The sequence below is a fragment of the Halichoeres trimaculatus genome, unplaced genomic scaffold, assembly GCF_033239565.1.
Source record: "Halichoeres trimaculatus isolate MK-OKI-2021-1 unplaced genomic scaffold, fHalTri1.1 fHalTri1_scaffold_12, whole genome shotgun sequence".
Taxonomy (NCBI): domain Eukaryota; kingdom Metazoa; phylum Chordata; class Actinopteri; order Labriformes; family Labridae; genus Halichoeres; species Halichoeres trimaculatus.
In genome coordinates, this window is record NW_027437190.1 from 34,759,107 (window position 1) to 34,820,054 (window position 60,948).

Consider the following 60,948-nt stretch of genomic DNA (forward strand, 5'->3'; position numbering starts at 1 on the left):
ATATTATATTATATTATAATTTGAAAATAACATGAACTAAAGTTGGAGATGACTTAATATAACTTTCATTTCCACAAATCATTTACCTGGATAATGTCTGTCATGCATGCTCATCTTGCCAGTGACTTCTGTTTATTACCCTGGGGTCTGGTTTTATTGTATTGGATCTACCTCCTCCCTCTGTTTGCTCTGCAGCTCAGAGCTCTCTTTATGGTGTGTTATCACAGGTTTGTGTAAACCTGTGGTGTTGCCATGGAGCTTTGTTTGTTTTCTGAAAACATTGCAGCTTACAGTATTTTGGCATTCTGCTATCATGTATACCGGATATTTTCAAATCTCCCTTCTTTATTAATTGTTGCTTCTTTAAAAAATGTAAATGTATGCATTTGTTGAACTACTATATTACTGTTGTGATATTAAAAAGTTTTTACATTCATCAAAAATAAACTTTTTTCAGTTATCATTTGATGATACTTGTTACAGTTTTGAAGAATCATTACCCAAACATTGTTAATCATTACAGATATACAATTTTTTTCATTACCGTTTTTCATAATAATTGATGATTTATTTAAAAAATATGCCAAAATTACGCATGTTTTAGTCTCTTGATAAAGTTTGAAAACGTGCTTACTCCATAACAGATCTCACAGATGTCAGTGGTTTTTAAAAAGAACCTGACTTTCACTTTTGTTTTCTCACACACACACACACACACACACACACACACACACACACACACACACACACACACACACACACACACACACACACACACACACACACATATCGTACACAGCGTTTCCTGTGTTTGCAGCCTTGTAAGTTCAGCTGAGGGTCATGTATACAGCGTGTGGGTTTCACTGTTCGGAGAAAAGGCAGTAACAGGTGATACTTAAGTTTCAATTTCTCTCATTTTAAAGTGTGGATCAGGGTCAGGCAGATATCTAGAAGGGAGACTTTTTCAAGATCACTTTCAAACTCCTCACAGCTCTCTCAAGTGTGTTTGTGTGTTCTAAACATACATAATGTTTTTGTTTTTTTTAAACATAATTTCTTTTTTCCCAGGCTCTGAGCTGGATTGTTGAAATCTGAATTGCACTGAAAACCATTCATCAAAAAAACTTACTTCACAACAATCTGAGACCAGAGGTACTGAACTCTTTAATTCTGATAAAAAAAAAAAATGTTTTAGGTTTTCACTGAGATACTTTTAATTGGTGACAATTTTGTTCAAATCAGTTTATATTGAGGGCTTATGTATGGCTCTCTTTTTCAAAATCACTAAAAAACTCCTCACAGGGACTTTAATGTTTGAAAAATGTCTATTTCATATTTTATAACAGATGTTGAACATTTTGATAATAGAAGAATATTAAACAGAACAATGATGAAGGAGTTAGCATCTATTCTGTGTGGTTGGTGTGTGGTGTCCTTAAATGTTCAGTCGCTGACAGCTCCACTTCCTGTTGCTGTCTTTGCTAGTGTTGTTATGTGGTCAGATTGCTCACGTTCTTCTCTGCAGTTAGCCATGTCAACTTTTTTTGGCTTTGTCTGCACACACACAAAATGGGTGCTAACATTATTCATCACTGTCCTGTTTAATCTTTCTTTTCTATCATTACAATTTCTTAAAGAGTATAAAAGGTTTTTTTTATATATATAACATTTTATTTTTTAAAAAAAAGTTGTTTTTTTTGGGAATAGCGATAATATAAAATTATGTCAAGAAACCAAAGTAAGAAAGTATAATGAAAGTGTAAAAAGCTCCATAAGAAAATAGATGCTGACAGCTTGTCCATCATTGTCCAGTCAGCCAGCCTCCACCTCCACAGGGTCCAGGACTGAGCTTCTTCAGCAGTCTGTTCAGTCTCTGTCTCTTGGATCCTGTCTGCTCACAGCAGGTGAAGCTCTTCACATGTGGCCTTGGTGTCTGGTGTTAGCTCTGTTAGCCATGTCTGTGAATAGCATGATGCCACTCCGTCTCCCATGTTCCCAATAACGATGGATGGAAGGACAGGTCCATGTCGTCACTTCTTAGCTCACACCTGAGAACCAGCACGTCGTCCTCACCTCCTTCTCCTCGCCTTGTGGGAAACATCCGGCCTTGCACCAGTTAGCATTGACATGCTACAGGCTGCTAACAGCTGAGTTCACATGTAAACAATGCAGCCATGGTTACATGTAGGATCGTAAAAATATCACTGAAGACTAAACCAGTATGGTGTCCACAACCAACAGATAAACCATACAAAGTAATGACCCACTCCAAAAACAAATATGATGAAAAAGAGACAAAAAATCACAAGAACCAGACAAGAAAGAGAGAGCTGCCACAACAGGGCGGCAACTGGCAAGTGATTGACGGGCAGTCACTCTATAGCTAGTGTGGAGTTAGTGTGGAGGCTCAAAGCCTGCCCCACTTCTAACACAGCTCCTGTTGACGATTTGCTTTAAAACATCAAAGTAGAAACAGACGGGTGATGTAATAGAAACTTGTAAGGGTACTCAGTTTGGCCTCTGAGTCTCTGAGGCAATCACCTCAGAGCAGGGTCAGGTGTGTGTGTGTGTGTGCTTAATTGCCCCTGATTTGGAGCAGCTGGAAGAAGCTTTCATATGTGCTGTGGCTCCAGCTTCTGGCACTGGCTCATTACCCTCACCCCTCAGAGGTCTTGAGCAGTTGCTCATCATTCTCGCAGAGTTTCAGGGCTTTCAAGTGTTTTCTAGTGTTCCGGTGAACTGTGTTTTGGCCAAATACCCTATTCATAGTGGTAGTGGTCTCTAGGTCTCGTTTTCTTACCCAGCTCTTACCTTTGGTGTTCTCAGTTCCAGGAGGGTCTCCTGTGTCTGTTCAGCTGCTTGGCAGTGGTGGTTTCGTTTCTTGTTTTCCTGAGCCTGGTTTCTGTTGTAGGAGCCTGTTTAACTCCACTCATTATTATTTCACCTTTTCCCATTCCCCTGTGATCTTAGTGATCTTAGTGGTTATCCCATTGGGATAACTTACAGAACCCCCCTCTTGTCGTCCACATTTGTGTCCAACTTTCCCTGTTTTGACAGAATGAGCCAGTCAAAGGCGGACACCATGGACTTTGTTGCAAGTGGTTTTCAAGATTCAGATCTCAGTGATAAGATATCTGTACACTGGCAAGCCCTCTCGGCACAGGGAGCCTTGTCAGGCTCCCATGAGAAGATACTTGGTGCCATCACTGAGCAACAGGCTACACATGAAAAAATGTTAAAAGAAATACTTGCACATCTACTCACACATGGGCCAACCCAAGTACAAGCGCCAAACCGTGCAGTCCACCAAGTTCCTCTCTCTCAGCCTCAAGGTGGAAATGTAGCGCATGAAACAAAATTGGCAACTCCAGCACGCTACGACGGGCACCCAGGGAAATGCAGGGGTTTTATCACTCAGTGTGGTCTTGTGCCTGAACTCCAGCCATCCATGTTTAGTACAGAACGGGTTCGAGTGGCATATATAATATCCCTGTTTTCTGACAAGGCTCTCGCATGGGCCACAGCTCTTTGGGACAGGCAGGCTTCTGTTTGTGTCGATTCTACGCTCTTTATGGCTGAGATGAAGAGGGTTTTTGACCACAACATTAGTGGCCAAGAGGCTGCTAAGCGCCTTATGAGTCTACACCAGGGCTCCACCAGTGTTGCAGAATTTTCCATCCAATTCCGCACCTTGGCCACTTACTCTGGGTGGAACAGAGAGGCCTTGACAGCCACCTTTATCCATGCCCTCTCTGAAAAGGTCACAGATGAATTGGCCTCCTGCGATGTACCTGATTCACTTGAGGATCTAATTTCTCTTGCGATTCGGATTGATAACCGAATTCAGAACGCAATAGAGAAAGAGCACAGACTTACACCACCTACGGGTCAGTAGAGACTTTTAACATCCCGGAGATGAGGCTAAAATTGCCCCAGGAGATGACTGGCCGGGATGAACCCATGCAAATAGGGCGAACTCGACTCTCCCAGGTAGAGAGGGAGAGGCGTATGAACAGTGGAGCCTGTCTTTACTGTGGGCAGACAGGCCACTTCATTCAAATGTGCCCTGCAATTCACAAGAAAAAGGCCTCGGGAAACGAGTAGACTTGTCAGATCATGGGGAGGTTCTGCCAAGTCAAAATAATTCCCCACGGGTTACCAATAACCACACTTCACTGTTGGCTGAGCTATCTTGGAACAACTTCAAGATAAACCTCCCGGCTTTTGTTGATTCAGGGGCAGCTGGTAGCTTTATGGATAAGTCCCTGGCCCTGAGACTTAAAGTGCCCACATCTGTCCTCCCTTGTCCAACGACTTGCCATCACAGCTGTGGATGGGAGGCCTCTAGGTATCGGGAGGGTTGAGAAAATATCAGGTCCTATTCTTATGCGAATTGACAGCCATTGTGAGAGGATCCACATCGAGGCACCTGAGCTGCCAATCATTTTGGGACTCCCTTGGCTTGAAAAACATAATCCAGACATTAACTGGAGATCAGGGATGGTGAAGAGTTGGGGCCAGGATTGTGCATCCCATTTGGGACCTGGCATACATCCAGCAGGCCAAATGCCTTAATTCTTGCCAAGCCCGGTGGGCACTCTTTTTCAACAGGTTTGATTTCACCCTGTCTCACCTTCCAGGGTCTAAGGATACCAAGCCTGACACACTCATGGTCTTCCTCTTGATATCGTGTCAGACCAGGCTCCGCGGTTTTCTTCCCGTTTCTGGAAGGCATTTTGTTCACTTTTGCGCTAGCTTGTCCTCAGGGTTTCATCTGGCGACCAATGGTCAGACAGAGCAAACGAATCAAACCTTGGAGAGGACCCTCCGCTGTCTGGTCTCAACCAACCCGACCACTTGGAGCGATCAACTTGCCTGGGCAGAATATGCACAGATCACTTTGCAGAATGCCTCCACTGGCCTTTCTCCTTTTGAGTGCCAATACGGCTATCAGCCACCCCTGTTTCCAGAACAGGAAAAAGAGGTGGGGGTTCCCTCAGCTGCCCAATTCATTCAGCGTTGCCGGGCTACTTGGAGTTAAGTCCGAGCTTCACTTAGGAAATCAATGGCTTGCCAGAAGAAATTTGCAGATCGCCAACAACATCCAGCACCACCTTACCGGGTTGGTCAGAGAATGTGGCTCTTCACCAGGGACCTTCTCCTACGGGTTGAGTCCCGCAAGCTGGCGCCCAGGTTCATCGGCCCCTTCAAGATTATTCGAAGAATAAACCCGGTCACGGTTCGCCTCCTGCTCCCTCGGTCAATGAGGATCCACCCCACCTTTCATGTTTCGCGCCTCAAGCCTGTCCACTCTAGTCCTCTGGCACCAGCAGAGGCACCCCCCCTTCCCCCCCAGTTGGTTGATGGCCAGCCTGTGTATACAGTGCGGCGTATCCTGAACAGTCGCCGGGTGGGGCGATATGCAGGCCGATACCAGATTTTTTCGGTGGGAGTCCGTTTATTTGTGTTTTTGGTCAAGTAAAAATTTGCCCCATCTAAGTGCATAGGAAACCGGCAGAGGAGCAGGGAGGGGGTGTTTGGTGCAAGCGCTCTGGGCTTCTGCTGCACAAAAACACTGCTGTAGGGGTAATTTCTGCCCTAAACCTTGTGATAGGACCCAACTTGTTCCATCCCGAAGTACCACTTTATTGTCTGTTTTTCATTGTTTGATGCTTTTATGTCATATGACTGTTGTACAAACAAGGATCCCAACATGCAGTGGTCTTTCTCTTGATTCAGGACTGTAATCACCATGTACTGATGTATTTGCTTTCATACTGATAAATAAAAATGCTGAAAAGTTTAAAGATGGGGAAATCTAAAAATTAAAGAGGGGTATTATGCTTTTTGTAGTCTGTATGCAGTCTGATGTTGGAGCTCAGCATTACATGATTTACAGCTTATTTCAGGCTCTGTTTGAAACACACTTGAGTTTTTGTGAGTCTTGTTATTTTATGTTTAAACCCTGGTAAAAGAAATATTAAACAAAGTTTTATCACATGTTTTGGTTTCACATATCCTGACAATCAACAGAGGCATCCCTCAGGGTTATATTCTGGGACTCTTAGGGTTCTCTACTTTTATTAACAACCCTCTGCTGCTCTGTAGTATCTATCCATGATTTAAAGCTAAAAGAAAATCCCTTTTTTTCTCTCCCTGGTGTTTTAGGAAATCCTTGTTTTAGTCTCTGTCTGAAGCACTTTGCTTTAGCTGCTCTCTCTGAAAGACTCTTTGTTTTTGTCAGTCAGATATAGATGAACAGTAACAAATACCTGAAAAGGAAGAACTTTAATCTCTTCCAAGAGACCTGAATGTCTTTAAGAAAATCAAATATGCTCCTTCTGGTACCACGGTCTCTTTGATGAACTGAACGATGGATCAGGAACAGTAACCAAACGCAAAGCACCACGACCGAGGTTCACCACTCTGTGAGAGACTGTGTGAGTAAACAGGCCAACAGTTTAAGAACAATTTTCCTCAGAGTAAAATGAGAAAGAATTAAAGGATTTTATTTTCTACAGAACATATTCTCATCAAAAGATCCAGAAATTCTGACGAAATCTCAAAAGGGACGAGGACCAAAACCAAAACCAAAACGAAAGGTACTGTTACTTACTTAACAAAAAACACACACACACACATACACATACACACATACAGGGGGGTTGAGAGGAAGTGTGGAACACACACACCCACATCTGATATAAGGCTTATAAGTGATCCAGAGCTCTATCAAAGATTCAGAGATCTTCTACTCGACTGGACCGAGGTGTTGATAAAGATCACTCCCATCTTTGACTTAAACTCTGTCTTGGAGATCTGAGTCCTGAGGGATCGCCTTGCTCTTTCATCAGGGACACCAGCAGAGCATTAAAGGTAGGATAAGGTTAGACCTGACACTAGGCCCCCTCGGCGTTTGAGATTCTCAGCTAAAAAAATGAGACACACTCAAAACGATCTGTTGGACAAGCAGGAAACAGTTTTATAATGTGTGGAGCGAAGGGGGGAATCCAGGTCAGAGTGTTATCCTCTGTGCAAAGTCAAAAAGAAAAGGAGGAGGTCACTGTTTCTGAACCTCAAACCAGATTGAAATTTCTCAGAGAGGTCAATTTGAGAATTAAAAGATGAAATCTGACCTGAAACCACTTTTGCTAAAACCACATCAAGAAATAACTTCAGATAAAACCAAAGAAGGAACAGGCTCAAAACTACCAAAGTGTAGGCTTTACACCGATCATATCGGCTATATCGGATCGGCCGATATTTGCCATTTTTTGTAATGATCAGGATCGGTCGTCATGTCATAAATCACCGATCAATCAATGACGTCATGGTCGTGTTTAATCTGTCTCATTTACGCCAAGCTAGTTTCACAGCATCGACATGTTTATTTGTTTGTATCCGAGAGCAATGACTCATGATTAAAAAAACTGTTAATTTTGTGGATGTATATGAATGTTTTGAGGCAGCTTCGTTCTATCTAGAGTTACAGTCTGTGACTGTTAATTTAATTGATATGCTGCAGTATGTTTGAGGCAGTATTACTGTCCTTAATTTGCAGTATTTACTTGTTACAGGAAAGTAATTAATTACAATAAAGTAATTTAATTACTATAGGTTGTGCTAATTATTTTTGTCTTGGGTTATATTTTTGATTGTCCAGACTGAACTTAACTGAACTTGTCAGTCCTTTAATGCCCTCCAGAGGTCGTTGATGTTAAACCCTTGTATCTCAGTCAGATTGGGGCATGGCAAGACTGATACTCAGGAAACAGCACATAAGTATATAAGTACATAAACAAGTAGTTTAAATATTGCTCCTAACGTGATCGGATCGGTGATCGTTTATCGGTTTATTTAAACTCACTGATCGGTGATCGCCCCAAAAATTGTGATTGTGTAAAGCCTACTAAAGTGACTAATGCTTTTCTTGTCTGCCATAGCTCCTCCCAGGTCTGACATTTGAAATATCACAGACCAAACACTTACGCTACAAACAGCAAGAAAAATACAAAATGAACTCTGTTGTTGTGTGTGTAGTTAGGATCTCAGCGCTAAGATGGGACAACAACAGAGTCTGCTTAAGGAGCACGGCTACGCTCTTGACAGAGAGACAGAAAATGGCTTCATTGCCACGAAAAATGGCGAAAGATTTCTCATCACCAACATCAAGGTGGGTAACTAGTTTATATTTTTGATTTGTTTATCTACTTCACACTGAACTCAAGTATAATATGGTTACACAGTTCATTTACACAGTGGTATTTTCACAGGGGGGCGAAATCTTGAAATTGTTGAAAGAGGCTGAAACCCTTAAGGAAACACCTCACCCTCATGTTATGAAGATCACAGAGACTCTGGAGGGTAAGTGTGATTAATGGTAACTTTGGCTTCAAACATAAACACAAAGTGGGAGACCTTGCTTCAAAAATAGGTTTAAATATGGGTCAACGTATGAACATTCTGTTGTTCTTTTAAAGTTAGTTTCTCATTCAAGGACACAAGCCACACCTAGTTAACTTCTTGCCTAAATGCCTAAAAGTGGGCCCTGATCTAAACTCAAATTAAAAGTCTACACACACTCTTTTCTTGGAGTTGAACAGCTCAGCAAACAGTTGTTGATTCCTTAAACTATGGAGGTGTGGGTTTGTGTGTTTTTTAAGTTATTTAGCAGTGTCTTTGCTGATCCTCTCTTCTTGTTGTTTAAAGATGACGGTCTGAAAACTTGCTACGTGGTGACAAAGTACTGTGAGGGAGGAAGCCTTGCTGAGAAGATCAAAGAGAAGAGATCAGGGGAGTCTGAGGTACACACACGCATACACATATCGTACACAGTGTTTCCTGTGTTTGCAGCCTTGTAAGTTCAGCTGAGGGTCATGTATACAGCGTGTGGGTTTCACTGTTCGGAGAAAAGGCAGTAACAGGTGATTCTTAAGTTTCAATTTCTCTCATTTTAAAGTGTGGATTAGGGTCAGGCAGATATCTAGAAGGGAGACTTTTCCAAGATCACTTTCAAACTCCTCACAGCCCTTTTAAGTGTGTTTGTGTGTTCTAAACATACGTAATGATTTTTTTTAATATACATAATTTCTTTTTCCCAGGCTCTGAGCTGGATTGTTGAAATCTGTATTGCACTGAAAACCATTCATCAACAAAACTTGCTTCACAAAAATCTGAGACCAGAGGTACTGAACTCTTTAATTCTTATAAAAAAAAAAAATGTTTTAGGTTTTCACTGAGATACTTTTAATTGGTGACAATTTTGTTCAAATCAGTTTATATTGAGGGCTTATGTTTGGCTCTCTGTAACATCAAACTATGTTTAAGAGAATATCCTCTGAAAATTCTTGATGATATTGGTCAAACACTGCATTATAAACTAAGATTTCAACCTTTTCTTGACCTGTCTAGAACATTCTCTTCACTGAATTTGGAAAAGTGTGCTTGGGTGGATTCTGGAAACCTGAGAACAGGTATTTAACACTCTCATTTCAATAACAAACATGGTTTAATAAAGCTGGTTTTGTACTAAAGTATATTTGTGTTTATAAATGTCCCTCTTAAACCAGTGACACAAATGCTGCAATAAGTGGAGTTCATTACCTGCCGCCAGAAGTCTTCGAAGAAGCACCGTATGACGCCAAAAGGTGTTAAACTCTATAACAAAATAATTAATGTTGCTTTAAATAGATGAACATTTTCTATGTTTGGAAACAGTTCATGACCTTGACTTTAAAATGTCTATTTGCAGTGAAATCTGGTCGTTGGGATGCATACTCTATCAGCTCTGCACTCAACAAGTACCGGTAAGCTACTTAAGGAGAAGTGTGGTTAAGAATGGACAAAATTTATTCAATCTGTATTTCTCAAAGACACAATAAAGCCATGATAACAAAACTTTTTCAATATCATTAAAAAACTTCTCACAGGGACTTTAATGTTTGAAAAATGTCTATTTCATATTTTATAACAGATGTTGAACATTTTGATAATAGAAGAATATTAAACAGAACAATGATGAAGGAGTTAGCATCTATTCTGTGTGGTTGGTGTGTGGTGTCCTTAAATGTTCAGTCGCTGACAGCTCCACTTCCTGTTGCTGTCTTTGCTAGTGTTGTTATGTGGTCAGATTGCTCACGTTCTTCTCTGCAGTTAGCCATGTCAACTTCTTTTGGCTTTGTCTGCACACACACACACAAAATGGGTGCTAACATTATTCATCACTGTTCTGTTTAATCCTGTTTTTCTATCGTTACAATTTCTTAAAGAGTTTAAAAGTTTATATATATATATATATATATATATATATATATATATATATATATATATATATATATATATATATATATAAATATATATAACATTTATTTTTTTAAAAAAACCCACTTTTTTTCTGAGAATAGAGACAATTAGGGGTGTAAAGGTACATGTATCCGTGCCGAACCACTTCATAAGGTCGTTAGGTTCGGTACAGTGCTGTATTCGAACAAGTACAGTAAGTTTACGTTGGCCGCTGCACATGGCTCGTCAATATTCACGTGAGTACTCGTCTATGATTGGCTGAGCAGGGAAAGCGTTTTAATATTCATGAGGAAAGTGGTCTGTGATTTGTGCTTTGCGATCAAAAGTATAGCCTGATGCTTCTCAGCCTTCTGGTATTCCCTCTGTTGCTGGGTTAGCACAGCTAGCTCGTCCATCTTATTGGAGATAGATCTTACGTTCCCAATAATGATGGATGGAAGGACAGGTCCATGTCCTCACTTCTTAGCTCACACCTGAGAACCAGCGCGTCGTCCTCACCTCCTTCTCCTCACCTTTTGGGAAACATCTGGCCTCGCACTGGCTAGCACTGACATGCTACAGGCTGCTAACAGCTGAGTTCACATGTAAACAACGCAGCCATGGTTACATGTAGGATCTCCAGGGAAACACAGGAGAAAAAAACAGAAAAAATATCACTGAACACAAAACCAGTTTGGTGTCCACAACCAACAAATGAGCCATACAAAGTGATAATCCACTCCAAATATAAAGATTATGAAAAAGAGACAAAAAAAATCACAAGCTGCCTCAACAGGGCAGCAACTGGCAAGTGATTGACAGGCAGTCGCTCTAAAGCTGTTTGTGTGGAGGCTCAAAGCCTGCCCCACTTCTAACACAGCTCCTGTTGACGATTTGCTTCAAAACGCCAAAGCAGAAACAGACAGGCAATGTCATAGAGACTCGTCCATTAAATATACAGTCTATGGGTGTAATCTAATATAGATTTTATTTTTCAGTTTTCTGCAAAAACCACCTCCAGCCTCATCACCAAGATTAGCTCTGATCCTGCCCCGAGTCTGGATGAAGGGTACTCTGAAGAGTTTCGTGAACTCTACAATGACATGTTGAACAAAGACCCGGCTCTCAGACCAACTGCTGAAGAGATTCTGACACGACCAATTATTTTGAGAAGTCTCCAAGAAAAGGTTTGAAACAGAATTCTGTCTTCTTGGAAAAAGTTTTGTATGACGCACCAAACATGCAGCCTTATACTGTTGTATTTACTCTGAACAAGCTAACATTCAAATCCATTTCTGACACTGACTTTGTGTTTTTAATAGAGCCAGACAACTGTCAGATACCTCCAGACTCAGCTGGACAAACTCAAAGAAGTGGCAGACACTTTGGAAAGTTACCACACAAGAACCACCATCGGCAGTCTCACAGGAGGAGTGGTTGGAGCGGCTGGTGGGATCACAACAATAGTGGGCCTTATCCTGGCTCCCTTCACTTTTGGAGCCTCTCTGATTGTCACTGGGGTTGGGATTGGAGTGGGTGTGGCAGGTGGAGTCGCAGCTGGTGCCTCAAATATCACAAACATGGTCAGTGAGTCCTCTAATCGCAAAGCCTTTCAGAGCATCATTAAAGAGTTTGATGAGAAAGTGAACGCTGTGGATTTCTGGCTACAGGAGGTTGGATTCAGTTTGGAGAGTTTGAGAGACCGGTCACCACCTGCCCCACCCGGTGAGATGGAGGGTAGTTTCCGTGGAGAAAGGGGGGGAAAGACAGCTACAGAGCTAAGCAGGGGCATATGCACCATTACTGCAGTGACTGTGCAAGGAGTGAGAGTGGCAAAAATTGGGGAAATTGCAGCCAAAGTTTCCAGGGCAGTCCGTGTGACAGAAGTAGCAACTAGCACGCTTTCGGCAATATTTTTGGCATTTGATCTGGTGTGCATTGCCCTGGATGCTAGAGAGGTACACAGGATAAGACAGGCAAAGGGAGGTGGTGAAACTACTTCTGAGATCCTGAAATTTGTCCAGACTATCAGAAAGTCTGCAGTCGAGCTGCAGGGAGTTTTGGATGAGCTGAAGGACACAATCTCAGAACTAGCAGTGGCAGAAGTGGCAGCAGATCTTGGAAATTTGAGATGTCATGGGGAGCCTCTTGTGTCGGAGTAAATCAGAGGTTATACCATACTGCCTCTGAACATGCATTCTGACAAACACAGCACAATTGGAAAAACTCAGTCAATCTCATGTGTGTCCGCTTAGTCATCCTACTTTAAATCAGACCGACGTTTCAATTGGGGCTGCACGATACATCCTTTCAGTATCGTCATTGGGATGTGCGCAGGCACAATATTCATATTGCAAGAAAAAAAAATGTTCAGGTTCTCCATTCAGGCCGTAACTGACCTTGCCGTGTGTCAAGGGACGTTAGCCCCATTTCCACCAAGCAGTCCGGTTCGGATCAGTACAATTTGGCACGGTTTGGTATGGTTAAGCCTGATCCCGTTTGCGTTTCCACAGCAAATTGTGATTGGCATGTGGCTCTTTGATACAAGGTGCAATCAAGCTTCATTTTAGAAATAAATCCACTGTCGCCTGGTAAGTGATGATTCCTTTGCCCAATCAACGGTCTGCAGTGTTGTAGCTCCACCTTCCGAGATCAGATCACTTGAGTCTGGCACCCCTACGGAAGAGTCCCAAAAAGTGTGACGGTGCGGTTATTTGGGGGTCTGTCCCGGGATCAGTCAGTGGAAATGCCTTAAAATGCGTGCTTTACCGAGACGAACCAAACTGAACTGCTTGGTGGGAACAGGGCTATTGTCTTGTTGGACAATCCAGGTAGCAAAAAGTTTTCCAGCTGATGAAAGAAGACTTTCAAGAGTAGCTCTGTTCATGACTTGGTCCATTCGTCCTTCACATGGTTGCATTTGCCCCATTCCACCCAGACTGAAACAACCCCAGATCATCACCGATCCACCCCCATGTTTTAATATAAGGGTCAGATAGTCTAGTCTGTAGGCTTCTCCAGGTCTCCTCCTAACCAGGAAGTTGGCTGGAGTGGACATCAATTCCAAACTGGATCCATCCCTGAAGAGAACCTTCACCCAGTCACCAACGGTCCAATCCTTGATCCCTAGCAAGGAGTACCCAGGTCTTCCTCTGCCTCTGGTTGATGAAGGGCTTCTTGCGTGCCCTGTGTGACTTCATACCAGCTTCAAGAAGTCTGTTTCAAACTGTCCTTGCTGAACAAGTGGCATTTCTCCACAGTGCCTGCTCATTTTTGAGGTCCCTGGAGGTCTGACCATGATTCCTGACACAGGAACGATGATTGCTCGGCCATCTCGTAGGGTAGAAAGACGTTTCCTGCCTTGACCAACTAGCAGTCTGGTAGTGCCATGGCTGGCTTGCTTTTTTTTGGTGTATTGAATGGCTGTCTTGGCCATCTTCAGTCTCAAACTCATGACAATTTTCCAGCCAAGATGGCTGCCTTTGTGGCTTCATATGACTGTTTTAGGCATAATGTGAGAGCTGACAACTTCTGAGATGTGCTACAGCACACCCTCAAACCACTCTTGGCCTTCGCATGTACAGAGCTAATTATGACATGAAATGGCCTCTTATAGGCCCGGGGAATACAATGAAGCTTACACATGTCAAATGGGACATCAAATATTATCTATATCAGCTGCATTTTGTCCTGTTCTTTGTAATATGCTTTAAGTGGTACCAGACACTTTTTTTCTATCTATCTATCTATCTATCTATCTATCTATCTATCTATCTATCTATCTATCTATCTATCTATCTATCTATCTATCTATCTATCTATCTATATTGGACTGTAATCACTATGTATTGATGTGTTTGATTACATATAGATAAATAAAAATGGAGAAAAGAGTTTAATGACGGGGTACTGTGCTCATTTTTAGTCCTCGTACCATCTCTAATGTTCTCCAGCACATAAAGTTGTAAGGCTGCTAACAAGACTTTACCAGAGACTAAAATACTTTTGTTCCAATCCTCTGTCTAGAAAAATACATTCGTTAAAGTAGGGAAATGTGCTTTTTGTAGTCTTTATTTAGCTTCTCTGGTTCTCCCTTATCAGTTAAGTTTTACATGATCTGCAGCTAAAAAAAAAAAAGATTGTTGTTTTAGAAAACCCTTCAGCCTGTCTAAAAGGTACTGGAGTTTTTATGAAAAACTGTTTTTTTGTTGTCGTTTTTTAAGTTTACACCCTGAAAATCAACATTTCTATTGAAACGATTGGCTTCTTGATATGAAAGCAAAGCTTTATCACAGGTTGTTTTGCTTAGAGATTTTCTAGCCATCAACAGAGGCGTCCCTCAGGGCTGAATTCTGGGACCTTTTCTGCTCTCTTCTTTCATAAATTACCAGGGAGAGGACATTAAGAAAGGTGTATTCTGCTTTTTTGTAACTCTTTATTGTGTCCCTTTGGAGCCCCGTAGTACCTTTACATAGGGATGGGTACCGAATTAGATACTTTCATAGGCACCAACCGAATTCTGTCAAAAGTACCGAGTACCAATTCACATAAAATCAAAAGGTACCATGTTTAGGTACCTAAATGCATCCTTGTGACTGTGAGGAAGTGGAAGAGTTGGTGATTTTCCATGCTGGATATGAACACAGCACTGAGAAGTTATATATTGAAGAATTAATATGTTAAATTGAAAAAAAAAGTACTTTACTATTAAACAAATCGATATCTTTACCACATAAACACAAAAAAGTACCGAAAATCGGTACTGATAAGCATCAGTACCGATTGCCAGGTACTGGACATCGGTACTGAATCGTTTTAAATGTGAAAGGTTCCCATCCCTACCTCTACATGATACACAGCTCAAACAAATACAGATTTTTCACTCTCTGGTGTTTTAGAAAATTTTTGCTTCTGTTTGAAACAATTCATTTTAGCTGCTGTCTCTTTAAGGCTCCCTGCTCCAAAAATCCCCTCTCTCTGATTGGCCAGCCCTCTGAAGGCCTGTCAGGGGGTAGAGCTATGGGCAGACCTTAGTGTTTCAATTTTAATTTAGTTTATTTGATAAGTAGGGACAATGTACATTCATACACATTATAAAAAAATAAAATATAAATGTACCAAAATCTAGATACCAAGCTAATTTCCATTGGTAGTCCCCCCAGCTAAAACATAAAAATAAACAGGTTAAAAAAAACAAAAAAATAAAAAAAATAAGATATATATATATATATATATATATATATATATATATATATATATATATATATATATATATATATATATATATTTATATATATATATACACAATATTTAAAGGGCTCTGTTCTTCTTGTTTTGTTTCTTTTTAAAGAAAAGAAAGAACAGAGAAACATCATCGGAGGATCATGAGGACCACCCCTTCAACATATCATAAACCAGTTAGAAGATCCTAATGCGATGACCTTATCATTTCAGCAAGTCTCGGGAAGATCTCATGCTATTTTTAGGACAGCGTTTTTCTGATAACTAAGAGAACTTAGTTTTTATATTTTTACTTTCAACCACTGTGACTCCTGTGATAGGTTGTCTTCTCCTGCGGGGCACTTTTCACATGTTCACAAAGTCAGACAGCGTTTGACTGACTCTGAACTCAGTCATTAGACTGAGTGACAGCAGACTGAGCTGAGCCTGAACTCTCGTGGTCTAATAACAGCTGGTTCATTATAACTCCATGATCTGACAGAGTCCCAGCAGCTTGGCAGACTCTGAAACCAGCGTCTGGAAATAACCACAGAGGCTGAGAGAGGGGGAGGCTGAGAGCGTCTGACAGGGTTTCTTTAAACACTTCAGTGTTTCCCATTAATTAATGAGACTGTGGCGGCCCGCCACAGTCTCATTTGGCCCCGCCACAGTCTCATATGGAGACAAAAATACGATCCGTCACTCTGTCAGACCATTACACAGCTGTACTTTCCTACCGCACGTAAACAAGAGAACAAGAGTGCGCGCGCTCTGGTCACACTCGTAGACGTCACTCTTTACCTGTTACGTTTGGCGCGAACCAGATTCCAGCGAAGTTAGAGCGGGGCGTCTGACTCTGAGGTACGTGTAACTTCTTTTTTGGGCATTAGCGGCCATGCTAACTGCGGCTGTGGACACAGTATCTCACTGCGCTGTCTGCCTCCCTTCTTGGGAAGAGGAACGGCTGCACCGCGCACGTCTCGGTTCAAGAGTTTCATTATCACAGCGCATTCAGAGTCAGTGTCAGGCACACAGTACAATTACCTGTACGATACCAACGAGCTGACGCGGGTTATTATTTCATAGTCTCCTCTCCTGGGGCCTACATTTATTACAGCGAAGTCCTCTTAAGTTTCACTTACGACGAAAAGGCAAAACGTGGATACGACCAACATTCTTTTCCGATCTATCAAACTCTGCATACACACGGCTGCACGCTATTCTCCGTGATAAATCACACGGCGACGAGAAAAGCTTGAATGTGGTGAGCACGCCTCCTTTCCCACCTTCAGCGTGCCCGAACGTAACTATATATGGTCAATGCAAATCAGTACGTGCATATTAAGTAGCCATGTGCTACTGCGATTTTTGTACTGACGTCAGCGTAAGACGGTGAACACCACAGACGGAGAGAGCATGGAGGAAGATGAATTTCTCTCAAAGTCAGATACACAGAAATATCAGGAAATATCAGTCAGAAAATGATCTTGCATTGATTTAGGCTTCATTTTGTGATGAAGTGGGTTGCAGCAAATTTAGGAATCTTTATTCATTTAGACTATTTTCAGCAGTCACTATAGAAAAAAAACAGAATGAAAACACTACACTCCCAAATCCAAATAAGGGAGCAGAGAGAAGAAGAATCGTAATCAGACCCTTTATCCCAAAAAATATTTTTTTAAGATGTTAAAACAATATAAAGGGTTTCTACTTTGCTTCCCTTCCACCTACTCACATCCTGGTGCTCTCTTTTCTTCATCAGCTTCAAACACACACCTCGTTAACTCAGGTGAGAGAATAAGGGAAGGCTACAGTCTCAGTAGCCTGATAACGGATCACAGATCATGGAAATAGTGTAAATAACCTGTTGTTGAAATGTTGTTCAGTAAATTGTTCAAAATATTGTGAGAGAGTGAGTTTTTGGTTTTGTTTCTGAATCAAATTGAAAATATTTCTGATATGCCTTTGTAAGTTCTTATTTATCAGTGTACGTTCATGTCCATGGTCCCACACTGCACTTACTGTAAGGGCGATACATCGCGCTTAAAAACGTACACACACATTAAAACCGCCGAGGGTCAGAGACTCCCCCACCACAGTCTCCTAAAATCCTGTGGGAAACACTGCACTTCTAATATCATTAATTACAGACCAATCACACTCTGCGCCAGAGAGCATTAAATAAAGAGTGGAGCAGTCAGTGAACTGACGGTGAGAGTTGAGTCATTACTGAGTGATTTATTAAACCTGGATGTTTAATTTTTAGCTTCATGATTGTATTACATTATATAACATCCTCCATGCTAACAGGCTAACTGCAGTGCTACATATAAAGATGACAGCCTGTCTCCTTCTCTGGTGTCGTCTTGGCTGATAAAACTTTTTTGTCATCTCACTGCCCTCTACTGGTCAAGTGGTGTGTTGCAGTTCTCCAGATCTGACTGGCCTGATTTTGATAACCTACCCATGGACTAACTGGTTTCTGGAGTAGTCGTCCTAAATCAGGCAGCGCTTTTGGAAAAGGTGAGGCCCAAGATCAACATTCTTTTCGATGTTTTGTTTTTTTAAATTTATTTTATTTGTTTTTTGGCTACATAAAGATGTTTATTTCTTAAATATTTTTAATGATGTGAAATCAGCATTTTCTAAACAAAAATGTATATTTCAAAAAACAAAAAAACAAATCAACTTTTTACATCAAAGGCTAGCTGACTCCTCCTGTGACCAGAGGCATCCCACCGTTGAAGGATATTCTACCGGTTCACCTCCACTTTCTGATGCACATGCATCATCACCAGGCCTGGATATGATAGATCTAAGCCATGTCTTAAGTCTCCGCATGGCTGAGAATGACCTTGACGCGTTGTAATATTGTTTTTATTGTTATCGTCACATGGTGAAATCAAACACCAGGGGGTAATACTCATTTGTAACTTCAGTTCACAGCATGAGGTGCTGTGTTATTGGATACTTTTATGGGAAAAGATCCCTAAGTTCATACGTGAGGAATATTGATGAGGAAAAATCTCCACTCCCAGAGAGCGCTGTGCGCTGACGGAGGCTCTGCATCTCCAGTTTGGACAGCCTGACAGCTCCCAGAGTTTAGCGTCTGATAACGTGATTTAGAGAGTCTCCTTCACTCTCTGTTACAGACAGTTTTTCAGGATCTGAGCCACAAACTAGAGTCAAAACTCCCCGAACTTTAGAAAAGAGAGGACATTTATCTGATGGAGCTCTCACTCTCCAGCTCACACTACAGCGGTAACACTCAGCGGAGAGGGGGAGAGGCGGAGTGCGCATGTAGAGAAACGAAACTAAACATGTAGTCATGGAGAGCTGGGAGAGAGTCAGGCGTGATCATACAGAGAGCAAAGCCCCAATAAACAAATAAACATTAGAAAACAAGAACAAAGTCACTGATAAGCGTCTGTCCAACACTGAAGAACAACTTCATTTCCCTGTTACCTGCTTCATTCATTTTCAGATTTATTTATTTTTTTGTATTGTACTTATATTTTTATGTCCTCATGAATGAAATTAAGACAAACAAACATGACACAGGGCTGACCAATCAGAGGTGAGACCCTAACTCTGGGTAAATGTAGTGAAAATGAAACACACAAGTTGAATTATAAAGGTCTGCACATTTTAAAGGCTGAATTAGGTCGCGATTAATTGACTAATTGAAAAAATAATCAATATATTAGTCGACTTTAAAAATAATCGTTAGTTGCAGCCCTACACCAAAAGTTATTTTGATGGCAAACTTTTAACTTTTGACTCCTGCTGCTCTTGCTGTTGTTGGTGCTCAGATGATAACACTGAAGCCAGCTCATCGACCAAAACACAGCAGATTCCTATTTAAGACATGCAGGGATGTAAAGGAGACCATTGGAGAGGAGTTATAAACCAGGTCTCTTCGCTCATCCTCTGTGTCCACATGTGTGAAACTCACTCAGCTTTCCTGGTTGTTTTCCTGAGTCCAGTTTCAGCTAACTGGATTTTTCCTTCCTGTCAAACCAACTATGAAATTAATCTCTAGCTCAGAGACAAACTGTCCTCTTGGTGGAGAAACTTCAGTCGCTCTGGACTCAGATATGTTCCAGAAACAATCTGCAGCGACGTGAGGGACGAGCCCTCTGCTGTACAGGGGTCAAAGCTAAAGAGGACCTGGAGGATTGTCAGTATTTTAATCCTCAGAGCTGCAGGCTGTAATTAGAGCCCGGCTGTGACATGGATTATCTTCACGCCTCTTTAAAATAACCACATGATTACAGCTATTAGCCTCAGTTTTTAGGTGACTAATGGTGGCTCTGATTACCTGCCGCTCACGGTGTCGCTGCAGCAGTTTGAAGGAGTGAAATCTTATGGCAGGTATTTCAGATCAAAGTGTGGAGCAGGAAACAAAGGAGAGACGCTGATGACTGCTGTCAGACTGACGGTGATTCATCCTCTCTGTTATAATGACACCTGTACACACCTCACTTTTCTCTCTGCAGGAACTGAGGAGACAGCTCAACTCAGAGAGGTCACATCGAGTGTTCAAATCTGTCAATATGAAGAGATAATGACTCTAAAAACTGATTTCTTATATAAAGTCTTTAACCAGGAACATGGGACAAAAATAAAAGTTTTAGATTCATAAATTCACTCAGTGCTAACGCTGATAACATCCTCATCTCTACTGCAAAGAAAAACGGTGAGAGCTCTCACAACTGCAAGTTTTCTTTTTTCATTTTCAGAGGCAGAATTTCAGCTTTTTTCTGTTATCCTGTTTGCTTTTATTGTTATTTTTATTTGTCAAATAAGGGACACTTTTCAAATATATCTTGGTCGCTCTTATTAAGCTGCATCTAAATCCCATTGCTGCAGACACAGTGTTGTCTGACAGCATTATGTTGTTGTTCAAAGGTTTAATAGAAATCTATTTTAATCCAGTCCAACTTTATTTGCTAAGCACTTTAAAAACAGACAGAAAAATAAATAAGCAATTGGGACTTCCTTGAAACCTAGGAATGCTACATCTCAAGAGGCTATCTGACATAAATTGGACTGAATAAAATACAGGAAGATACAAAGCAGCTAATATGAGGTAAAAAAATTACTAGATGTAAAAACAGAAACAATTTAAAAACATAAAATATAATAAAAAGGCATATTTAGTGATAAAACTTAAGATTTTAACCCCTAGTAATCTTAAAAACAGCTACTTATATAAGATTTTTCACTTTCTTCAGTTAAACTGGTGGAGACAGTGTTTGTCCTGGGTTTGGGGAGGGCGGTGGTGGTGGCGGCATTGTGGTGACGTACCCCGAGATCACTTAAAAAAAAGTTTTTTTCTGTGTTTTTGTGGTGGTTGGGCCATTATTTCTCCCAACTCTGTGTGTGTCTGTACCCACTGGTAGGGGTGGGCGGTATACCGGTTTCATCACCGTCACCGGTATCATCTGTTGCCACGAAATGAATTTTGCTATACCGTAATTACCGTAGTAAAGCACTGTTACACATGATTCAGTCCAAGTAGTGGTAAATCTATGGGGGACATTTATTTCTCCCAACGTGAGAAGACACATTTCTGCCATTCTGAAAATACACTTTCATGGCCACTGAGTCAGTGACGTGATGAAGTAAACATTTACTGTGTGCAGAAAGCGAAACAGCTGGTGTGTGTGATGATGACGGTTACCCTGTTTGGGACACAGGCTGTACATCACTATAGCCAAGATGGTCAAACCTCAAAACCTAAAATGTGATACAACCATTTTTGACAAATGTATCAGCATCAAAATAAACATTCTGAGGCAAACTGAAAATGCAGTTTGCGGACTATGAGCCGCTACATTTTTTGTTACACGCTTACAGCTTTAGTGCGGCTAAATTATGGATTTTTACTGTCTAACGAGCTTCATAGCCTCGAAGCATTAAAACCAATAAATTTCTAGATTACTTTTGTTATCAATAAAATACGTGCCAATGAAAAATGTGCGTTTTGCCAAGCTTTGACAGAGTGTAGGCATAAATAGCCAGCCTGCTCCTATTAAACAAGGTATGAGAGAAATAAGAGAGTTGGCTTCAAAATGCACAAGCTGAAATCTGGTCCTACATAAAAAATAAAATAAAATGAAACTTTACTTCCAGGGGAGTGGGTACCGCTGTTGGGGGAGTTGAGGCGCCCAGTTTAATAGAGTGGAAAGACTTAAAAACTTTGTACTCAGCTTCTACTTTTATGAGCTAGAAGACCCATTTTAAGGTTGCAGCATTTAAGTTCCTTTGATGTATCCTTTATTAAATCTCTTTATGGTTCTGCTTCTTTTTATTAAGTCAGACTAGCTTTAAACACACGAACCTGTAAGAGCTTTCAGGTCTTCAGGTCTGGGTCTTTCAAAAGTCGACTCAAGACCGACCTTCTCAGTCCAGCTTTTAACACACAGGCTCAGATTCTAATATATATTATATATTAATTTCCAACTCACTGATTATCATTTTATTTAGTTATTTCCTTCATGTTATGATCTGTTTAATTCTGTACTTTTAACTTATAAAGTAGCATCTTATTCTCTTTCACAACTTAATTCTTTTCACATTTTATTACTGTATTGATAGTTTGGCTGTTTTAGTTTCTTTTCTTGAGTTTTAACATCTTGTCCTACTTTCAGTATTTCCCCATTTTTTTTTCCTTTTCATGTTATTTGTGTTTCTCTTGTATCATGTATGAACAGTGCTTCACAAAATAAAGCCTGATTAACTGATTGAGGTCTGATGTCAACAGAAATTAGAGTAAAAATACCTTAAATGTGTACTTTGGTTGTGAACCAAACCATATAAACTACAAAGACTGATGATTTTCTTACCTTGAATCCGATGTTCCGTCTTTTTCTTGTCACTTCACTCTTAAATTCTGATACAGCTGCGGTTTTAAAGTCCTGCTGGTCCATTAACCGTCAGAGTAGCAGGTAGAACGGCTAATTAGCCTAGCCGTTTACCTGAAAGACGAGGAGCACTGTTAGCATTCCGTCCGGTTAGCATCGTTAGCGATGTTAAAATTAACGTTTGGTTTCCGTTACCGTCGAATTAATTAACTTTGAAGTCTGTTTAACCGTTAAACGCCGTTACTAACTTTGATAACGTTAATAACGGTTCGTTGCTTCCCCGTTTTTCCTCCCGCCAACGGTTATTTCTTCTTCCTCGTTGGTTGTGTCTTCAAACTCTGAGGTGACTCAGCTCCAGACTCCCACCGCCACCTGCTGGACTGAGCATGAATAGCAGGAGGAAACGCAGGGAGCTACACAGCCATACCTTCTCATTTCTGTCTCTTAATTTTTAAAGCTTTAAATGAAAGCGTTAACTTGATGATACCAGATATTCAGTTTGGTCATAAGTGGGAGAATCATATATTAATTAATCCAGGTAAAATACACTTTATATTTTAACTGTATAATATAATTTATCCACCTTACAACCATTTTTAGATAGGCTAGTCATGCACAACCACAGCCTGTTGCTGTTTTTTTTAATTGCTGTTTTACTCTAGTGTTCATATATATATATATATATATATATATATATATATATATATATATATATATATATATATATATATATATATATATATAAACACTTTTTTAAAAAATAAATAAATAAATAAATAAAATAAAGTTTTTAAAAAAATCAAGATTTTTTTTTTAAACTTTATTTTATTTATTTATTTATTTATTTATTTAATTTATGCAGAGTACTTTTTTAAATCAAATTTTTCTCATTCTTTGGAAGATACTTGGCAAATAAAGGGATTTGTGGTATCTAAAATAGTAAACTAAATCGTTAACTTGTGTTTATACGGTTGCTTGTTTAATTCTGTTTGATTTGCTGATGCATTTACATGAAAGATCTTATTAATATTTATTTTACTGCACCAATTTTATTTTTCATCTCCATATTGTACATCACTCACCTGCTGCTGATATTCATTGTCTTTTTTTGACGCACTGTTGGAATGAATACAATGTGCTTAAAAATTAAAGATGAGTTTGAGTTTATATTTTAATTTATAGTTTATAATTTCATCTTTCTTTAGATTGATTAAAAGCTGCATCATTTATTTATTTTTTCTCACACTTTACATTCTGAGTGTCACCTTCGTTAGCATGGACTGACTGTGTGGCTGTAATTACACCACAGGAATTAATCACCCTCGGCTGAACTTAATGAAAATGAAGTTAATATTTAAAGATACAATTAATGATTATTCCGATGATGATATGATGATCATGTTTTCACTCCAGAGACCCTGCAGGATGATTTCCTGGCGTGGTGCTGGTTAAAAGTCAATTTAATTAAACAAAAGTAGAAAAATCAAACTTTTAGTGATGGAAAAATACACATAAAGACCAGTAGAGGGCGTCCCAGGTCAGTCAGAGTTCAACAATGTAAGAATGAATAAAAGAGACAAATAAAAACAGCAGCACACGTCAGTCAGGGTTTAAACAATTCATTATTCAGAGAGAACGTACACGTTAAGGTTTCTGAGAATTAGTCAAAATCTATGATATGCTGGGTTACATTCTGACTGATTAAGCCCTTTTTGTGAAGCTTTAAAAGAATTAAAATGACAACAAAAAAAGAGAAACAACAAATCAAATCTCCATGTAATCATCTTTCAGTCGCTCAGGACGTCTCCTCTCCTCAGATCGCAGCATCTGCAGCTTCACTCACACAGATTCATCCCCTGATAAGAGGATCCAGGTGTCTGCTGGGAGCCAATCATCCCTTTCCTGAGGCTCACACACCTCACACACTGTTTGTTCACGGACGCAGCACCAGGTCTGAAAAGCTGCGGTGAAAAAGCTGCAGATGCTGCTGAGATGTGACGACGTCAGGAGGAGGAAGAGGAGGAGGAGAGCCGAGCACGGGGGAAAACATCGTCATCTGAGAACTGATCAGAGCTGTACAACAACAAAACAGGAAACCCAAACACGTCTGTACAAATGTACAAAATCAACAGGATTAAAGATGAAGACTGCTCTTTGAAAACGTCCGACAGTCTCTGTGTGGATCATCACTCGGCCTGCAGCAGTCAGTGAGCGCGCTCAGTCCACAGTACGCCTCTTCCTCTGACAGCGCGGCGAGTATAAAGGACAGCTGGTTAGTGATCATTAATTTTAATTCCTCTAATTGGCCACACACACTCACACTCACACACACACACACGTTAATCTGTAAAATCAACATCCATGACAGAAGATCCCTTTCTGCTCCCGATGATGCTCGGAGTCAGAACACACCGCATTGTGTGTTCGAACTGCTGAATGCAGGAGAAACAAGACGTTTCCAAGAAGGACTGAGGCTTTACATCCTGTTAGCTTGAGTGTAGAAGTGCATCATGGGAGATTTTCATTTTAACATCTGTTCTGTACCTCGGGTTGAGCTGAAGGAAGATGCAACAAAACAAAAAGAGACAAAAGAGGGACGGCTTAAACTGAACCGAGGAGCTCTCCTTGGCGTAAACGAAAGCGCTCGACTGTTTTGAGATGGAAAAACAGAAAAGTATTCAGGAAGTTTGGAGCAAAAAAAGCCGGGGTCGATGCAGTGACGAATCAGCAGCGTCCAGGTGTGTTTGAAATTGAAATTTGAGATGTTTGAAGACTTGATTAGATTTTGTGCATGATGAGATTTCCCTGTTTCTGGCTCACTCAGGAGTTTAGACACTACAAAACTAAATCTTATCAAGTGTTTTTGTCTTATTTTCAGTAAAAAATGTCTTATTATCCTCAATATGAGCCACATTCAACTCTTCAGTCCAGAAAAACGTCCTGTTTCAGTTTGTTTAAAGACTAAAATAAGACAAAACTTCTTGTAACAAGTAAAAAATTCCTCAGTCACAGGCGCCACCATTGAAGCAGTTTGGAGCCAGAGTCTGTGCAGTAGAGACTGTGAGGGATTCTGGGAGAATCTAAGTGGAGCTGGGTGACAAATATAATAATTTTTTTTTTCTTTCCAGAGTCTAATCACTTCCTGACTCTACCTCCAGACATATTTTACATTCCTCGAATAAAATACACAAGAACGTCAGCTGTCAATCATCGTTAAATGTGACGTTAAACCTCGTTTTTAACCTCGTATAACTAATGCAAACAAAACTTTTCAGAAAAAAGAGGACTTGGATACAAGACAGCCAAATGATATCTTCAAATCACCACAACAATCAGACGTGAGAAACATTTCTACCAGGTGTATTCACTTTTTAAAGTTTGACCACAGCCCATCTGGAATGACTGGGGAGATGGATTTTTTTTTACCTATACTGCAGCCAGCCACCAGGGGGAGCAGTTTTTGTGGAGCAGCACCAGATTGTATGAAGTTCAGCCACAAAAACTACAACAACAAAACCCAACACGGTGAGCAGAATCAGACCAGGAGTCGACAGGTTGGAGGTTTTAGAGATCGACCACTGGGAAATATGAGCGGGGGTGGGTTTAACCATTTTAAATTTGAGACTTTTTTTTCTTAAAAAAATGTTGTTTTTTTCCCCAATTTTAAATCCTTTATTTTAGTCTTTGTTTTGAAGTTGGTTGATCTTCTGAAAAAAAGAAAAATCTGAAAATATGGCTTCTGGCAGAGTCTGTGAGACGTCACGAGTCAACTTTCTCATTGAGTCTGGGGTAAAAAAAAAAAAAAACAGAAAAAAAACTAAAATTGCAAAAATCTGAAACATCAAAAAGTTGCAATTTAAATCCAATCGGCTCGCCAAAAATCACAGATGAGCCTTATCGGGAGAAAAGCCGGACTGGGAATGGAGTGGTGTAGATCAGGCGTCAAATGATCCTGAGTCAGATTTAACAAATTCAATGGCTGAAACGCAAAACCTCCTAGCTGCAAAATTCACTTTTTTGAGAAAACTAAAACAAAAAATGCTGTTTTCTTGCAGAATGCTATTTGCTTAGGGTACTCAACGCCTGGTACACTGATTTTCGACAATGTTATGATATTAATTGCAGACTGAATGTGAGCAAGTCAAAAAAGCAAAAAGCAGCAATTCAGAAAATTTTCAGACAGGAGGTTTTAGCGTTTCAGCCATCAAAAAGGAGGAATTAAAAGTTGTGTTGCTCTAAAATTATTCGAAATCTGCTCAAAACAAACTTGTTTTCTTATGTCTTAAAGGGAGACTTTAGATTCCTGAGCGTCACATTTTGATTTGATCTAAAAGTGACGTCTATAAGCTTTGAATTTTGGGCTTTAAAGTGATATTTTATGATTAGAGGATTAGAGACACGTGCAGGTTTGCAGAAGACGTCACAGTCGAGCAGAGATCAGGAGACTTCCACGAGTTGATGTTTGTAAAGTTGCTGCTTGATTTGGAGTTTGAGAAACTTTCCACCAAACAAAAAGTCAAACTTGAAGCAGAATCCGGATGAAAACAGAGAAACAACAGGAGCAGGTGTTTCTGTGTGTGATTCAACTCTCCACGGGAGTCAGCGGGAACAGAAACTGACGACACACACACACTCATAATCCACAGCAGCCTTTTCACTTCCTGGAACAGGTCACATGATCCCAGTCACACACCTGTCACATGATCTGTGCAGGGGAGAAAAAGCCCAGAGAGAAATCCACCAGGAGGCGGGAGGAGGGGTGCGTTTGTTTCGTGACCTGGCGTGGCCGTCTGACCTCAGAGCAGCGCGGGAAGAGTCACTAACAGGAAGATGATGCTCCAACTTCCTGTCAGCGTCTTTCCAGGAATTACAAAGTGAGGGCTGCAGAGGGAGGAGGGATAACAGGAAGTGATGCAAGAGGAGGAACACAGGAGCCAAGAGTTCATGAGTCAGATTTTTCTAACTGAGGGAAACGTTTTGATTTCATCACCAAACTCCAAACGAGCTGATCATCTGCTCCTCCTCACGCCTTTTCCACTACAGGAACCTCGACACGCAGCCACTCGCTCTGAATCAAAGCCTCAAACATCCAGAAACAGCGTCATCCTCAGCTCTTTCCTCATTCCTGACGTGCACGGTGCAAAGAGTCGCCGAGCAGGTCTGCAGGTCGCCGTTTGAAGCTTTGTCTGTGTGTGTGTGACTCCTGTTTACCCGTCACACCCTCTGTGTCAAGGTTTGCAGAGATGTCAAACACGCGTTTTAAGCTACGTTTCATTCCGGTTTAGGCGGCTGGGAAAGAAGCCAGAGAGTTAAACGAGCGCCTTACACCTGTCAGCAAATACAGAGTCCAGTGTTTCCCACACATACGTACGATGACGCCGCCTCCGTTCGCTGGTTTCAGAAGCTTTGTGTAGTCGTGGTTGAAGCTGATGTCATTCTGCACAGGTTAGGTTTAGGATAAATACATTTAAACCAGAGTCTGCTCAGCAGAGACTGTGAGGGATTCTGGGAGAATCTGAGTGGAGCTGGGTGAAAAAAATAATAATCATTTTTTTCTTTCGAGAGTCTAATCTCTTCCTGACTCTACCTCCTGACATATTTTACGATCCCCGAAAAAAAATACACAAGAACATCAGCTGTCAATCATCGTTAAACCTTACGTAAAACCTCGTTTTTAACCTCTTATAACTAATGAAAACTAAACTTTTCAGAAAAAAGAGGACTTGAATACAAGACAGCCAAATGGTATCTTCAAATCACCACAACAATCAGACGTGAGAAACATTTCTACCAGGTGGATTAATTTTTTAAAGTTTGACCACAGCCCATCTGGAATGACCGGGGAGATGGATTTTTTAACCTATACTGCAGCCAGCCACCAGGGGGAGCAGTTTTTGTGGAGACCTCACTTCGAGCTGAGCAAGATGACACCATTTTTTTACAGTCTTTAATTTAAACAGCAAAGGGCTCTTTTTCTAAAAAAAAAAAATTAAAAATTCCCAAAAAAAAACTTGGAATACGGAAGCATATTTAGGACAAAATTAAAATGAAATAGAGAAATGTTTTTTTAAGAATAAAGGTGCAATATTTGAGTCAAAATAAAAACTGAAAATCAAATAAAAAAACATTTGAATTATATCCAGGACACAGCGGACCATTTCTTGAAAATTAAAGTGTGAACACCCTTTATATTTTAATTTGAATAACGACACAGTCTTGAAAATGAAAATTTAATATTTGACATTTAATTTTTATTTATTTATGACTCAAATATTGCGCCAGTAGTCTTGAAATGAAAATGTTTGGGGCACAGAAGGCCAAGTGGTTCAGGTCGTGCCCCATGAGGTTCACCCTTGAGCGGGTGGCCCGGGTTAAAGTCCAGCCTGTGGTCTGTTTCCCGCATATCGCATCTCACTCTCGCCCCCTTTTCTACACTATCCACTGTCCTCTACTCTATCATTAAAGACATAAAAAAAAAAATACAAACTGAAAAAAATTATTCCTGTGTTGCATTTTCATTTGATTTTTGTCCTAAATACACTTCCATATATGAACACATGCAAACCTGAGACTGTTTCTATGAACAGGTTTTCTTTATTTGTATTATTTAGTTTACTATTTTGATATATACGATTTGTTTGAAAAAGTATTTTTTTAGCTTATTTTTTGTTGTTATTTAAGATAAAATATAATTTCACTTTTAGGAAAACAACATTCTTAGTTTTGCAGAGTTTACCCTCCCTCAAAGAATTAAAAAGGGAGTTCGTTTTGATTTAAGAAAATACATTTTGTAGTTTTTATACATTTAAATATATGTGTTTGGTGTTTTAAATTTTGAATTCATTGCATAGTTTGTGTTTTGCAGTTGCAGGAATAATTAAAAGAATCTTTTTAAGTCATATTTTTTGTCTGCGAGCTCATTCTGTTAAAAAAAATCAGATCGTTAACCCAGCATCGGAAATCGTATTGTATCGTGAATTAAGTGTATTGTTACATCCCGACTGATTATCACATTTAAATTTTTCTAGATGATTCTGTGACGTTTTTTTTATGAAGTTCTGGAAAATTGCACAATAACTGGTGGCCATCTTGGATTTTGACAACATAGCTGCTACTACAGTCTTCAGTCTAACAAGTTTCAAAACAAAGCTCTGTACATGAAGTTGTCTGACAGTAGAAAAAAGAAGGATTACAAATTTAAAGTAGAGATGATAATCGTCTTATAATTTTAAAAAAATCTAAGAATTTATGCAGCTATTTGGTCTTAAAATGAAATTTTACGCTGTTTTCATGAGCTCCTCAGGTTCAATGCCACACTAGGTCATCTGAAAGGTTTGCTTTGTGCCGTTAAATGACAAAAAACATCCTTAATAACATCTCAATATTTTAAATAACACGAAAAAGCATCAGAGCAATTTGAGTTCTGGGAGAAACTTACACATTGACGACAACTTCATGCCATCATTCAACGAATGTCTAACTTCTTATCTCAGTGGAAAGGAAGGGAATAGTTAGCGGTGACTGTTGGAAAGTATCAATTTAACACGCCACGCTTCATTCTGTGGGAAACACTGGAGTCATTTTTTCCTAATATGTTCTCAATGTTGGAAAAAATCAGAGGTTGGAGTAATTATTCCACATCTAGTGATTAAATTTCTACATATCTGCGTTAGCTCTGCAGGTAAAACTGAAACTTTCTCTCCTAGCGTGAGCGTAGCGCTGACAGAGCTAATTCTGACACAAAGTTAAACCTGGACGCTGCTGATTTGGCGTGACAGGAAACTGGAAACAGGTGATTAATCCTGGACAAACTGTGCAAAGTTCATTGATGCTGGGAGATGTCAGAAATGCTGAGATCGGAGATAAATAAATCTGAACTTCTGGGACGTTTGAGCTCTCCTGTGCGGGCCGAGGTCAAGCAAAGAGCACAAGCACGAGTTGTTAAAGAGTAATCATCGTTTCATGTTTATTGGTGATGTTTGTGTCTGAGGGGATTTAAAGGTCAAGGTGTCAGGGTCGATTCGAGGACAGGACGTCTCAGGGTTCATCGATATTTCATCCTAGAAGCAAATTAAATCTCAGGTTTGTGCTGCTGAAGGCGAGGAACTAAAACCAGGCTGTAAAAAGTTCCTGTAGTGGAAGAAAGACGATGCCTTCGCTTTCGAGACGCATCTCCTAAAGTTTCCAGGAAAGGAAAGTCTGTTGAAGTCTTCAGCTAAGGTTTCAGGAAGTCTCAGGTTTTTTTTTTTGCAGACTGGGTTCATTAAAAGATTTCTCTACAAGGCACTACGTGACGTTAGAGGCAGAGTTAGTTCCTGGAGCTCACTCAGGGTGAGACCAGCTGATTTGTCAGAAGCATCTATCTAATTATCACCGTTAGATCGACTAGAAAAGCTCTGGGTTCAGCGTCAAGTTTGTCCGTTATAAAAAGCTCCACATTCAGCGGGGGAATCTACAAAACGTGGCGGTAAAATCTCAAACCTGTGTTACAAAACGAGCCCCTGTAGGCGGTGGACCTGAGGGACGGAGGAGATAAAGGTGTGCTTTTCCCTGCAGAGATGACGACATCATCGAGTCAAGTTCACGGACAGGAAGTGGAGAAAGACGAAGCTGAATCAAAGGAGGAATGAGGAAGAGGATGCTCTTCAGCACCGTTAGTTCTGTAGTGACAAACTGACGGAGGGGGCGGACTACTTCCTGGAGTCGCCGGGTTTAATCCACGTTTCACCATCAGGAGGAATTAATCCCAGGTGGAAGAAGAAGAAGAAGTAAAACGTTTTGGTTTAATCCTCGAGAAGTTTCCCTCCTGGACGATGACGTGGACGGCGTCCGGGGAAGTCGTCCGAGGCTCAGTCACTGCTGTCGTCTTCGTCGTCGTCGTCCGACAGGTTGCTGTTGAACTTGGACCCCGGCCGGCTGATGGAGTCGGAGCGCAGCGAGAGGCTCCCCGACGTCAGCTGCACGTAGCAGAACTCGCAGACTCTGACGGGTTTGGACGACTGGCTGGGCAGGAGGTACTTCTTCTCCGAGCACGGCCCGCACACCACGAAGCCGCACTTCCTGCAGTGATGGCGGCGGCTGACGGGCGTGAACTTCACCTTCTGGCAGCGCATGCACACCGTCGCCTCCGAGTCGGGCACCCAGACGGCGGCGTGCTCTCCTGTCGGGGCCTTCCCGCTTTTCTGCAGGAGGTCCCTCACACACTTCCCTATGTGGTTCATCCACTCGGACTTCTCAGTGGCGGTGGCGGCGTACACGGCGAACGACTTGGTGGGTGTCTTGATGAGCCAGCCGTTGCGCAGGTCGCCTTCGTCAGGCACCGTGTCGATGGTGACGCTCTCCAGGGGGATGATGTGCTGCTTGTTGTACTTCTTCTTCTGGATGACAATGTTCCCGTACACCAGGATGTCGTTGAAGAGGAAGAACTGGCGAGCTTTGGGCTTTTTGCGGCAGAGCTTGGTGAGGACGCCTTCGCCGATCAGGACGCGGCCTGGGATGGCCAGTGGCTGCCCCGCCGCTCCGAAGCAGCCCTCCACCACCCCGATGCGCTTGGAGTTGGCCTCGCTGTTGGCAAGCCGGTCCACCATCTTCACCTCTCCTGTGGAGGAAGAAAAAGGAAAGTTTTAGACTCTTAACGTCTTTTTCAGACCGCCACGTTGTCCTGAAACTAACCTTTGAACAATGTCGCCCAATCAGCTTCAAAACAAGACGAATATGTCACCGTCTCATCACTTCAGAAGACTGTGATCTTGGTGAGCTATAAATGTCACAACATCAGACTTTAGTTTGTTTCCAAACTGAAACCAGAGACGGTCACGATTCCTCTTTCTGCTCAGCAGTCTGTGCTCGATGGCGTTTCAGACCTCTGAAGATTAGTCACATGACCTGCTTTCAGATCAGCGTGGATTAAACTGGAGCTGTTAAATGTGACTTCATGCGTTGATCTGCTGATTTGAGCTTCGGTTCCTTTTCCTCTAGTTTGACTCTCATGTCCCAGAAAAGGTTGTAGTGTCTTAGTTTGAGGAAAATGAAAAGTCTAATAAAAACGACGCATCACTTCTTCTTTTTGCCAGAAACATTTTTTAAAAGATTTCATACAGGGACAATGAAAAAGTGAAATTAGTGGGTTCAAAAGGGAAACTCAGAGATATGAAGAGGTTCATTTCCCTGTGACAGACTGAGAGAGTAAGGGCTGTCGGGCTGACACTCCTTTCCTATTGGTCGAGAGTGCGTCAGCTCAGCCAATCACAAAATGGAATGGTTGCTAGGAGAAAGGGGAAGTTTTAGGAGTTACTACATGAGTGAAAGTGAGTTTTGATTTATTTGTGACTCTTAATGTGTTTGGATTATGCACCAATGAGTCGATTCATGTCAATAATCCTGTAAAATCTTTTTGACACCTTAAGGTTTTGTAAATAGCTCCAAAGAAACGCCTGGAAATGTCCTTTTTTTAATGCAAATAATTGTATTTTAGGGTATTATTTGCTAAATTTGTACATTCTTTTTTGAAATTAACGATTAAATTTGCATTCTACTTTATAAAAATGAATTTAAAAAATTAGACTTTTTCCTGAGGATTTCTTTTTAAACAATTTTAGGTCCAGTGAATTCAAACATCAAAATGGATAAGTAATGAGAATCAACAACAACAAAAATAAATTATTTTTTAAGATAGAATAATGAAAATAATAATAATAGTAGTAGTAATAATAATAATAATAATAATAATAATAATAATAATAATAATAATAACCATAATAATAACCATAATTATAAAATTAAAAAACAAATTAATAAATAGTAAAAAATAATAATACTAATACTGATTATAACAATAATATTTTTTTAAAAAATAAAAAATGATAAAAAGTAAATAATAATAATAAAAATAATCATAATAATAATAATAAAAATAATCATAATAATTATAAAAATAATCATAGTAATGAAAATAAAAAAACAAATTAATAAATAGTGAAAAATAAAAAATAAGTCAATAAATACTAAAAAATAATACTAATACTAATAAAAATAATGAAAATAAAAAAATAATTAATCAAAAGTTTTAAATAATAATGAAAATCATTATAATCACCATAACACTACTAATACTACTACTACTACTACTACTACTACTACTAATACAAATAATAATAATAATTATAATAATAATAATAATAATACATACAATATAGAGTGTTGCCATTCTGGTTTTAACAAAATATTTAGATATATATCGTATTTAATGACAAATTCTTAAAATATCAATATGAATGAATATGAATAAAATGCCTTATTGTATAATTCTACAGGATGGACACATCTTCAGATGACACTGCTTTAAACAGGCGTGACTCTGTAGTGGAAGTCACCTCATCCTCAAAGATACACATGGCCCAGAAACTGTAGACAAACTGTTCTGTGATCTGATGGATATAAGTTTGAAATTCTTTTTGGAAATCATGGACAGTGTCCTCTGCTCGAAAATCAACGCCTTATGATAAACCTTCAAAGGAAGTGTAACTGAAACTATTTTCCACCATTAACCATCTGACTTTAACTGATTAATATCTATGAGGCAGTTGAAGTTAACATCTTTCTGGATAAAGGTTTAACCCTGTGACGAACAGCAGAATGTACCACAAACCAACAGGTCAACCGAGCGTAAAATGCTGTAATTCTCTGCAGAGAGGATTCACCATCAGACCACAGAGCACTAAGAGCTTTCCATCATCATCATCATCCTCCTCCTGAGAGAGATCTGCTCTGAGTTTCTCTCACAGCCACACACAGGAGGTCAAAGGTCACTGAGGATGGAGATGGAGCAGCGCTGGCTCTGCCCGGCAAACCTCCAGGGTCGAGTGTGAGGCTGTGACCTTAGAAAGACGCTCACGTGCGTGATGATGGACACTGTAATATACACACTGACACACACACACACTCAGAGCGAGCTGCTGTGAATCCTCTCAGTGCAGCACTAATCAGACTTTTCTGCTGCGAGGCGGGTTTGGAGAAATCTTCTGAGGATTGATGCAACAACCCTGACGAGCAAGGCTGGGAATCAACTATTCATCCTGGGGATTAAAAAAGTGTTTCTGATCCTGAAAAGTTTCACTCGTCACCGTGATTATAAGAAGTTGAATATTTGCAAAGGAAGCTTGAGATTTCATCGTTTCTTTTCCATATTCGCCTCACAAAAATCATCGCTATTTTAGGACCAATTTATCCAACCACAACACCAGCTGTAGGCTCCAGCGTCCGCTCACTGATGTGTCTTTGTTTGTCTGTGGTCGATCTCCGCTGAAGCAAACTTCAGAGCTAACGAACCACCTTTAACACAAAGAGCCCGATGTGTAGGTGTGCGCCAGGGTCTGTTTCTTTGCACGGCTCCAGAGACCATGCTAATGAGCCAGGAGAAGCCAGAGCAGCCTGGACCGGACTCCCTAGTGATCTGCACACTAATAACCCCGAGAGAAAGAGAGAGACAGAGAGTGGTCAGAGGGCGCCGCTGACATGTCAGACCCCGGGGCTGGAGAGGCAGGCGGCCAACCAGCTCCCATCAGCTGAGGATGACGACACGGGGAGAAGAGGAGGAGACGGCTCTGAAACTTTTCCAACTAGTCTGAATCTTTCTGCACAGACTTTATTGCTTAACTTAATTCATGAAACTTGAGCCCGACGGGATTCAAGAAGTTTCCCAGCCTGGAGTCTTTATCAAAGCAATCCACAGTGACACATCGCTCACAGCTACACATTTCATCCTCCTGCTCCTTTTCTTTCTGCTGTCAGGCTTTCCAGAAGAACCGAGGAACTCCAGAGGGAGACAACGAGACGCTATCTTGATACAAGACGACCGCCGAATTAACCGTGAGAGTCGCAGATTTCAAATTACAGATTGATAAAGAGACAGGAGGTCGTTAAAGTCTGCCGAGAAAAAAAACATTGATTTTAATAAGGAAAAGAGGTGTAAACGAGCTGCAGTGTCGAACATACGAGCCCTGTTTTCCCCCAATGACAGCGTGTTGTTATTCCTAGCATGTAGCAGAATAAATCAGAGACATAACCTCAGATTTTCTGCATGAGCCGGAGCGTGATATCGATTTTAAATCCAGCTCGGAGCAACAAACACCAAACACTCTGCAACAACTGTGATAAAAAATCCACAGGAGTTAGTCTAAAGTTAACTTTTCCGACAACAAAAAGGAAGTTTTGTTTTTTTAGGGTTTATTCTGTCGACGACAATCTGCAAAAGCACAGAGAGCGTAGAGCCAGATGCCATTTGCCAATCTGCTTCGAATCTGCACAACAGACACACCAATGAACCAATCAGAGCGAGCTGTAGGCAGCGAGCCTTGAAGGTCCCATATTCTGCAAAAATGACTTAATTAAGTCTTTTAGTGAAATTTGTGGGTCTTTGTCTTTCCTCCCAGCCCACAAAATGTGATATTTAATGACCAAACCTGTTCTTAGTAGAGCTTGTTAATGTAAAATCCTGACCTAAAACGAGCTGTTTGGATTTTGGGGATTTGCTGATGTCAGCGATTCATTTTTTTGACCAATCAGAAGCAAGTCTGACCTGATTGGTCCACCGGAGAAGATACCCCTGAACCCCCTCCCCGCCCACCTCAGAGAATGCCAAAGTTGAAGAGCCATCACTGCTCTGTTTTTGGCTGTAAACAGCCACATAGCTCCATGCTCAAGCTTCCCATCTCAGAAGAAGACAGACTAAGTGTCTAGAGTTCATTTATCAGGAAATGTTCCAGCTACACTCAGTAAAACTGAGCATGTGTGTGCTAGTCACTTCACGGCCGACTGCTTTTCCAACTTTGGACAGTCCAACAGAGGGCTAGCCAATAGACTGGTCCTGAATCCAGGCGCATTACCAACCATCCTCCAACAAACCTGGGACCCTGGAAATGTGAGTATTTTAAATGCTGTGTGCTGTGGAGCAGATGTAAGAGCTTTTCCTGTGTTAGCTTCAGGATGCTAACTTTAGCTGCTGTTAGCCTGTAGTTTTAGCCTGTAATGTTACGGTAAAGGAGCTTCTCTGTTTTCTAAACATTGTGCACTCGGAGCTCGTGGCGCCGCTCTCAGTGACGTGGAAGAGCAGGGCGGTATCAGTGGTGGCTCATTTACATATGAAGGCCACGCCCACTAAATCAGAGCGTTCTGAACAGAGGGGCTATGAGAGCCTGGAAACAATGCTGCTGTGCTTGATTTATTGGCTTTTTGGACCAAAACATGTTACTACCATTTCATGAAGACATCAGTGATCCAGATTAAACTGCAGGAAAGGAGCAGGAGATGGGAGCTTTAAAGAGACAGAAGCTAAAACACAGCTATTCAATTAAAACACTTGGCCAAATTTTCAGACCCAGGACATAAGTTGGACCACACGTTTTTAGCAGCAGAGTAAAGTTGTCGTGGCCGTCGTCTCAGCTATGCAGGTCTACTTTATTGTAGTACAGCTCCAGCTTTAAGATGCAAACTCTGAATTTTTTCTTTTTAAAAATGTAGAATAATGTGGCCAACAAACCACAATTAATTGCTGCAACAATATACTTCAATCTTCAACAAAATTCAGTAATTAGTGCTGAAAACTCTTCAGACATCTCTTAGATAGAAAGGGACTCTGTGGATCGTATAGAGTTAGGAAATTCATTCACCATTTGGGAACAACAGAGGAGAAGAGTCTGGCTAGAGATTTAGAGCCGCGCTGGGCTGGGAGCACCAGGCGTCTTTCACAAGCAGAGCGTAGAGGAGCAGAAGGAGTATAGACCTGGATGAGGGACCCCAGGTAGACATGAGCTGTTCTTGTTAATGTTTTGTAAGCCAGAAGAAGAGCTTTGAATCTGATGCATTCTGGGTAATCTGCAGAGGTTTAGGGTGGCGGGGAGGCCTGCTAGAAGAGAGTTGATGCGTGATATCACAGGGCCTGTACCAGAAGCTGTGTGGCTCAGCTGATCATCAATCAGGACACAGATTCCTGGCAGAGTTTGTGGCACAAGTTGACTGAAATCAAGAATTACATGAATCTGTAGTTGGATATAAAAACACTTTCCAGTCCACACAGGATTAAACCGACAATTTTCCTTGCTGATTTTTCATTTTAGGTCAGAAAGAGGCTGTTTTCACCTGTGTGGGACTGCTAATGCTGACTTCTGTAGACCTTTTAACTCACTCTGAAGTTTATTCCCCTGAAAACACTTCAGGTTTTATTGATTACCTGATGTAATTGTTTTGATGTTGTAGCGTACGGTTTGAATTATCTGTAATCATCCACAGTCTGAAGCTGTAACCCGGGAGTCTACGGCTGGTCCTCGGTGTCTGTTTCTCACCTCGGGGACAGGTCGGGTTCGTCAGCCAGCTGGAGAGTGTCGAAGAGGACTTTCAGAGCCAGAATCCCTGTCTCTGTGGAGCTACCACCAGCTGCTGTGTCATCTGAGATCACACACACACACACACACACACACACACACACACACACCCTGCAGCTGTGGCCTCGTGGTCTGACAGACGGAGGTTCAACTGAGCAAAGTCAGGGTGAAATGTGTCAGCTACCTTAAAATACTGACTGGATTAAATTCCTCTGACGTAAATCGATACGACAAAAGCTGCTTTTCCACAGCAGGAAGTCTGTTGATCGGCTTTCATTTCTTCATTACCTCCCTCTACTGGTCTGGAGGTATAGTGCGATTACCGTATTTACTGCACTATAAGTCACGCTGGACATTAAATCCCATTTATTTAGAAAGATTTGTTTTGTTTACAGTATTTCAAGAGAGAACTAATCATATAGAGTTTGGATAAGTATTTGAATATTAGGAGGTTTAAACATTTCTCCAACAGCACCTCTTGTCTGTGCCCATAGTTAAGTTTCAATTTCTCCTCTCTACACCTCTCACTCATTCCCCTCTGTCCCTGCTCTGCTGTGAGTGTTGCCAGTTAGACTGGTGCAGATTTTAGCAGTCCAGGAAATACGGTATACTGGCTGGGATTTGTGCCACTAGAAACTGAATTTGTCGTATCGAAGTTGAAAAGCATGATCTGAAATTAATCCCATACCTGGCACGACTTTCCCGGGACTCCCCAGGAATTGGAAACTCAGACAACAATGAACCACAGAAACCACCAACTGGAACTCAAAGTTCCTGAACCTTGACATTGTCGTTTTCTGTTACCAGACAAACTATGAAAGTGTTTTCTTGAAGGAAAAAACAGAATAAAAAAAAGGTTGTTAAAAAAATGAAAACTCCATTTTCAGGTTGACAATTTTGCTCTCTTGAATGTTGCGCAGTTCTGCTACCAAAGATTTGATAGTCCACCTTTTTCAAACCAGGAAATCTCTCGCCACCAAAGGCTTCTTTTTTTTTTTGCATAATTTTAATAATAATTTGATTTTAATAGTTTCCCTTAAACAGGAAACATTTTTTGTTGATTTTCAGGAAGTTTTAGGAAACTTGCACACAAAACTTTAACCTTCAAAGTCAAAAGTTTCTTTTAAGAAATTCGAAGCCCTGTTTCTACCAAGCGGTACGGTACGGATCGGTACAGTTTGGTACGGGTTGGATCAGTAAAGCCTGATCCTGTTTCTGTTTCCAGAGTCAACCATGTCCTTCTTGGTAGGTGGCGTGTAAGCTGGATGCTGATAGCCGCGTCAACACGACACACCAAATAAATCCATCAAAGAAGAAAAACCCAACATTGGTATTTTTCCAAACTAAGAGAAAGTTTTCTGCAGGAAGTCAACTGGAAATTTAAACATATCAGGGTTTTAGGTTGTTCTTTATTACCGCTGTTGCACAGGAAGTCACGATTCTTTCCACCAATCAATGGACTGCAGTGTTTCTAGCGCCACCTTCTGGGGTCAGATCGGTTTAGTCTGGCACCCCAACAGATGGGTACCAAAAAGTGGGACGGTACGGGTCGGGCTGAACAATTAATCGAATTTAAACCGACATCGCAATGTAATAGAATGCAATTTTCAAATCACAAAGACTGCAATTTACAAAAACAAAACAAAACAAAAAAATTTAAGTACATTTACTTTAGTTTGTGTTTGTTACTGATGAGAGATCAGTAAGATTTTTATACAATTAATATTTAAATTTATGTTCACACAGTGTTTCTTTTTCATTTTATGAAAAAAGTGCATTCCACGTGTTCACGTATTTCAGTGGTTGAGCTTGAAATTTGGTCTTACTTATATTTCTGCACTGTATTTTATGTGAGATCCATAGACGAGAGGATTCATATTTATTTTTTATTTTTTTGTTCATAACAGGCCTGTTGTTCTGCAGTGCTTTGTTCCTTTCTCTGATTTTGTTGAAGGTAATTAATGATAATTTGATTACAGATCTATAAGGCCTAAAGTTAAAACAATCTGTCAATATTCTACCGTGATCATAATAGTTAAATAAAGGTATATGTTATTTGTAAACATGACATGTAGGCCTGGCAAACAGGAAAAAATTGTATGTTACACTATTCTTTGTTTTGTTGGTCATACTATAGAACAGTTTATTGCTTGTGTTAAGTGAATAATGTAGAAGATAAACATAACCCCCCCAAAAATTGCACGCTAAATCGCATTACTGGTCAAAAAAATCGCAATTAGATTATTTTCCAAAATTGTTCAGCCCTAGGTACGGGTCAGTATTTTGGGGACCTGTCCCGGTTTTAGTCAAAAGAAATGCCACAAAATGTGTACCATACTGTGGCAAACAAACTGAAACAAAGTGACAGTTCAAACACCCTGGTTTGGCCAAATTTTGAAGTAAATTCTTAAGAATTTGAAATAGTTGCAACAGGAAAGTGCAAAGAAGTTGATTCTGAAATTTGCTCTAATTTGAAGGAAATCAGCGCGTAGGGATGAAAGACGAGCAGAGGATGAGGAGTTATTTTCACACACGAGTAGTTTTTATAAAGCTAAACAGGAGCTGTTCATTTCTAATGCCAGTGCCCTCGAGGCGAGCGTCTGTGCTACCTTTGGTTACAGAAACAGCCGCGGCTTTAGATAAGCTCAATGATTAATTCATTAGGAGCGCTGTCCTCTCTCTCAGCTTACAAGACCCGGCCATTCACTGCCAGGACTGAATCAGAATAAACCTGCCCCACAAACACAGGAAGCAGCAGAGAAAACACTGAGCGCGCTCTGTTCAGAAGAAAAGGTGAGATTAAGGTTTCAGACGACGGGAGGGAAAGGTATTAAAGGACACGGGTATTGTCCCTTTAAGGAGGTCAGACCTGATTAACCTTATTCAAAGAAACCACGTCCATCCACAGCACAAGCTTTATTAACATGCCCACTGATGTTTAGATTTACATCAGAATTTCATTACAGCGAGGCCGTACGGTCACCGAGTGTGGAGACGATATCATCATGGAGAAGGTCAACGAACGGAAGAGTTAGCCGTGCGTTTTCACTCACACATATGAAGAAAGAGGTGTCCACTTTAATTTCCTGTAATGACGCCCAGCGTCTCAGTGTTTATACGTTCTGATTATCAAAATACGAGCTTCAGCTGTTTCCCTGATCTCATAATACTACAAATCTCTACTACCCAGATGTAAACAGTCACAGGTGATGATGCCAAAATCTCATGCATCTCCACAAATCCTGCAGAAATCTAGAAATAAAGGATCTAAATAGATGAATTTTAGGACCTGAATCTTGAAAAAAGAGAAAATCTTTAGAGACAGAGCCTTAATTAGCATCCTCGTAGAGAAACCGAGGATTTACAACAAAATCTGCAGAAGTCATTTTGTGAAACTACTTTGACTTTAACCAAAAAGAGGATGTGGGGTTTTATTTAACTCTTCTACATGACCAGCCTTCAAACCTCCAGCAGTGTCACACTGGGAGGCCCGGGGAGGAAGGGAGGCGATGAGTCAGACGCTGAGGGGAGAGAGTGAGTGACGATGACAGAGACGGGGGAGAAAGGGCGTTTCTGAGAGCTGTAAACAGCCGCCGTGAAAAAAAAAAAAAAGAAGAGAAACACAAGGACACCCATTTATCCCGCGGGGGGTGACGTGGGGGCAGATGCTGTCGAGGGCGAGCCATTGTCATTGTCCCTGCCTCCTCTGTTGGTGTGTTACTGTGTTTGAGCTGTTACAAGGTAAGAAGTTAAACTGGAAGGACAGAGGACGGGAAGAAAAGATGTTTTATAACTCTGACCTGTGCAAAGACTCTTCAGAGGAGTCAACAAAGCCTGAACAAGGGCAGATTGAAAAGTAAGACCACATTCAAGAGAGACACCCACAGCAACCAGCAACAAGTGGATACAGACAAGACACAGAGTAACCATGACGACATTGAAAACCCTGGGTGGCCGTGCTTTTCTCTAGGGATGCACGATGTATCGGTATCAATATCGGTATTGGGCAATGTTAGTAATTTTCTTAACATATCGGTAATTACCTGAGAAGAGTCTCTTCTTTTACGTCTACTAGAGCTGAAACGATTCCTCGAATTATTCGAGGTACTCGATTACAAAAAATACTCGAGTAATTTTCTCCGCCTCGAGGAATCGTTTGATTTTAAAAAAAGATCAAAGAGTGGTATTTCAAATAGAGCTGAGGCCACATTAAGAGAGTTTTCAGACCCCTCAAGCTACCTCTTATAAAAAATAGCAACTAGCAACAAATCTAGCTTCTTTTCTGGAGTTCGGAGACTAATGGGTCATTCTACCAAACGGGTGCCATTTGGGTCCGCAAGCTTCTGGAGCTAACTAGCTGTAATAGCCGAGATAAAAAAGGTTGTCAAACGTTGTGCTGAATGATTCAGTGTAAATCTGTAGCTCCAAACTAACAGAGACACATGCTTGGTAAAGATGGTAAAAAGGAGCTTATATGTCTGTCCTGACCAATGCTGATCCTCTGTCTTGTTGTTTAAGATGCTAATGCTAACCAGATGCTGTTTATCAGGTTTGACAACATTGGGAAATGCACATTTTGTAACTTCTAGATGATATGTGATCTCTTTGTCCCCAAAAATCATCAATAGCATCCTGTGAAACGTCTCCTACCGTAGCACCTGTCACTGAATGTTCACTGATTGTCTGAGTGAGTGGAGGGGGCGTGGCTTAACCATAGGTCAACTACCGTTAGGTCGGATGATTATTTTTCATCGTGCAGCAGGATACTAAAGGGACAAGGTGAAAGTTTTCTCCACTGTTTGGTGTCAGAAGAAAGGACAAACAAAACACAAGGAGGATGGGAGGAAAAGATGAAGTGCTCTAGGTTAAGGTTTGTCTCTAACTTTGCTCTGTTAAACTTTATTTCTGTTTTCCACTGGCTCAGTTTTGCAAAAAAAAAAAAAATGCTCAGGCAATCTTTTTCTTTTCGAGAAAACAGAGCTGACGTGCTCATCCTTAAAAATACTCCAAACCTGTCAGAGCTGCAAGTCGATAATTTAAGCAGAAAGATGCCAGCACTCGCAAAACTCTTCAAACTTTTAATGCACAGAAAATGAAACACCAGCACAAACAAGCGTCTTTCAGCCTGAAGCTTTTGTCAGAGTCATTATTTTTTGGCCTGAAATGAGCTTGTTTCTGCAGGCTGCTGCTTTCTTATTCTGAATGTTAAAAGTTGACTTTCAGGAAGCCATAGTGTTGCATCTGCTGCTGACATGTTGCTATATCTAGCACCCATAGTTACTGTGCAGAAACAGTGCGAATGAAAGACATTTACTCCTCAGTATGGTACTTCTCTCTGTTTTGTTTACCCATCACCCCCTGGTCTGTGTTTAGCACGCTCTACTCTCTGCAGAAACAGGACGAATGTGAGATGTCTTACACCTCACAACTCAAATATGTCCGTGCACAGCATGAAAACACGAGTCGTGACGACGACTTACCATCGACAATGAATTCATCAGGGAGGATGTCAACAAATCTTTGCACCTTGGTGTCAGAACAATCCTACAGAGCTGAGCTACTGTGGCTCTGCAGCGAGGGATCACGATAAAAGGTGATGTTTCTTTGCTTGAGCTGCTCTGAAAGCTGCAAAACTCCTGAGTGCATGTGCGACGCATGAGACAAAACAGTGCGGTTGGTAAAGCTTTAACTTCAGTCCTGTTATACCTGCAGGTTTTAGCCTAATTTTACTTTCAAATGATCCTTTTTGAATTCACTGAAGCCAAAACAAATCTTATGTCAAAACCAAGTCTGTAACTGGAAGGGTAATTTCATCCGTATTAGCAATAAATACAAAGTTTTTTCATGTGTTGATAACAGGTTGATTAATGTTGAAAGATAGAGTCTGTAGGATTTTACTATAAAAAAAAAAACAAATGTCAACTTCTACTGAAGCGGTCCTGCTCAATTGTCTCCTCTGGGCCTCTTTACATGTGTGTCAGTGTCTGTGTCTGCCTCAACCCCCTTCTCTGCCTGGGTGTTGATGTTTTGGTTGTTTTGGGATATTTCTGGGTGGAAAGTAGACGTGGTTACACCAGCCGATCACAGAGCACCCAGTGTGCAAGTAGGGATGGGAACCTTTCACATCTGAAACGATACGGTACCGATGCCCAGTACCTGGCAATTGGTACCGGTACTCAACAGTACCAAGTTTCTGTACTTTTTTTGTGTTTATGTGGCAAAAAATGTCAATTTGTTTAATAACAAAATATAAAAAAAAAAAAATCTAACAAATTTGTTCTTCAATATCTAACCTTGCAATGCTGTGTTCATGTCCAGCATGGAAAATCACCTACTTCTCCACTCCCTCACAGTCACAAGGATGCATTTAGGTACCTAAACATGGTACCCTTTGGTTTTACATGAATCGATACCCGGTACTTTTGACAGAATTGTGTTACCAGCCACGTATACATGGACCCAAGTATTCCGCTTGCATTCGGTTTATTTGCTCTAACGGACAGAATTTAACCTTTGTTTACACCTCTTTCTGAAAGAAAAGTGCCAATCTAAATGGACATTTAATCGGTTTCACAGGGGTGGAGTATTCCTTTCCCCAAACCGATTGAGGTATCATGTATCCACTCAAACGGAAAGTTGTCGGGGTGCGTTCTTTCAGCGCATGCTCAGATATGACGCAAGACACAACTAGAGACGTTCCTCAACTCTAAAAATGGCAGCGAGCCGTCAGCACTGGAGGAAAGTTTGTTTTTGATCCAAACTTTGAAAGAAATGAACATAATTTCAAGAGTGGACGAACGAAAAACTCGTAATACGGAGTATTGCAATACCGTGATAAACAAACTGTCGTCGTCCATCTTTGATAAATCTTGTGATGTTTACGTGATTCTGCGCATGCCCCATTGACTATTCTGTTTGATTACAGCGGCGCATGTAGACCAGAGATTGGAATATTCCTTTCCATGTATAATACTGTTTACGGAAAAGTCATTCGGAAAGACGAAAAACTCCTCATGTAACCGTGGCTAATGATAGCTAGTGGAGGAAGCTAATCAGAGCGGCTATGATAGCGGACGTAGCACAGAGGAAGAAAAACAACCAAAGTGAAATGAAACGGCAAACAAAAAAAAACTTTTTTCCAAACGAAGGTGAAGCTTGGCTCCACTTTCACTCACTTTTGAGCAGCTTGTGAGCGACATGAGTTAGCTTTCTGCTAACCAGGTATGTGTCAAATACCTGTGATTAGCTCGTGCTAACATGCCAAGTCAGGTGCACGGCCTTCGTGCTACAGGTGGTTGCTGGGCTAGTGAGTGTGTTCACATAGCCACGGTCAGAGGCAGTGGGTGTGTGCTGCAGCTGGCACTGAGCCAAGGAGGAGGAGCCCAGTTTGAATGTTGTGTTAACTAACAAGTAACCAAACTCCAGCAGACCCTACCTTTGCAGAGTGAACAAATAAACTGGTTTTGGATTTATTTTGGATCCAGGTCAGACAGGTCGGACAGGTATCGTGTGAAACAGAAACCAACATGAAGTGTTTTACAGGCTGTAGCTTTTGGTCATTTATTGACTTTGTGTCGTTATCGCAGATTGAACCAGATACTGGGATTGCGTCTGAGTCAAGCAGCTGTTGATCAACGATGACAGGTTCAACTCTGTGTCTGGAGTAATGATTTAACTGTCTGGCGCTGATATTTACACGCCACCTGAGTGAAATCACACAGACTGGTCCTGATAACAGAGAGACACCTGTAAGAAGCTCTTATCAGTCTGACCTGCTCTGCCGCGATGTGTCAACAACATCCTGTCTGTACACACAGGATTACACAGCCCAGGACTGAGTGTGAGCACAGATAAAAGGATTGGAGGTTAATCTGCTGTTACAGGTGATGCTGTGAAAACTGAGCCAGAGTTTCCACCTGCTGAATAACCTGGAGCTGTATTTTTAAAGCAGATTACTGACACCACACGCATAAAATCTGGATTCTTTCCGGTCAAAGTTCTGGGAACTTAAATTGACTAAACTCATTTCCTGTCCTCTCTGAAAACTTCGCAGATCCTTGAACGCAGAATGAACCAGTTTTTCCCTCAGACCTTCAGGGACAGTGAAAACAGTTTCCCCGGCTCATCACAAACACTCACTCTTCAGAGCAAAGAGGCCATGAAGCTGATTAAAACCCACAGAGAGCTGTAGACCAAGCTGTAATCAGAGTAATAACAGAGTAAACCTCCTGAAAAATGACTGCTCAGCTTCACAGAGGCAGTAATTTCTCTCACGCCGTCTGTGCTCTCTCTTATTATGAAATGTCAGGTTAGTGTGGGCTTTAAAAGAGGAAATAATCAGAATCAGATTACCTTAATGGCTCCACTGGGACAACAATATTAATATGAGTGCTCTTTAAATCAACATTTAAAAAGATAAGAGTAAAAAAGCGCTGATAACGTGTCAACACAAAGCGACTGAGTGTTAAATTTTAACTCCAGCAGCTTGAAATAGAAAGAACGAGCGGCTCAGTTGTTTCCAGCAGTTGCTCCCTCCTGACTTCAGCTGTCCTCAAACGCTCATCAGCACCATGATGAATCCCCACACACACTCACACTAACACACACACACACACACACACACACACACACACACACGTCCTTCCATTGTGAGGTCACACGCTGCTGACACAGGCAGATATTTAACTTTTAAAAGAGAAACTTTCAGGGTCAAAGTCAAACTCTGAAAGCCATTTTGTACAGACGACGTTAAAGCACACATGGTCAGATTTTTACTCACTGTGACTTCACTTCTTGGAGTATTTTAAGTGTATGACCTATTTTGTCTGATTTTTTCTATGGTTCAAGTCAGAAATCTTTGATTACATTGGAAAATAGCAGACCAAGGTAAAAATTTTGACCCCACTGAACTTCTTTCTCAGAATTTTCAGATTAAAATGGTAATTCTGAAGTTGGAGTGAGATTTACATGACTAAAGACTGAATTTTGACCTTAACTATTCTTCATTCTCAGATTATATTCAAGATTCTGGGATTAAAGAAGGATTTTTAAACTTGTTCTATCTCAGAATTTCCAGAATTTAAGTTTGAAATCTGGGTGAGAATTCTGAACCTTGTTTCCTCTTCTCTCTCGAGATTCTGGGAGAAAATTCTGAGGTCAAAGTTAAGATTTAGAATCATTTTTCATTCTCTCAGAATCCTATGATCAAAGTGACAGTTCAGCAATCAAAGTAAGGATTTTAACCTTTTTTTCCAAAGATGGAATTTCAACTTTAATCCAAATTCAGACTTTTTCTGGGGGTTTTTTCCTACCAAATTCTCAGATCTAAGTCACAGTTTTGACCTTTGTTCTAGGAATTCTGAGCTTGAAGTCAGTATTCAGAAGTTGAAGGTAGAATTCCAGGGTCAAAGTACAAATTTTGAAATTATTTTTTCATTTTCTCAGAATCCTGAGATCAAAGTTAGAGTTAACAATTTAAGAATGAATTTTGACCTTTTTTTCTCTTTTTTTCTCAAAAATCGTGGATAGAATACAAAAGTCTAAGATTAAGGTCAGAATTATGGAAAATCTAAACTCTGAATGTTTTACTTTTTCTTCTTCCACAAAATGTTTTGGTTGAAATCAGAAAACTAAAAACTAAGTGAGAATTTTTGGATCAAGGGACTTTGACCCTTTTTGTTTTTTTGCAAAATTCTGCGAGTAAGAAGAATTTCTGAGGTCAAAGTAAAGATTTTGAATTCATTTTTCATTCTCTCGGATTCTTGTGATCAAAGTGACAGTTCAGCAATCAAAGTTAGAATTTTGACCTTTTTTTCAAGGACGAATTACAACAGTAAGGTCAGAATTAGGGAATCTTTGTCCAAATTCTGACTTTTAGATCTGACTTTAGATCTAAGTCAGAGTTTTGACCTTTGTCCTTTGTTCTCAGAATTCTGAGCTTATAGTCAGTATATAGAAGTAAAAGGTAAAATTCGGGGATCAAAGTATGAATAAATTTGGATTTCACTTTCTTCATTTTTTTCAGAACCCTAAGATCAAAGTGAGAGTTGAGCAATTTAAGAATGAATTTTGACCTCTTTTTCTCTTTTTTTTTCTCAAAATTGGTAGATAAAATACAAAAGTCTAAGATTAAGGTCAGAATTACGGAAAAGTCGGAATTCTGAACATTTTACTTTTTCTTCTTTCACAGAATGCTCTGATTAAAATCAGAAAACTAACAACTAAGTGAGAATGTTTGGATCAAGGAACTTTTACCCTTTTTGTCTTTTTATTTTGCAAAATTCTGAGAGTAACAATGAAATTTTGAGGTCAAAATAAAAATTCTTATTTGACCTTTTTTCCTTTGAAGTTAGAATACTTGAACTACAGTGAGAAATTTTTTGATCAGATGTAAAATTTTGACCTTTTTTGACTTCATTCTCAAAACTCTGAGGTCAAAGTTGATATTTTGAATATTTTTTCTTTCTCTTTCAGATTTTTTAACTTTATGGGAGGATTTCAGGACTTACATCAGAACTCTGACGTTTATCTTCTCTTCTTTCAGAGAAGTGTGAGATCAAAGTGGTGACTTAGAGGTTGAAGTACGAATTTTGACCTTTTTTTCTTTCTTTTGAGGAAATTAATGTAAGAGTCTTAACTTTTTCTTTTCTTTTCTTTTCTTACAGACTTCTAAGTCTGAATTCCAGGGTCAAAGTATGAATTATGACCTTGGTTTTCCCGCTCCCTGAGAATTCTTTGAGTAGAGTCAAAATTTACTGTTTCGGTGGCCCTTATCCTCCTCTGTATGCTGAGCTCTAAACTGTTAAAAAGCATTAAAATCAGGACACATCAGCTGCAGATATCTGGGTCAGGACAGAGCGGCCAAAATAAACACTTTGCAGAGTTTTATCGCTGTAAAAACTTTCCTCTGGTGCATCACAAGCGTGGGTGTCGATGGGGAAAGGAGCCAAATAGTTCAGTTATCATGCAGGAGTATCCGTGTTAGGCTCAGCAGAGGTCTGGGTTAGCCTGGGAAAGCTGGAGCCGGCTCAGTCAGACCAGATCTCACGTCTGTCTTCAGCGTCAGCAGCAGGGAGTGTTTAAGCAGCACCTGTGCAGGTTCAAACAGATTACGAGCAGGAGGACGGGGAGGCTGGCTGACTGATGCGTGTCAAGTTCAAACGCGCAGAGGATTGTCGAGAAGAAGGAGCAGAGAGCTTTCAGAGAGTGGGGTTAAAACACTGAACCAAACATCTCCCAGCATCCTCGGGTCTGAATGAGGCTCTCTGGCTCAGTGAGCAGTGAAATCTGAGGCTGTGCAGAGACCAAACCTCTCCTGGTCATTATTTTAAAACCTCCTTTCAACCTGAAGTGGCACAGCTTGTTGCCGAGTGTTAAAACCAAACTGACAGGACGGCGTTTTCTGAGGAATGTGCTGTGAACAGGCCTCCATCTGTTTCCCTCGTTCTGCTCCACTCATGTGTGCAGCGGAGCGACCTTTGAGTCCGTCCAATGCAAATAAACTCAACAGGTAGCAGAGAGCTGGACACCCGCTCTGGTTTTACTGACACATTTTCCTCCTCTGCTGCAGCACCAAAACAAACGCTCGCCCCCTCACGATCAATACAAACACAACACAAACAGGTCCTGAGTTTAATCCTCCTCTCTGATAAAAGCCTCTGCTCTGTTTCTTGCTAATGCACGCTCCCTTCTCAGTTTCTGTGCAGGATCCTGAAAGCAGAAGCAGCAGCAGGGAGAGCCCTGCGCAGACAGAAGTGCAACATCTGCTGAGGCCACGTTAGAAAAGGAGAAGTGAGATGAGAGTGAGTTGAGTAAGGGTTTTGGTTAAATGTGTCCTGATATGGAAATGTGGATGTTGAAAGTAGACACTGACTGAACTTACTACACTCTCTAACAGGATCTGACTGTAGCTCTCTGCCTTAACGGCTAAATTTAGACAAATTCATCATCAAAACGTCTTTAATAGAATCAACATGTGTGATAACATCAGTCAAACTCTGCACTTCAGGATTTCTGAGCGAAGTTTCCTCTAAAGGTCCTCAGATCGTACAGATCCTGGGATTTAAACTGGGAGATAAGGTTGTTAAGATATCTGAATTTCACCTCATGAATATCATGGTGCAAACTTATCATAATAACAATTGTTTGTCTTATTGTTCATCTTTTCTTCTTGTAAAAAACAAGGAGATAATGGCCATGTCCAAATGTCGCCGGGTATTTGGGAAACTGCATATTAGGGCTGCAACTAACGATTATTTCAGTAATCGATTACTCTGATTAGTATATTAACGATTAATCGATGAATCGGAAAAAAAGGATGAGAATGCATAGAGGTAAAATTCTCAAAACCAAACGTGTTGTTATTTTAGTTGATGACTATTGTTTGTAGGGCTGCAGCTATCCAATATTTTAGTATTCGAGTATTCTACTGAAAATCCCATCGATTAATCGAGTAATCGGATAAAATACATTTTTGTTGAGTTAAAGAGCAGTTATTTTTCAAATGATCAGAGAGTGGTATTTCAAATAGAGCTGAGGCCACATTAAGAGAGTTTTCAGACCCCTCAAGCTACCTCTGATACAAAATAGCAACTAGCAACAAATCTAGCTTCTTTTCTGGAGTTTGGAGACTAATGGGTCATTCTACCAAACGGGTGCCGTTTGGGTCCACAACATTTGATGAGATGTACAAGACACAAAAAATGTGTCAAAGTGTGTTGACAGATTTTGGAGCTACCAAAGCAAGTGCTCTTACTGACATGCTGTATCAGAAAATTATATTTCTTAAAGAGAAAAATTTTCATTTGAAAAATAACTGCTCTTTAACTAAACAAAAATGTATTTTATCCGATTACTCGATTAATCGATGGGATTTTCAGTAGAATACTAAAATACTAAAATATTGGATAGCTGCAGCCCTAGTCTCCAAACTCCAGAAAGAAGCTAGATTTGTTGCTAGTTGCTATTTTGTATAAGAGGTAGCTTGAGGGATCTGAAAACTCTCTATTTGAAATACCACTCTTTGATCTTTTTAAAAATTAATCGATTCCTCGAGGCGCAGAAAATTACTCGAGTATTTTTTGTAATCGAGTACCTCGAATCATTCGAGGAATCGTTTCAGCTCTAATTGTTTGCTTCAAAGAGACAACACATTTGAACATAATCAAACTGACCAGATGCTGCGTTTATAAAGTCAAACAAATGACATGAAATTATTGTCACTTAAAGAATTGACAGAAAAAATATATCCTTATGTCCTCATATTAAGAACTTAGTGGGCCAAAAAGGCAAATAAATAAAAATGTGTCACCCCCTCTGCCCTACCACTATCTGTAGCAGCTAACGCTAATGCTAACAATAGCTTAATGAACTCCTGGTGGTTTTCAACAAGGGTGATGATTTATTAAAAAGATTAAACGAGTCCTAAAGACAAACCATGTATTTCACATCATATAAAGGAGTGTATGAGGGATTTTGTAGCTCCTCCCCTCGCTGTGAGCTCCCGGCTCTCCATCGATGAGCCCAACATGTTTGCGTTTTGACTGCTTTGCCATGAGAGGTTATTTTTGTCAGTTAACACGCTGTGGGCTTTCACTCAGCGTGAAATTCTCCCAAACGCTTAATTTTTTGGATGAACGGCTTCTGCTGCTCTGCCGTTATTTGTGTGTTTACTTGTTTCCCTCACCTGTCGGCTCGGCTTCTCCTCCACCACGCTGATTTGTTTACATGTTACGCATACAGCCCCACAGCCCAGGTTATCTACACTCCAGTCCAGTAGGTGGCAGAAATGCACCTTCAGTTTGTTGCCAACCGCTAAGTAATCCGACAAAAAAGAAGACGACAAATAAACTGAGGAGAAACTAAAACAGTAATGACGCAGCGCAGTGCATTGATTATGGAAAACGTTATCGACACTTTTACAAATCGATTTCTATCAATTTTTATAGACTTTTATGGATTCTATCGATTCGTCGTTGCAGCCCTACTGCATTTTTTATACTTTTACACCTGTCACCCACATGATACCACAGCTTTATGTCACTAAAATCGATGTTATCTGAAACTCCAGCCAAAGTGAAGATTTTGGAAAACTCTGGTTTTGTCAGTAAACAGAGTTTTCGGATCTCAGACATCGCAGCAGAACGACGGGGGCTCATTCTGATTGGCGGGTACGGGTTTTACATCTGGAAATCACTCCCAAATACAGGTTTGACATGCCTCAAGCCGCACTTATCTGCAGTTTTTTCAAAAAAACAAACAAGGGGCCAAAGAAACTTTCTGTAACCATAACAGAAGAAAAGTAAAATAAAGAACAAGTACACTATTAAAAAAAGGTGGGAAAAGACAAACACTTAACCTGACGAAAATATGTTGACAAAATCAAAACCACAAACTTGTCTTGTCCCCACATTTCACTGATCGATCTGATAAGACGCCTGAGGGCTCCACTGAGTGTGTATTTAGCTTTTCCCTGTCATTTTTCATTTGCATTTAATTATTCCACCTTTGTCTGCTGCCTGGAGTGACTCCACACATCCTGTCGTTTTATTTACAAAAACAGAAAGATGTCCAAACGGGTAAGAAGAGCACCATGCTTTCTTCTTCATCTCTGCAGACATCATTTGGAAAGCAGAGGAAGCTGAAGTTGATTTCTATCAATACGATCCCTCGATGCAGACAGACGTGGATCTGCAGAGCATTTCTCGATCATTAAAACAGAAAGAGTCCGTTTTCATAATCACATCTTACTGATCAAACGACGAGGCCTCTGCATGGACGCTCTCTGCTTTCAGAAGTTTTAACCACAGACACAGACTGAAAGTCCCCATGTAGCACAGTCACCCATTCAGGCAGAACACCGGCTGCAGGATCTGTGTGAAGCTTCTTTCACTACGGGACTTACAGAGAAACTCAGCAGGTATTTTACTTTTTTAATCGGCCATTATTCTGGTGCTCCTGTAGCATCTTTTCATGGTGTGCAGCTCAAACAAGCCACACTTTTTTTCTTCCTGGTGTTTTAGAAAACTCTTATTTTAGATTTTACACTGCAAAAACTGAAACCTTATCAAGTGTTTTTGTCTTATTTTCTGTTGAAAATGTCTTTTTAGACTCAATATGAGCCACATTCGCCTGAGCAGTCCAAAGAAAAGTCTTGTTTCAAGTGTTTAAAATGTTGTTGAAGAGTTTCTTGCATTAACAAATTATTCTAGTTTCAAGAATTTTTTTTTAGCAAATTATTCTTGTTCCATTTGCAGATTTTTTTTTTTTACTTATTACAGCAACTCAGACCTCATTTTGTCTTTCTGGACTGATCCGTTGAATGTGGCTCATATCACGTGTAACAAGAAGATTTTACAAAAAAAAAGACTAAATACTTGATAAGATTTAATTTTTTTGCAGTGTGTCCGAAACATTTTTAAACTGATGTCTCTTTAAGAAGAACCCCCTTCTCTCTGATTGGCCAGCCCTCTGTAGATCTATTGGGGGCGGAGCTATGGGTAGACTTGGGTGTCTGAGACTTGCCTCTCCAAAATTGCATGAACCAGGTAGAAGGTCCTGATGTGATGACCTCATAGTTTCAGTAAGGCACATGAAGATCTTGAGCAGATCTATTTCTGATTTGCACACGCTCAGTCTTACTTTAGATACTTTAGATTCTTGTCTAAAACAAGTGAAAGCAGAAAACCCTCTCTTTTAGTCTCATTGATCGATTTCCGTCACAGCCGTCCGAAAATAACCGTCATCGTCATTACTATCTGTGAACAAGTCTGTGAAGTCTGGGTTTGAATTTCTGTCACCCACCAATTTGGTAAATCCCTTTAGAGCACCATGACCTGGACTTAAACTACACATGATGAGGGGTAAAGGGGCAACATCTCTGACACTAGGGCTGGGATGAAACACTGTCTCCTACTTCAATTCCTTTACGATTGTTGGGTTGCAGATTTGATTCATTTTCCAGTTTTTAGTTCACTTTTTTATCACCAAACCAAGTAAAAATGTTGAATGATGATGATGATCTCTATAGACGACATCTGGAGCCATATTTTCCCCAAAATGCTCATCACATGCGAGTCAGTTTTTAGGATTTAATCAGGGAATCTAACATCTCAATTTTTACAACCCAGCTTAAAAACAAAGACGAAAAAAGAGGGGTTCAAATTCAAAAAAAAAAAAAAGATTTTTGAACAAAAAATCAAGATTTAAAACCATTAAATAAAAAACCTGATATTAAGACACATTAAAGTTTTTCTCCTACCCCTAACTGACACTATTTGTTAACCAGTTAACCAGAAGTCAAGATTTACAAATCTCCTTAATATCACTTCAAAACATTTCTACAATTTGCAGCAGAAGCCTACACAGAAAAAGCCCAGTTTATAAAAAGCTGATGAAGTTCAGTCCCTGCAGTCCCACCTTTACCTGGAGGCTTAAAGTTATTTATGTGAACCTGTATAAGTAGCCGTAGTTCATTAAAACAAGCGCTCCATTAGCTTAATCTGCTAGTTTACCTGTGAAACAGAGGAAACCACCTGCCCCTCTTATGCTAATCTGCATCCATTTATAAACAGTGACACGCTGGATTACCTGCTGGGTGTTGGATTACACACCAGACATCCTGTTCATGCAGAGTGAAAGCAGGTGAGTTTACAGGGGAGGGGGGTTACCTGACAGGTAGCTAATGTCTCTCAGCCTCGCCCTCCCTGGCTCTGACAGAACGAGTTTAACCACGACGAGACGCAAAGAGGGGGCGGCAGGAGGAAACAGGCCGTCCTTCCAGCATCTCCAACACCTGATCACCTGATCACCTGCTCGATAAGCCTACCTGACGCTCCGCTCGGAGGATGGAGATAGGAAGTGACAGTTTGCTCCGACAGGAGATGGTTACGTTGGTTTCCTGTTTGTTTTCTGGCTGCTAATGTGAGTTAACAGATGGTTTATGGCCGATAGCTGATCACTTATAAGGGTTTCAGGTTCTGTTAAATATGAAATAAAGAGGCATAAAGCTGAAAGAAAAAATATTTCCCTTTCTTATTTCTTGTTTCTTATTTATAAAAAGTGAAGTTGAAAAACAGATGCGAACACAGTTTAATGTAAAAACTGAAATCTAGACTCAACACGAGCCAAAATCACCTGATAACTCCAGAAAAATGTCGTATTTCAAGATATCTGAAGACATAAGTTACACCTGAACTGCTTCAAAAAATTTAAGAGTGAAAAAATATTTACTTTTTTTAGTTATTTGAAATCAAAGTAATGTCTTCATAAAAGAAACTACAGCAGTATATTTTTCTTTGCAATAAAAGCAATACGTGTGCATCTTTTCAGAATCATTAACAGGCCTTTTCTGGATTTCTCAGGTGAAAATGACTGACATTAAGTTTGATAAAATCATTTTAATAGAAAAAATACAAAAAAGCTGCTTGGATTGAGCAATTTTGATTGAGCATTTTTTGTAAATAGTTAGAAATCCAAACCCTCAGAGACTCATTAAGCATAGAAAAAAAACAAAGAAACAACAAAGAATAAAACTGAAAAATGCAAAAAACAAAAAAAAAGAAAAAATGGGGAAAACAGAAAGAAAGGAAAAAAGAAAGGAAAAAAGAAAAAAAAGGAAAAAAGGAAAAAAAAAAAGGAAAAGGGGAAAAAAAGGAAAAGGGGAAAAAAAGACAAAAAGAAAAAAAAAGGAAAAGGGGAAAAAAAGACAAAAAGAAAAAAAAAAGGAAAAAAGGAAAAAGGGAAAAAAAGGAATAAAAGGAAAAGAGGAAAAAGGAAAAAAAGGCAGCCGTAAAACAAAAAGTTCAGCTTCAATCTAACCAAAGTATGAGGTTTTGAGTCAATTTTTATGTTTTACTATTTTTGAACCTTGAGTTTTCAGAAGTCACCATCTGAGACTTTATTCTAACTGTAACTTTAAATTTGAAGCATCTGGTGCCTGGCCTGGACTCTGTTTTTAAAGCTCTGACCTCCCTACAGCAGAGAAACTGAGTCAGCGTGTTTAATGATTAAGCTACTCCAATAAAAGCGCTAAGTATGTTACGACACGTCTGTGATTTTACTGGTTTTAAGGAGCGTCTGACCAGTTTTGAACTCCTTCCAAAAAACCAAAGCGCAGCCTCTGACCTCTGATATGACGGCCTGTTGTTCTGAAACAGAGCGGAAATAGAAATCTAAAAGCAGGTGTTAAATCTGTGAAACTAAGAGGCGTGTTAATTGGATATGAGTGGATAATAAGCTTAACGCCATCGTACAGGAACACTTGTGAATGAAGCAGCCTCGGCATTAATTGGAGGCACAAACCGTTCACAGAGAAGAGGAGAGAAGGTTAACCTGGTGTAACCTCTCTGGAAACTTGACTCAAGACGAGTAAAGACGAGGGAAACTTCCCTATTGTGGTAAAAAAAACAAAGTTTCACCAGAGGCGGAGTGACACATTCACTTCCACTTAACACTTCACCAACAGCTCACGGGTTACCTGGAAAAGGAGTCGCAGGGGGTGGGTGTGGTGAAGTCAGATTTAGCTCCACTTAAAGGAAAAATCATTACAAATCAAAGTGACTTTACACAAGCTCAGGAACTCTTGATAAAAAGTGTTGAGACTGTTTCAATTCCTCGATATCAGGCCGCCCCAGTAAGTCCCTAAAGACTCTTCAGCTGATCCGACGTGCTGCAGCACATGACTGCTGTGTTAGCTTCACTTCACTAGTTTCTGAAGTCAGACTGAAACCCGTCTCTGCTCCACACAGAACCATCTAGACCATTACACTCCTATTTCATCAGATATCAGCTTCTAGTATGAGTCTTTCTACAGTTTTTTGATGCACTTCCTGGAGCTGCTTAACTATTCAACACCTGAGCTAGCAAAAACAACATGTGGCGTCCCCCAAGGCTCAATCCTGGGGCCTCTTCTGATCAACATTTACATGCTATTACTGACCCAGTATGTAGAAAACAACAAATCGAGTTACTTATGCAGATGACACACAGCTGCATATTGCAATGCTGACAGGCAATTATTGGTACTTAACCATAAATCTGGCGGATGGCGGTTCTCCATGAGTCTGGTCTTGTTCAAGGTTTCTGAGAGAGACTAAAAATGTCTATTGGAATTTTTTGTTTTACTTTTTTTTTTTTAATCAAATTTAAATTTTGTTTTTTCCCTGTAAACAGGTATGATAAAAGAGATAGAAAATTGAATTTTAAATGACATTTTTAATCTAAATTACATTATATGTGATAAAAAATGATAGCAAAATACTAGATAAAATAATAAAATAATATAAATAATAATAAATAAATAATACAAATAAATAAAAGGATAAATAAATTAATAATTAAAAGTCTGTGGGTAACTTAAAATCTAAAGAGATAAAATTACATGTGGCGTCCCCCAAGGCTCTATCCTGGGGCCTCTTCTGTTTAACACTTACATGCTATTATTGGCTCAGATTTTAGTAAACCAATTATTTTTTTTTACATTATGTGGATGACACACAGTAATGCATCAGGTGATTATGGCCTCTTGCAGTCTCTGGGTAAATTAATTTAATAAATATTTTAAAGAATGGACCTAAACTTTCTCTGTTTCCATATTTTGCTGTCCCTGCCAATTTCTCCTTTAATTTTACCACCACTACGGGTCTGTAGCTAATAATCAGTTCAATATTTTGTTAGCTTTGATGACATTTAAATATAAGTTCTTCTCACAAATAATAAAAAATAGTGATTCTTTAAACTGCTTTTTAAAGAATTATCTTTGTCAGACTGGCGTCGCCCTGATCTGCCATAAGTGAACCTACTATAATAATTTTAATCTAGAAGATTAAAATGTAAATTAAATACAAAAGAGTGAATAACTATGAGGTTTAATGTCCTGTTATTTCCATATTTCCTGCCATCAAGTTTTCTTGGTGGTTTCAAAGTTTTTCGCTGAGGTCTGTCAAAGTAGAGCCAATGGGAAAAGTTAGCATGTTAGCTCAGAAGTTAGCCTCCATTAAAAACACCGCTCACTTCGCGCCACTTCACACGAAGCTAACTCAAATATCTGATTGTTGTGTTGTCTCTGTTCGCATGTAACTGTCTTATGTTTAGGTTTATTACTTTATTTGAGTCAAACAGACACTTTTAGAGCGTGAAGTCGTCCAGCTATCGCCTGTTAGCATGAATGGGAAAAAGTAGCACCAGCCCAGTTTGTGACAGATCAGCAACCGGAGCAACTTTTAAATCAGAAAAACTACCCACCCGACGGCTCCTCTCCGGCTCCCGAAACTTCTGCAGTGACTCGAAGCTCTGTGATAATCCAGAAAATGTCAGTAAAGTGAAGTCTCCTCACTCAGAGACCGCAGAGTCCGCAGGCAGAGACACAGACTGGAGTGAGGACTCAAACGCCGCACAGACTCCAGATACAACAACAATATGGCAGCGGAGCGCCGCGGGGCGTTCACTGACCGCTGGACGGTGGGGAATCCAACCACACACCGGAAATGTCGGTAAACCTAAACCATTACTGGGGCCACAGCGAGAAATCAAATAAAAAAGATTTCTAGATTAAATTTATAATGATATAAGTAGATAAAATATGTAAGGCTACAAGCTTAAAGTAATGTATTTTGACATTCAGCACAAATTATTGTGAGAATAAAGTTTGGATATTAAGACCTGAATGTTGTAGCACGAAAATAACAAACCCGTAATAAACAAGAGAGAAAAGTCATATTTTTTTATTTTGTTTCATATCATGACAACTTATTCTCCTTTTATTACAAAATTAATCTCGTAAAATTATGATTATATTCTTATTAAATTATGATTATTTTTCTTTTCATAACATAGTGCCTTTAAAAAAAACTTTTCCTTTTTCATATATTATAACATAAAAACATTTACTTATAACTTAAATATTTAATTAAGCAAGAGTTCAACTTTTTTTTCTTTTTCCATGTAACCTTTATGACTTTAATCTGTTAATATTCTTTTTTTTTTTTTAATATTCTGTAATTTTTCTGACTTTTCTATAATTTCACAACTTTTGTTTTGTAACATTTCGATTTATTCTCTAAACATTTTTTTTTCTCATAACATTCTTGTGACATCAAAACTCAAATCTTGAAACATTATGACTTAAATATCTTAAATATCTTAAAATTTAAAAATATTATGATAATCTTGTGGTGGTACAATGTATTTGTAACATCAGCACTTTTTTTTCATTTGACTTTTTTTCTTGCAACATTACCTCTTTATTCTTGTTATATAACGACCCTATTCTTTATTTTACTGGGGCACTAATGTCCCGTCTCGTACCAAGGGATGGGTACCTTTCACATAAAAAACGGTACGGTACCGATGCCCGGTACCTGGCAATTGATACCGATACTCAACTTTTTTGTGCTCATTTGGTAAAAAAATATTAATTTGTTTAATAGTATTTTTTGTGTTTTTCAATTTGACATATATATTCTTTAATATATAACCTTGTAATGCTGTGTTCATGTCCAACATGGTAAATCTCCTACTCTTCCACTCCCTCATAGTCACAAAGATGCATTTAGGTACCTAAACATGGTACCTTTTGATTTTTCGTGAATCAGTTCCTGGTACTTTTGACAGATTTCGGTCGGTACCTATTAAAGTACCTAATTCAGTACCCATCCCTACTCGCACCAGACAGAAAATTCAGACAACAAACAACTTTTTCCTCACTCCTAATTAGCCAAGTTGTCCTTAAAAAGGTCAAAGAATGATTAAACAAAAGATTAAATGATCACCAAAATAAATCTGCTACAGAATAAAAACTGCATCTCATGGGTAAAAGTTTCAGCTGACACAGATCCGTGTCAGCAGCTAGCTCTGCAGGTGAACCCGGAGCAGTAGACCGGCACATCCTGCAGGTTTCAGCTGACCCAGGTTCTTAGGACCAGCTCAAACAGAGCAGAAAGGATTTACACAATCACTCTGTCCTCCATGACGTACTCAAACCAGTCTCAACAAGTCATGAGTTTGATTATTCCCACGTCCAGTGAAGGCAGCACGAGCAGAGTCAGAAGCTGAGCTGTTGGGAGGAGACCTGCTGCTCCTGGATCAGGGTTTAAAACAGGACCAGACACGCAGCGGATTAGTGGGCAGAAGTGCAGAGTCACTTATCAGAGGAAAAATCCGACTTTGAGTTCCTCTTTCACTTTTTTAAACCTGCTGTCGTCACTGTGATCACTTTTACTGTTTTTACATAAAACATGAGAGAAAACACGGCGGCTGTGCTGCCATCCTGAGTCAAAATCAGCTCACTGACTCAGTGAGAGGCGTATGAATCAGTTTCTGAGGGAGGGTAAAGTCCATACCTCCACTTTTTTGACCCCTCACCTTTAGCAAACACGCTTATTCTGCAAAACTTGTGCATCTAACAGCTGAATAACTGTGCAAAAGTCCACCACAGATTAAACATGTGATCCAAAAAAAGACAATTAAGATGAAAACAGTCTTCTCAAGGGTCAGGAATAATCACTGAAGCTTGTTGGTAAATTACTTTGGAGTAAATCTCTGCAGGTCTGGGTCTCGAGGGTTATTTGTGCTGCACTCTTCTGTGACTCTGTGGTTTTAGTTGCTGCAGGGTAAAACAAACAAACAGGAAACAAACAGATCATTTCTCCTCTAAAGTATGAAACCCCTTGGGGAAACGAAAAGGAAATGTTTTGTATTCTCCTGAGAAACTTCTGCGTCCTCTCTCTGTTTTCTTTCTGCATGAGCTTTTCTCCCGTATCAGAGCTCAGATTAACGAAACGATGAAGAATAAAGAGGTTAAAATGAGCAGTTTGTGTTGTGCAGATGTTTTTTTTTTTGTAGATTTTAATTTGTGCTGAATGAGCTCGTGTTCATACCTGTTTAAAACCATTCACAGGCAGCAGCACGAACAGGAGATGGGTGGAGATGGTTGTGTAATGTTGAATCACATCAGATCATCTCTCTTTCAGCTGTGACCGGCTTTAAAAGCACAAACGATTATGATCCTTCCCTCTGTAGAGAAAATAAGGGTGACTGAGGTGAGATGTTTGATGCAGATGCAGAGTAAGAGGCAGAGCTCATCTGATCCAGACTAGATACAAACACAAACACAAACAAGCCAAGTTAAGAGATTTATTTGATTTCTAAAATTTAATATATGAGGCACCATAAGTGCCAAAACGCATTCATAGCTTATGTTAAGA

General features: G+C 40.1%; 2 protein-coding genes across 2 annotated transcripts; one reads left to right on the top strand and one right to left on the bottom strand.

The window, feature by feature from the left end:
• Positions 1-8,277: 8,277 nt before the first annotated feature.
• On the top strand, positions 8,278-12,505 carry LOC141801249 (uncharacterized). Its single transcript, XM_074684226.1, has 8 exons — positions 8,278-8,364; positions 8,710-8,804; positions 9,102-9,185; positions 9,412-9,473; positions 9,570-9,647; positions 9,752-9,806; positions 11,280-11,468; positions 11,604-12,505. Exons 1-8 carry the CDS (start codon positions 8,340-8,342, stop codon positions 12,441-12,443), a joined length of 1,428 nt encoding a protein of 475 aa, XP_074540327.1. The 5' UTR covers positions 8,278-8,339; the 3' UTR covers positions 12,444-12,505.
• Positions 12,506-29,069: 16,564 nt separating this feature from the next.
• On the bottom strand, positions 29,070-58,168 carry plekhf2 (pleckstrin homology domain containing, family F (with FYVE domain) member 2). Its single transcript, XM_074682620.1, has 2 exons — positions 57,989-58,168; positions 29,070-31,968 (listed from the first exon to the last, which is right to left on the bottom strand). Exon 2 carries the CDS (start codon positions 31,955-31,957, stop codon positions 31,220-31,222), a length of 738 nt encoding a protein of 245 aa, XP_074538721.1. The 5' UTR covers positions 31,958-31,968; positions 57,989-58,168; the 3' UTR covers positions 29,070-31,219.
• Positions 58,169-60,948: the final 2,780 nt, after the last annotated feature.

What these genes read in the sequence shown, in the direction of transcription:
- LOC141801249 (XM_074684226.1), top strand. Translation starts at nt 8,340, where the DNA reads ATGAAGATCACAGAGACTCTGGAGG. An exon ending in GCACCGTATGACGCCAAAAG is followed by an intron (nt 9,648 to 9,751) that starts GTGTTAAACTCT and finishes GTCTATTTGCAG; the next exon opens with TGAAATCTGGTCGTTGGGAT. An exon ending in TGAGAAGTCTCCAAGAAAAG is followed by an intron (nt 11,469 to 11,603) that starts GTTTGAAACAGA and finishes TGTTTTTAATAG; the next exon opens with AGCCAGACAACTGTCAGATA.
- plekhf2 (XM_074682620.1), bottom strand. Translation starts at nt 31,957, where the DNA reads ATGGTGGACCGGCTTGCCAACAGCGAGGCCAACTCCAAGCGCATCGGG.